This window comes from Hibiscus syriacus, unplaced genomic scaffold (assembly GCF_006381635.1).
Source record: "Hibiscus syriacus cultivar Baekdansim isolate YM2019G1 unplaced genomic scaffold, ASM638163v2 tig00110989_pilon, whole genome shotgun sequence".
Taxonomy (NCBI): domain Eukaryota; kingdom Viridiplantae; phylum Streptophyta; class Magnoliopsida; order Malvales; family Malvaceae; genus Hibiscus; species Hibiscus syriacus.
In genome coordinates this window covers 912,413-984,501 of record NW_024062943.1, presented here as the reverse complement: position 1 = coordinate 984,501, position 72,089 = coordinate 912,413, and the positions used below count along the sequence as shown (strand labels likewise).

Sequence of the window (72,089 nt, the reverse complement as noted above, 5' to 3'; positions counted from 1 at the left end):
TACATAGTCCAAACGTCATTCATCTAAAGGCATATGTGCCATATGGGCAGGTGAAGATGGTATTCTCCTAATCTTCTGGTGTTATGGCGATCTAATTATACCTAGAATATTCATCAAGTAAGCAGTAAAATGCCTTGCCTTCTAACCATCAAGCATTTGAATAATGAAAGGAAGGGGGAAGTGGTCTTTCTTTGTTTCCTTGTTGAGCTTTCTATAATCCATACAAATCCGCCAGTCTGTGACAGTTCTTGTAGGCAAAAACTCATCATTTTCATTTTTTTACCACGGTCACTCTACCTTTCTTCGGTACGCATTGAACTGGACTGGCCCAAAAGCTATCAAATATTGGATAGATCACCCCAGCATCGAATTTGATTCCTTCATCACCACTTTTTTCATTATCGAATTAAGTCTCCTTTGTGGTTACACTGAGTTGTTATGGCAATGGTCTAGCTAGATCTTATGTATACATATTGTAGGATTGATTCCCTTTAAGTCTGTCATAGTCCAACCTAGAGCTTTTTTGTGTTGTGACAAAACATTCAACAAGCTACCTTCTTGCTCGGGGGTTAGATTAGCAGAAACTATAAATGGTAAAGCATTATCGCTATCTAGATACGTATATTTCAAATTTGATGGCTACGGTTTAAGTTCTAAAGTAGGTACATACTGCATCGAAGATTTTGGAGGAACAAATTCATTGAAATCAAGGGGTTCGAATCTCATACTTGGTCTAGCTTGAAGTAAACTAGATTGTTCCTCCTCCAATGAATTGTCCTCATACTCCGCATTCACTCTATCTTCAGTATGTCTTTCATCTGTTTCAGTCAAAAAACTTGTGATGAAGCAAATATCTTTGTATGCCTCGTTTCGATAAGTTTCGTTCATATAAGTTGTTTTGTCTTCTATACTCCATTATGTTTGGTTTGGTTTACTTGTTGGAGTGAGATTTTGAAAAAGCATGTGTGGTTGTTGGTTTTGGAAAAACTGCTAGATTTGGGTAGGGTGAGTTTCTGAAATTCATCCTCTGCCTTTTAGTTTCAAATTCATCTAAGAGTTCATAGAGCTTGGCATGTCTTCTAGCTTCTGCTACAGTTTCAGGATCCAATACTTTCACCCTATGCTTTAGTTCTTCTTTCAGTCTACCAATAAACATAGAGCCAAAGAACTACTCCCCCAAGGTAAGATTCAATATCAGCATATAGGGTTTTAATTCTTCAAACTTATCTTGGTATTCATCTACACCACCCTTTTGTATCAGCTTGTTGAACTCCTCAATGATATCAAGGAATGACTTATCATTGAATCTGTGACACAAATCTGCTTCAAACTAATGCCAGTGAACCTGGTGCTTCTGCATTATATACCCATCAAACCAGGTTTCTGCTCGTCTTTTCAAATACATCGTTGCCACCTTAACCCTCTACTCATCAAATACTCCATAAAGGTAAAAATACTTATGACACTTTTAGATCCATTCCCTTGGTTTACCCCATCAAAGAATGGTGATTCTACTCTAGGTTTATGTAACATGAAACCTGAGCTATTAAAAGATCCTCCTAGCCTTTTTCTATCATCATCTTGCCCTTTTAGGTTCTATTTCAGGCCACTATTTTCTCTCATTTAGTTAACCAGCTTCAAATTTTGTTTTATGGTTTGACAATCATCAGGAATGGATTTTAGAATCTTAGGTTCATTCGTTTTATAGGAAAAACGGGACTTATCGTTTATAACTATTGCCATAACAAGTTTCAGTTTCTTCCCAAACGCTTTAGAATTTGTAGGGGTTTGTGCTTGGTCACCTTCAGAAGTTGATTGATCTTGGTCTTCATTCCTCCCAATCAAAATCTTCAAGATGTGTTCCACATAACCTTGATTATTGTTCATCTAGGTCTCCAAACTAGTGATGTGGTCATCCTGTGTTGCCCACCACTTAGGATGGTTAATGTCGTCTATGGCTTGCTTCACTAGTGTGGACAAATCTTCAAACTACTTTTGAATGGTAGACAGGTCAGTAGATTCAACCATCGTTTGATTTTCTTTGGCGTACCCAGATTTTAACGTGTCAGGACTTATGGCTCCTGATTCCAATTGTTATAATCTTAATCGAAAAATAGAATAGTTGGGACATAAGAAAGAAAGACGAATTGAGATTTCAGGAAAAGAAACTTCCATTCACAATAATCGTGCCTCCCTTACATCTTGTACATGTTTTATTTGTTTACACAGTAAAGGGAATCTAAAGAAATAGCCAGCTGGTTGTCCTTAGCTAACAAACTTAACGTTTTTCTGCAGGTAACTTGGGCTGGTTCATTCACAATCTATTGGCCTGATGACTATGAATTAATTCCCCAGTGCTCCTCACGTGATTCCCAGGTCAAATTTTCCAATTCATTTGTTTCAATCCCTAACCCTTGCTTTTGAATCCCCAATTTTCTCTCGTCTAATCTCCTTTTCTCTTCTCCCCCTTGACAATGAATAGTATATCTCAAAACTAGACTCATTCAAAGACCACAATATGAGATCAAAGCATTAAAAGGTCGAAGTTTTAGAAAGATTTTCATGAATTTTGAGTGAGTTCCGTAAAAAAATATATCGATGAGAAGGGAAAAAAAGAGAAATAAAAAATATTTTGATATTAATCTTTTCATGAACAACTATTGACAATCAATGATAATAGTCACAGTAGTTTAAAATTTTCTGAAGGAAAAAAAAAATAAAGATAACGACAATGTCATCACAGTTTTAATAATTCAACGACATACAGGAGTTAGATGGCTACTGGTACAAAAATATATATATATATTAAAAATATCATTTTCAAATTAAATATATTTTAAAAGATGTCAACGTTTGTATGTTAAAGGGAGATTTGTTCTATGGTTAATTAATCAATCTAATTAATTGGTTTCGGTAGTTGGAACTTATTTAGCTCTTAAACATGATTAAGACGTGTAGCTTAATGTAATATTTCATTAGAAAAACTATAATATTAATGGATCTCAGATTCTCTAGTGTATTCTATAAGATAATACAACTTTTATATTTAACAGATAAAATTACTCATCATCGAAGTGAGAGAATGAGAGAGAAGCGAAAATTGAAAGAGACAAAAACACTTCATTTTTAATATAGTTTTTTATTTTTATTTTTATAGTCATGATAAAAAACATAATTCTTTAAAATTGGATTATCCAGCTAAAAACTTACTAATAATTGGATAACTGTTTGGATATTTTATCCTATAATTTACTACAAAGATGAAAACACAAATTTCACCGACAAGATTAAATACATATACATAAAAAGATTTTACAGGAATGCTAAATGTAAATTAAAAATAAAACATCCATACAGATTTTTAAATTTGTAAATATTTTGTACATTTAAAAATCATATTATCAGTAACATGCTCAAATAAATGAATACAAATACAAATAAGTTTTATTAGAAGAAAAACTCGGGATAACATGGCATATATCCACTCTGAATGGAATGCTCACAGGAATATTAGCATATTACCAGTATTTCCAGAAAAACAGAGAATAAGATATGAGGAGAAATAGACTCATTTGAGTATTAAATTAAATGAGAATTCTGACTACCCAAATACTCTACACATGATGTCATAATATTTGAACATAAATACATACAAGCAAGCCATCTCCCAACTTATTTTTCCTGCAGACTAATTACCACATACTATCATTCTAGGCTAGACGCGTGGAATGCCTACACCGTCACCGGAAATGTACAAAAGAGAGCAGAATTCAATTCCTGCTCTTTTGGAATTTCCATATACCAAGTAGCTTCATATTACTAAGACTTCAAATGGAAACTATCTGAACGGCTAACCACACAAGAAAACTAAGATAAGTCTTTGTTCTCACCATACAATGCAAGCCTGTATTAGAAGCGCACTGTATTCAGTAATTCCCAAAAATTAAACATTGTAAATATTGTCTATATGCATGCCATTAGTGCTTCCCAGAAAGGAAAAAAAACAACAGAACGACTCTTAGGTTATGTTTGATAAAATTCCTAGGAAATTGATTCTAATCACAAGATGAACACCCATTTTTTCATAGCACTTCAATAAATTATACTTATGTTGCACAGAGTTGTGTCTAAGACATGTTCAGTTTTTTCTTTTTGTTTTACAAGATTTCCATAAATCTGGAAAACCCTTCAATGATCCATACCTAGTCTGAAATGGGTATTTTTGAAAGAAAAAAAAGATTCAGAACAACATAGTTTGATAGTGATAGACTGATATCGTTTGATAGTGATAGACTGATCCGCATAACTAGCCAAATGTTGATTCCTAGCATTCACATGCAAAGACACTGTGTTGCTTTCAAATTAGGTCAAGCAGAGCAAATGGGAAATTTTCATTAGCGAATGAACCAAGTGGCAAATTACTTTTAGTCAAATAAACGCCACATAAAAGCAACAAAAGGACAAATCAACTTATGCACATGCATGCTGTTAGGACAATAAAATTTAGAAAGACCAAATTAAATATACCTATTCAGTGAAAACACTCATGAGATCATTTGGAGGAAATTGCTGTAGCATTGGTATTCCCACTTTCGCATTATCCCCAAACTCCATATTTGGCTCCCGCTTCACTCTGGTACCAAAGTTCTCACTGAAAACCTTTCCAAGGCTAGAGCTGCTCAAAGGTGACTGAAATCCATCAACAGGATACCGGGAAGGGAGACAGGTTCCTTTGTTGATATATCCAAGATTACTAAAAGGTGCTTGATCAAGAAAATCTCCAGTCTTGGTAGAACCATAGGAATCCTGAATATTGCTCGTGCTATGTACAAATCCTGGAAAATTCCTGGGTGTTTTAAATGTCATGCTTGAGGTTTGAACTTGCTGACTAGCACAATTTTCAGCATTTACTGAGCAGGATGAAACAGATGGAGAAACAGCAGCAGGGAGAATATAGCCACAAATATCACCAGTACTTTGGAGATTAACATCAGAGACTTGCCCGATACTCGATGAAGAACAATTTGATTGAGACGAAAGAAGATTGTAACCAATACCAGAAGTCCTACTAAAGCTGCCATTCTGGGTCACAGAAATGGGACTATTTCCTACCTGAAAACTAGCAGATGACTGAGACGGTGCAACATGGCAAGATGGCTGCACGTTGATCGAAGGGCAAAGCTCAGGAACAGTAGGTTGCTGCTGTGATTTCTGGAGTTGTTGATTTTGCAGCAACAAATCAATAAGCATGTTACCATTCTGAGAACTTAACCCTCCGATATTACCAGGTCCTGCTGTACAGATGTTATTCGAGGGCCATCCTCTGAATCCAGAAGAAGCATCTTCGACAGGGGCAAAGGATTGTGGTAAGTGTTTGAAACTGCTGTATTTGCATTTTAGTAAAGGATGAACAAATGTGACACCATGGTCAACTTGAATCGACTTGGGCCCTTGAAGGGATGCTTGAAGAAGAGCTGGCTGGTCCATGGCTGTAGCTAAATTACCAGTTGGTTGACCTAGGAGCTCAGCATGGAAGGCTGCTAAGGAGTGTGGAGGAATTTGTCCAGAGGCCGCCAATGATTGGACGTTAAATCTCCCAAGTGAACAAATTTTAACCTTTGGTTCTACTGGCCCACAAAGTGGATTTGAAATACCACCTTGTTGAGTCACTCCACTTATTCTCTTCAAGTATAGTCTGAATTTCTGCAAATAGAGATCATAGTAACTTGGGTAAATATAGTTTTTTTTTTTCAACTGGAGCAAAGAAGTAGCTAAATATAATTTTTTATTTATATTCAAAAAAAATTACAAAAAATTGATTAGTTAGCCAAATAGCAAAACGGGGTGCAACAATGATCAATGCTACAAGCATGACCGACCAATATAATTTTTCAGTATATTCAAAACTCAATTATGAGGCCCAGTTCCAATCAGATCAAACATGAATCAATTAATCCTCAAAAGGAGATAATATATAATTGTAGACTATTAGAGTGAGAAGCAGTAAATCATTAGAATTAGTAGTTTAGATTAACTATAACTCCATCCTATCTGATTTGATAGTTTAGAAACTATAACTCTATCTTATTTGATTTAGTAGTTTAGATTAACTATAACTTTATCCTTTTATCTTCTAAATAGGATAGAACCTTATCTAGGAGTAATTGTAATCATATTTAAACTCTTCTACTCAGCCTATTTGAATGAAGCTGTATTTCTCTTCTAATCAATCAAGATATTTAGAGTATCATTTTGATTGTTGTTCCTAAATCCTTACTTTCTACATGGTATCAGCTTAGGTTTTTGATTTTTCTATTCCATCCTTGATTCAATGGTCGGCGATGAAATCTTTGAAATCAATTCAGGAGCTAGTCTATCTCACATACCCATAAATGATTTCCCTCCTAATACATAAAAGATTTCTACTGCACGTGACGGTAGTCATTAGTTTGCTAATGTCATTGATAACGATTTTACTAATTGAGTTGTTGACAACGCAACCTCTGATCACATGACAGGAGATCTGCGCTTGTTTACAGAATTTAGTACTCTTGAGATCAAGTTCAATGTCAAAACAATTGATGGTTCCTAGGTACCCATTGAAGGGAGCGAAACATTTCTGATCAATAAGGATATTGTTTTAAAATCTATGCTTTATGTTCCACAATAAGCTTTCAATTTGTTATCTTTAGTAAATTATCTCGTGACTTACGATAATTGACAATGCTAGGTTGTCTGGTGGACTTTACATACTCTAAGGTTCTCTTTCTCCATCAAAACAAGCCTATTCCAGTTGCATTTCGCAATTTATTCCCACTTTCGACCCTATTTCAAGTGAGAATAGGTTATTGCATTTTAGATTAAGACACCTAAGTTTCTTTTATCTTGCCAAATTATACCCAACTTTATTCATTAATGAAAAGGTTAAGCTTTTCCATTGTGACACTTGTCGATTTGTCAAACATCACAGAACACTGTATCTTCCCTCCACTTATAAATCTTCTCACTCATTTTCCATCATCAATAGTGATATATGAGGCCCTCCGGTAAAAAATGTTATGGATCCAGGTGGTTCATAACGTTTATAGATGGCCACAGTAGAACAACTTGAACTTTTCTCATGAAGGATAAATCAGAAGCCGATGCAATCTTTTTCCTTTTCCAACATGGTCGAAAATCAATTTCAAAGTAAGATTCAAATTCTTAAAACTCAAATTCTTAAAACCAATAATGGAAGCGAATATTTCTCTAACTTTCTCAGGTCTTACTTTGAAGAAAAGGGTATTGTTCACATCAGTTCATCATCATGTGTTAATAGTCCTCAATAGAATGAGATTGTCTAACATAAAAATAAACATTTTTTGGAAGTAGCTAGGTCTCTTGTTCACTTCTAATATTACTAAATGTTTTGGGGGGAAGCCATTCTTACTGCCACTTATCATATTAATAGAGTTTCTAGTCATGTTCTTCACTTTCGATCTCTTAGCGATGTTCTTGTTAAATTTTCTTGGTTCAAACCTTCTTCATGTGATCTTTCTCTCAAGATTTTTGGTTGTATTGCATTCATTCATATTTATTCTAATCATAGATCTAAATTGGATCCACGGCCACTAAAATGCATCTTTCTCGACTATTCATCTACCAAGGAGGGCAATAAATGCTATTTGGACTTTTATGGATGTTAATTTTCTAGTACTAAACCTTATTTTTTTGAAATCTGAAATTCAGTGGGAGATTCAGGATGAATTTCAAGTACAGTTTTTTAAAAGCCTTCAACATTTGACAAGTTTGCCTTACAATCTTACATCTCAACCGATATTAGCTTCTGAACCTCTTTCCAATCCTACATCTCAAAGATATTATCTTCTGAACCTCCTCCAACCTTCTCCAATAAAACCTTGCATTCTGAAACACCTCAAAGAAGGGACCTTAATGTCTACAAAAGGAGAGCGAAGTCCACTCTATAACATAGAAGCTGCCAAGAGTTGAACTTGAATCCAATTACCGTGGAAAATTTGGAAGGTATGAAATCTTTTAGTGAAAATCTTATTCCTCTTGTTATTAATGATGATTTGCTGAATGCTCAAAGGAAATGTATAAGAAAGTGAACTGCTCATCCCATACAAAAGTATGTTGCTTATAACCATTTGATGTCTGCTTTCAAGGCTTTCACAATAAGTGTTAATAGTACACCAATTCCAAGGACAATAGGAGAGGCTCTAGGCGATCCTAGATGGAAGAACGCAGTGGAGGAAAAGATGTGAGCCCTTGAAAAGAATGGAACTTGTACTTAACAGAATTACCTCAAGTAAAGAAACCAGTGGGGTGCAAATGGGTTTTCACCAACAAATACAATTCAGATGGCAGCATTGAGAGATTTGAAGTAAGGTTAGTGGCAAAGGGGTTCACACAGTCTTAAAGTATAGATTACCAAGAGACCTTTGCTCCAATTGCGAAGCTAAACATATTGAGGGTCTTATTATCTTTAGCCGTGAACCTGGAGTAGTCACTTGACTCACTTCATCAATAAGACATAAAGAATGCCTTCTTGAATGGCAACTTGTGTAAAGACGTGTACATGGAAATTCCTCTCAGCATGAAGAAAGACTGGACAGTACATAAAGTGTGCAAGTTGCAAAAATCGTTGAATGTTTTAAAGCAATCTCCAAGGGCTTGGTTCGACAAGATTTCCAAAGTGATAATTGGAAATGGTTACAATCAATGTCAAACCGGCCACACTTTATTCATTAAGGTAAAAAGAACCATTATGGTTGTGCACGTGGATGACATAATAGTCACCAGAGATGATATTGAGGAAATAAAGAGGCTAAAATTTTCTCTAGCCAAGGAGTCTAAAACCAAAGACCTCGGCAATCTTAGGTATTTTCTGGGAATGGAAGTTGCAAGATCCAAGGCCAGGATTGTTATTTGTCAAAGGAAATGCATTCTTGATCTTTTGATAGAAACGGGTATGCTTGGATGTAAACCAATCGAGACACAAATGGAATCTAACTTGAAGTTCAAAAAAGATAATGTAAGTGTTCCAGTGAGCAAAGAGAAGTACCGGTGTTTGGTGGGTAAGATAATTTCTTTATCTCTAACATGACTTGACATTGCTTTCTCGGTTAGTGTTGTTAGCCAACACATGAATAACCCAAGAAAGGAACACCTTGATGCAGTACACAGTATTTTACGACATTTGAAGACAACTCCATGACCTGGCATGTTATTTAAGAAAAGTGAAGGTCAGTTAAAGTCTATACTGGCTCGAGCTGGGCAGGTGAACTCACTAACCAAAGATCAACGAGTGGGTATTATGCCTTCGCATTGGGAAATCTAGTTATTTAGAGAAATAAGAAGCAGGTTGTGGTCTCAAGTAGTGCAGAAGCTGAGTATCGCTCTCTTGCAATATGTATTTCTGAGCTCATGTGGTTGCAAAGAATGTTGTCCAAGCTGAAATTAAAAGGTTGTAAGCAGTTCAAGTTGCAAACTGATAGTCAATTTGCTATTAGTATTGCAAAAAATCCTGTCTAACATGATCGCACTAAACATTTGGAGATAGATAGGCATTTTATCTGGAAAAAGTCAACAGTGAAGTAGTTCAACTCAACTACGTTCCAATAAAGAATCAATTGGTCGATATCCTTACTAAAGCTCTTCCAAGACCAGTTCTAGATGATTTTTCATCCAAGTTGAGAATATTCAACATATACTCAAGGGGGAGCGTAGAATATTGGAGTGTGAAGCAATATATTATTTGAAAAAGTAGTTTTTTTTATAGAAGATTAGGCCTCATTAAAAAAAACCCTTTTTCGCCCTCCATGTTATGTAAGTAACATGAAGGACAAAGAAAGGAGGAAAAGAGTACCTAAAAATTTATTTAGATGAAACAATAGTACAACATAGGCAGAACCTAACAATCTGCTAACACCACCATGAATTACATAAAACTTAAACACAACAGCTAAACATAGGAAATAACATTTCCTACACCTCAACACAAGTAGACAGAAACCAAAACATCACCCTATCCCATCTTTAGCTAATTTGTCAGCTTCCCAATTTGCAGCCCTCAAGATATGCCTAATAATGATATCCTTCCCTGCCATAAGAGAGACTATATCCTTCACCAATGATTGAAACATAGGAGTGCATAAACCCGGATTCTTGATCCACTTCAGAGCATTGCTTGAATCTGATTCAAGAATAAACCTCTGATTAAGAACATAACTTAAATCTTCCAGAAGACATAACCCCCTCTTAATCGCCAATAATTCTGCCAAGATAGGAGGACCACCCCCAACTCTTTCTGAAAACCATTGAAGCAACACACCATTGCTGTCCCGAATCAGACCACCAATGCCTCCCTTATCCCAACCCTTTACCATCGTTCCATTAACATTTAGCTTTAAGAACCCATCCGGAGGAGGAACCCAACAAATTGGTTAAGAGCTACCATTTCCCTGACTTCCCACCAAATCAGCAAGTTTTACATCACCCACAAGTGAGTCTAAAGGGATATGCACATCCTTTAACTTTGCAACAAACCAGGAAGCTATTTTAAAACGAACAATAAAGAACAATCTCACCACATCCAACTTTACTTTCTGAAAAATAAACCTCATTTCTACATTTCCACACTGACCACATCAACGCCCTTGGAATAAATTTCCAGATCAAAGAGTTTGGAAGTAAATCATCCCACAAATTGAAAAAGTCAATGATATTCTTTGGAATCACGAAGGACAAATTCCAAAATATTCAAAAATCTGGACCACAGACCCCATACTACCTCGCAATACAAAAAGAGATGCAAAACTGATTCCATTTCCCTACCACACAATGAACATAAAGGATCATCAATCCCTGCCACACCTCGCTTCAGTAATTCCTCCTTAACTGCCACTCTCTGGTGAGCAACTTGCCAAACAAATGTCTCCACCCTTGGAGGAGCAATCCCTACCCAAATATGCCTCTCCCAGTTCTCCTTCTTCTGCTTAATACCATCTTGATCAAAGAAAATGTTGATACAAGATTTAGCTGAAAAACAACCCTCTCCATTCCCTAACCAAATCCAACAGTCTTCCTCACATAGAGATATAGAGATATTGTTCGACATAGAAATCAACTGCAGTAATTGTTCAACCTCCCAATCCGCCAAATTTCGCCTCATTTGAATGTCTCACACCCAACCAGAGGCATTATTCACTCTAAACTCCATCACTTTACCCGATTTGTTGCTCGAAAGAGCATAGAGTCTAGGAAACTGAATTTTCAAAGGTACTTCACCCAACCATACATCGTTCTAGAACTGCACAGAATTCCCCCTCCCTGTCTTCAAACACATATTCTTCCTAATACAATCCCCAAAATCATCATCGTTAAAGAAATTTTTAACCACGCCTCTCCAAAATCCACGATGCACGAGATGGCCACAACTTCCCCATCATTATGCATTTCGGATCCATGTCATATACACCATATACCACCCTCTTCCACCAAGACTCTTTCTCTGATGCAAACTTCCATACCCATTTCCCCAATAATGCTCCATTCAAGAGTGATAAATTCGGGACCCCTAGACCCCCCAATCTTTTGGTTTACTAACCGAATTCCAATTTAACCAATGGATATTTTTTTTTATCACCCGCACCCCCCACAAAAATGAAGCCATGATGAATTTAGTTTCTTTAGTATAGAAGCTGAAATTTTGAAAATGGTAAGAAAATAAACGGGGAGCGAGCACAACACTGATTTAACCAACACTACCCTTCCTGCAAGCGACAGGGAATTAGACATCCAACCACTCAACTTAGCATGAAATCTCTTCACTATTAGCTCCCACATAGCAGTCGAATTCCTCTTGTACCCCAAAGGTAAGCCTAGATACTCTGATGGGAAATAGCCTACCGAACAGCAAATATCATTAGCCCAAGTAGCTAACACCCCATCCTCAACATCGATACCATAAATTCTGCTCTTAACTAGATTAAGCATCAACCCCACCAGTAACTCGTATATTAATATCTCTTATAACGTTCCTCAAATCACGAATAAAGCCTTTACTGAAAATTATAAGGTCATCCGCAAATTGCAAATGCGAAAGCTTAAATACCCGATCTTGAACAGCTAAATCAAAACCTGAAAATAGTCCCATGTCAACTGCTTTAGTTAGCAACAAATGCAGTAACTCATCGGCCAAATTAAACAACAAAGGCGATAACGAACAACCCTGTCTCAGTCCCCTCGCTGTGAGAAATTTCTCTGTAGGTGACCCGTTTACTAGAATCGAAATGGATGCTGAAGGCATACATTTATACATCCATGACCTCCACTTATCACCAAACCTCATTTTGCTCATTATTTTCATCAAAATGTCTCAATCAACCGAATCATATGCTCTCTTGAAATCCACTTTGAAGACTACTCCCTTCAACCCTTTCTTCCTCCAAAAGTCAATACTTTCATTTGCAATAAACGAGCAGTCCAATATGTTCTTTCCCGGAATGAAAAACAAATTGTGACGGACTCATTATATCGTTAATGCACAAACTCAATCTTCGAGCTAAAACCTTTGATAGAATTTTATATAGCCCTCCGACTAGGCTAATTGGCCTAAAGTCTTCCAACCTCTCCGGATTGGCCTTCTTAGGAATAAGAGAAATAAATAAATGATTTACCTCCGAGTCCCACTCCATCCCCACATAGAAATCTTTAAAAAACAGCATCACATCATCTTTCAAAATGGTCTAGAATTTCTTAAAGAAACCTAAATTCAGACCGTCCGGTCCCGGAGCTTTATTACTATCCGAATGAGTGATAACTTCCCATACTTCCTCTTCCGAAAATGGTTTCTCCAATGCTAGACACTGCCCTTCTGACAGTCTAAGAAAATCCAGATTTAAATCCTCAACCTCCAAAGTATTCCTTTGATTAAACAACCCCTTGAAGAACTCTACCACAGAGGCTTTAATAACACTAGGATCTTCCGTGACTACATTGTCAACTTTGAGAGATTTAATACAATTTATCCTCCCTTTAGTTGTCGCACTATGATGGAAAAATCGTGTTCTTATCTCCTTCCAATCTCCACTTTAATCTAGACTTTTGCAACCAAATCGATTCTTCTTTTTTTTGTAGCTCCCATAATTCTCTCTTTGCTTCAACAATAGATTAAGTACTTTGGAGATGGACACCGGATTCTCCCCTTTGCAGAATTTAAACAGCTCCTTTTTCATCATCTCACTAAACTCATCTTCCTCCAACACATAATTAAACAACCGAAACAGTTTCGGCCCCCAATTACATTCCTTATTTTCCAACAAAATAATATTATGATCACAGACAGACCTTGGATGCAAAGTTTGGCTTAATTTTGGAAAGGAAAAATATGTCTGATCAACCAAAAACCGATCCAACCTCTCATAAGTGGGAACTTCCCTATTGTTACACCACGAAAAACAATCTCCAAATAACAGCAAATCAATCAAATTCGCCTGGCTAACAAAATCTCTAAAACTATTCATAGATACCGGATTCACTGCTCCATCTTTCTCTTCCTGAGACAATACTGCTTTGAAATCTCCTCTTAAACACACTGGGCAATCAAGTTGTTCCAAAAAGGATGATAACTCCCTAAAAAACTGCTCCTTATCTGCATCAATGCTGGGACCGTAGACATTAATAAAACAACAAACTCCTGGTACTCCTCCATCAACCCCTTTATTGCCACAAATCTACTGTGGATGACTTCTTCCTTCACCAAAAATTCCTTTTGATTCCACAAAGTTATTAAACCACTAGCATAACCTACAGCAGGAACTGTTACTGAACCAGTGAGAATTTTACCTCCCATTTTCCTTAATAACAAAGGACTTACAACTTCCAGTTTAGATTCTTGTAAAAATAAAATTGTAGGCTTTTTCTCCTCAACAAACCTCCTAATTGCTCGAGCTTTCACCCTCCTACCCAAACCTCTAACATTCCAACACATTATGGACCACTCTACCATCATAATCATACCATAACCTTAAATCCATGTTCCTGTTACCGACCATCAATCATCTCTCTCCTTTACCATAAGACCTACTTTGGTCAAGAAATTTGTCTCACCTCCTTTAAATTTAACCCCCAACAATTTAGGCTTAGTTTGTTTTCACTGTGCAACCTCTTCAAACCTCTTATATCTGCGCCGCGCAGACATTAGGCTTCGCAAACCGTTTGTTTTTTAGAAGACAAAAGCTCTTCTAACGTCTGCGCAAGCTCTTCTTGGTGCAGACATGGTTTTATGTCTTCAAAGGTCTTCAAATCTCTTCAAGAACAATTATAAAATATGGTTATTTATTAAAATAATTTAAAATAATTTAATAAGGTTATTTATTTTAAAATAATTTATTATAAAATAATTATTATAAAATAATTATTTTAAAATAAATTATTTTAAAATAAATTATTATAAAATATGGATTGATTTATTTTAAAATAATTTATTTTAAATAATTTATTAGTATGGATTGATTTATTTTAAAACATGGATTGATTTATTTTAAATAATTTATTAGTATGGATTGATTTATTTTAAAATATGAATTGATTTATTTTAAATAATTTATTAGTATGAATTGATTTATTTTAAAATATGGATTGATTTATTATTGTAGTTGTATGGATTGATTTATTTTAAATAATTTATTAGTATTGATTGATTTATTTTAAAATATGGATTGATTTATTTTAAATAATTTATTAGTATGGATTGATTTATTTTAAAATATGTTAAAATATGGATTGATTTATTTTAAATGATTTATTAGTATGAATTGATTTATTTTAAAATATAAATTGATTTATTATTGTAGTTGTATGGATTGATTTATTTTAAATAATTTATTAGTATAGATTGATTTATTTTAAAATATGGATTGATTTATTTAATAATTTATTATTGTAGTTGTATGGATTATTTAAATTTCAGTATTGTAAAATTAAAATTATTTAAATCTCAGTATTGCAAAACTCTTTTAAGTTTAAAAAATCAGTTTATTTATATTTCAGCTCATTTTAGCAGTCTACAGACGTTAAAAAACAAACAGTCTTCTTCTTGCAGACTGTAGACTTTTGGTCCACCTCTTCTGCTGCAGATATCTCCAGATGTGGTCCGCAGACTGCAAACCTTTTACCTCTGCAAAAACAAACACCACCTTAGAGACATTCCAACATTCCAAAGCTTCTATCCTCCCCTGGTTCTCTTTTTCTGTAACATAATCAGACCCCTTACCACTGCAACTTTTAACTTCCCACCTCCTAGCATAAACATTCTTATAAAAACCTCTTTCAGCTTTACTAACTGAAGCACTCCTCCCAATAGGACGTCGCTGGGCCAATGAAACAGACCCATTCTACAGACCAGAATCAGCTTGTATAACATTTATTAAATCTGCAGACTTAACCCTATTTCTATTTGATCTTGGACTTCCCTGCTCATGCCCATACACCTCACTCCTCCCCATGCTGGAATTAAGCCCATCATCTTTTACCACTTTATCTTGTCCCGAGGTAACACCTTCCATGCTCTGCACCCTTTTTCTTCCTTCAGAAAAAACCCCTGACACTAGCTGCTGACTGTGAACCTCACCTAGTACTATCCCCGCAGAACAAAAGTCAGCACCTAAGATATTATTGACTTCTACATTTTCTTTCAAATTTCCAACGGTAAGCGTGTCACCCCCATTTGAAGCATTCCTAACCCATGCTTCAACCCTGTTCTAATTATCTGCCAACGTTTTGAAATTCAACTGCTCCTGCAGACCCTCCCGATCATCCCCTTGATTCTCTTCCGACGAGGTCTCCTCCCATGGATCAATTGTTCCCTCCACAAAACCTTCTTCATCAACTCCATCTTCTATCACAGGAAAGAAATCCTCACTGCCTTCCACTTTAATCTTAATAATAAAAGGCTTTCCATAAGTATTAATGGTGACATGGGACGGGATATCAAACGGGCTCTCAACCCTTAACAACATATGAGCCACCCTGCAATCCACTTTATGAGCTATATGCTCCTGGATCTTAACTAATTTGTCCCATCTCGATGCCAAACTTGTAAAGAATGAAACTGACCAGCAATTTAATGGAACACCTATCATGGAAATTGCACAATAAGGTATTGGGACACACTTCTCTTCCATAACATGCTCCAGCCTTTCGAACCAAAATGACAGTGCCTCCCACTTGTTTTCCACCGCTACCTCTTTCTCCTCCACTGACTGGAAGACTATCAAACATGCATTTTTTGCATACCCCCACCATACTACCTTGACATTGATTCCCTCACTTCTTAAAGCCCTTTGAACAAACTCAACTTCAAAAATCGCTTTACAAATACCTGTCAAAGACGATCTCAATCATGTTCTTTCCTCCATTGGAATAAAGACTTCCAAAGGCTTCTTCCCCTCCCTCTTATCTCCAGAGTTGATTACTTGCTAACCCTCAACTTTTCGCACTCCCACTACCGTATCCTTATATGATCTACCATCATGAAACTTGATCAACAGCTCCTTCCCAACATCAACATCTTGACATATTGGACTTTTCCTTTTGGATACCTCCACACCTGCATCTCCAGGCCCCGCTAAACTATTACGCTTAAAGTTCCCTGGAAAACTACTCTTCTAATATTTCGCAGTCGTTACCACTATTCTCCTCCTATCTACCATGACATTGTTCATCTTACTCTTTGCATAAAGCAAATCCTCCTTGCTTGCAAAGTGCACAAAGGCAAACGTTTTATCCTTATAATTAGGTCTCCTATTAACAAATGGAATGAACACCTTAACCACCTTGCCATAAAGACTAAAACGATCCCATAAAACACTTCTATGCACTCTCCTTCTAAGATTATCTATGAATGCTACCCACGATCCTCCACCAGGCACTGCTCTACCTCTGCCAGGAGATCTACAGTCTCTCGGCTCCACACACACTCTCACTAACTTTCTCACTCATGTTTTGGCGTCCTCCTTTTTAAAAAGTAGTTTAGATTAACTATAAATTTATCCTATTTGATTTGATAGTTTAGATTAATTATAACCCTATCCTTTTATTTTCTAAATAGGATAAAACCTTATCTACGAGTAATTGTAGTTATATATTTAAATTTTTCTACTCAGGCTATTTAAATAAGGCTTGAATTTCTCTTCTAATCAATCAAAAAATTTGGAATCACTTTGATCTTTGTTCCTAAATCTTTACTTTCTACAATAATTTGACAAGATAACAACAAAACATGCAATGCTATGCCTAATGTTGTGGGCCAAACCTATGTTTTAAAGGCCATTAATTTTGATTCTCTAATTAATGCATAGGTTACAATTTTATTTCTTTCCTTAGGTTTCTTGATTGTGATATTGTTTTAGTTAATTTATTTCCTTTTAAGAACAGGGTTCGTTTAAAGAAACCTATGTAATGAGATTGATCCTTAATTAAAGGGTCGTTTGGAATAATAAACCCTTAACATGATTTCCATAAAGAAACCCCAACTACATCTAAAACTCTCTCTAACAAGTTTTCCCAAAACTCTAGATAAAGGGAAGACCATTGACTTGGACTCCCCACCAATCGCCTTATGACACAATCCTGTTCACACATTCATAACAATTTGCCATCAGAGCCTACCATGATGGTAAATGTCGTACAAACATTGTTACAAGAAGAGCGAACTGTTATTGAATCCATGGTGGATGCTAAGTTTACAATTTGAACGATTGGGTATGGTGACACAAGCAGTAATACAATCCAACTTAGACCAAGTACCTTTCCCACCAATTATTAGAGGCGTGGTGTCTAACACCGATAGTGTCTAGTTTTTCAAAAACCAAACTAATGAGGCAAACAAGGTAAGTTTGGCAGCCTTACACATGCTAGATGAGACACAAGTTTGGTATCATCAGATTATGGTGGAGGGGGGCGTGTGATGAACTGGTTAGAATTTTGGAATTACTACTCCCTTCATTTTGGTCCTCTAGAAGGCAACAACTTTTTGAAGGCATGGCAAAGATAAGGGTGAAGGCTTGTGTTATAATTGTAATGAACCGTACACAATTGATAGTTGGATCAATGTAAGCTCTTTCTGGCTGGAATTATCTTATCTAAATGACGTAGAGCCAGAAAACAAAATTGAGATCGAACCAGGCTGGTTTATATTTTCAAGTTTATATTGACTTCGAGCTTGAGGACAAGCTCTTTTTTGCAAAAAGGGGGTAACTGACCAATGTTTTAAAAAGGCCATTTATTTTGATTCTCTAACCAAGTTTTTATTTCTTTCCTTAGGTTTCTTGATTGTGGTTTTATTTTAGTTAGCTTATTTCCTTTTTATAAAAATTCCTAAAGAGATATCGGTCTCTCTCTAACGAATCCCAAGGTTTCAATCTCTTTTTTGATAAGCAAAATTGTTAATCACAATATATCATCCCAGTAACTGAGGTAAAGGGAAGACAATTGACTTCGACTTACCTGTCAATTGTCCTGTGACGCAATCCTACTCGTGCATTCTTAACACTAAACAAAGTTATATTCAGAGTTTGCTTCAGCGAAAGCGGCTGCCAGAAAGTCCATCCAGCACTCAAGGCAAAGCCTCATAACATGATCCAACATACAACCATGACTTGCAGATGAAGTAAAAAAATGAATAATACAAGCCTTGTTCACCATTGTTGTTTTTTTTCTTTCTAAGCTCCATTATGAGATCCAATTTCAATCAGACAGCTCTGACTTGAAAATACTATTCTATTAAGAGGATTGTTTCATAACTTCACCAGATGTTAATCAATAATATACAACACATTAGATAATGTTGTGCCTGAGATTAGCATTACTCTAGACATTTTGAAGCTATTCACAACCAAATCTTGACAATTGTCTGAAATTAATAAGACTCCCAACAAATTTGAGTCTGTTAAACAGAAGTGAATATGACTCATACCCCATTAACTTTACATCAAAACTTCCCTGCCTATATCCGTCCAGTAAATATGATATTGGAAATTGGAAAAAATTTCAATCTTTATGGAAGGGGGATGTAATGTAGTAGACTAGATGTAAATTAAAATCCGAGTATGGTTGATGTCTAAGACAATATTTTGAACCTAGAACTGCATGAAGGGTGGAGGAACTCTAGCTCTACTAAATCATAATAGAGTAAAACCAAAAAGAAGAAATAAATGATATCTTCTCACTAACAAAATAGAACATAAAAAAATTGTTGAAATAATAAGAACCAAGATGACATATCAACATCAAACTATCAAACCTTTGTTATCAGTCAAAAATCTGAAATTCAAATTGAATAGGAAACATGCAAGCAAAACAACAATCAACTGCTTTTAATTAGTTCACTAAACACAAAGCTGAGAACCAATCACCAAATGCTTGAATATATTTATAATCAATCCAAATTAGTAATAGCCGATAAAGTAAATGTAGGTCAGATACACATGGTGAAGAACCAAACCTGCAAATGGCTTGCAACATTTTCTCTAGTTAAACCAGGCACATTCATCAGCTCAAGAATTCTCTTGGGAACAGCCTCTGAGACGGAAGCCATAATGTTTTATTCAGCAAGAATTAAAAAAAAATAGTATGAACATTTCCTATTTTCAGAGATTAAACAGAACACAAAATGCTACCCCCATACACATTCAACATTATAAGAAAATAAATAAAAGGATCAAATCATTGGAGATCTTACTATCAATCCCCAGCTGGTTTACAGCACTAACAAATTGTTGATGCAGCTCCACTGACCAAACGACTCGTGGTTTCTTTGAAGTGGATGGATCATCATTGTCGATTTCACCATCATCCTCTTCTTTTGTATTGCTCCTCTTTTTAAGATGTTTCAATGATGCATCTGTTGCATCATTGACAGAAGAAGCATATTCAGCATCATCATTACCCTGTCTGTGCCTATCAGCATCACTTAAGCTTTCTGAATGTTCTAGTTCTTTATTTCCATTCCATTTCTTCCTAACAACATGCTGCCATATATTCTTTAACTCTTCCTCACGTACGGGTTTAATCAAATAATCACAGGCCCCGTGTCTAATCCCCTTCATAACAGCACTAGTTCTCCCATCAGCCGACATCACTGCAACAAATTCATCATGTTAATATGCAGGAACAAAATTTTATCAAAAATCTTTACAGGAAAACAAAATAATACTTACTAATTACTGGAAGATCCATTTCAAGCCCAACATGTTCGAGAAGTTTATAACCATCCATATCTGGCATATAAACATCACTTAGTATCACATCAAAGCATCCTTTTCTCTCCCGTAAAAGGCTGAGGGCAACTTTGGCTTGGGAGCAAGTAGTTACTGCAAAATGAAAAGGACAAAAAGGAACTTTATTTTTAGAAGAAAAAAAGAAGAAAAATAAACTTTGAACAAACAACATATCATTTTATTCTCGTCACAAATAACAATTAAGATGAAACCATAAAAATACTTGAGACTCTTTCTGGTTTTTGATAGCACGGGGCCTAAGACATGCAAAACCAAAATTTAGAAAGCAAAGCGTATTTGGGTTAGTGAAGCAAAGACATAATGCAACACTTTCAAAAGAACTAAAATGTAATTTTTGATGAATAAAACAGCGTGATTTCACCCTTTTAGGAAAAAATTATGTTTAATTTTGCCTGGTATTTTAGTGATTCGATCATCGCTAACTGAATATGAACCACGAAAATATACTAAAAACAATGCTTAATTAGAAATGGAAGTTCTATAAACAGAAATACATAGAAATATGTATAAAAATAAAATTTTAAAAGCCAAATTAAGCACCGATATAGAGGCAACGGCGAAGCATCTGCTCGAGAATTCTTAAGCAAGTAATGTCATCGTCGACAACTAGAACCCTCAAACCAGCCGGGAACTGATCGGCGATCATAACATCCTCTCCTTTGCACGAAGACAAGCCACCGTAGCAGCTGGTGGTAGCGGCGCTCGTACTCACATTCGACTGCATCACTCTCTGCGTGGCAACCATATCCAGAAATACACAACTCACTCACTCATTAGAAAGGGGAAAAAGAAACTAAAATTACAGTATTTCTGCCTCTTAATGCTCCAAGTCATCAAAACAAAGCAACGAACGTCGACAATTGAAACGGAGGGAAAAGGGAAACCCTAGAAATGAGGTTGAAATTGAGAGGCTTAAAGCGGGATGGGACCGAGAAGTGAGTAAAACAAGAAAAAATTACGAAGATTATAGTTTCTCTGAGTTGAGTTTCCTTTTCCTATTTTATAGACAGCAGAAGGAAAATGGAAAATAGAGGAAAAGTTGTCCTTGTCCGCTATGGAAATAATAATTGGTAGGGTGAGTATTAAATTTATTAAGTTAAAAAAATTAAATTATTTGAATTAATTTGTATTATTTTATAATCTAAATTTTAATTTGAAAAATAAAAATAAATTAAATTATAAAATTATAAATTGAATTAAATCAAAATAAAATTTTTAAATATTTTTAGTTAAAAATTATTTTTTAATAAAAATGAGTTACAAAACAACATATGTTTATCATTTTTCTTAATTATTAATTACGTAATATAATTATCTAAATCTAAAACCTATAAAAAATAATACTCACTGTTACTATAATTGTTTAATAAATTGAATCAAAATAAATTTTTAATACTATATTAAATAAAGATTTTTAATCTTTAAGAATTAGATCAAATTTTACTCCGCTTAGAGTGAATTGGAGAAGGTCAAGGTTTCGTATTTGAGTTATTATATATGCATAAAATATTCGACGAAAGATTTATCTATCATAACTAAATGTGTGATTTTAATCGATCCAAGTTAGTAAAAAGTGAAACCTTATAACAGGAGGGTAAAAAAAAAAAGAGGTATATGAGACCGGGTGTCAGGGTGAAGCATAGCCACAGTGGCTGGCGTGCGATTTCGCTGCTGGTGGGTTTCCCTCGCCTCGGTTTGCTGTGTTGGTAGGGAGGGACTACCTACTCCTTTTTTGTTTGTATTTTTTGCATTAAAAATACTCAAACGTTTTTATTGCTTTGTCCTTTTCCTTTCTTTTTTTTCAATATCACTGCTCACTGCAATTTAAACCATAACAACCAAAAGTCATGGACTTTTGGTGATGAATAAAGCCAGGGTTTAACTGTTGACTTTGACGCTTTGATCAATTATTTTTAGAATAAATTATCTATTTTGGGGTCATTCATTTAATTGTATATTCCTGTTTAGTAATTTCATTATATTTTTAAATTATATTTAGATGTTTTATTTCCATTTTTGTTATTCGTAATTAGATTTGATTATTGATTTATTGAGAAAATTATATAATAATGTATAATAATTTTAATCCCAAAACTTATATATTTTATTATTTTAATCCTAACTCAAAATCTCACCAAAGACAACGTATTCATGTGTTCAATCCCACCGAGGTCCACTTTATAGGTGAGACGAGCAATGACCCCAACTTTGATGGTGTAACTATCTTTTAAGTCACTGATAATTTTAAAATAATTGTAATTAAATCATTACATCTCCTACAAATTTTTAGTGTACTTGTTTTTTAGGATATTTTCAGTTTTAAAATTAATATAATTAATTTTTATCCTAAATTTGTTTAATTTAATTAATTTTTAGAATAAAGTATACAAGTGGTCTATCGAATATATAATATTATTTTATTAAGTTCCTTGACTATTAAAGTTATAAAATGATCCTTTGACTACAGTGTGTTGCTTTGTTGAGTCTTTCGACTATTAAAAATTACAAAATGATTACTCGGCTATTTATTATATTCCAAACTCGTTCTTCAACGTTAAAAATTTGGCAATCGTCTGAGTTAGTCGTCTAAGCGATCGTGGGATGACTATCTTATAATTTTTAATAGTCGAAGAATTCAATAAAACAATAATCTATAGTAAGAGGACCATTTTATAAATTTTCATCTGTGTACAATGCCGACTCCATCTCTCCCTACCACATTGTTCTCTTTTATATTCCAATATGTGTGTGCTCTTCTGAATTCCAGTTTCTGGAATGCGGTTAGCTTTCAATAATGTGAATTTCGTCGATCCTTGCGCGTCTTGATGATTGCCAAAGCTACAAATATCAAAGAACAAACCAGAACTTCCAATGCAAAAAAAAAGAATTTATATTTTGCGGCCACTTGAGAGTTTATGTCACTCCGGTGACGGGAATTTAACGGGGAGAGTAACACATAATCGTAAATAAATCCATCAAGTGACGTTAATAGTAAATAATATATATATATAAATAATTTTTTTTAAAATTCCGAAAAAGGTATATATATATTATTAATAACTAAAAAGATGCTGAACATATATTTTTAATATGTTGTCTTATATCAATCTCGTAATAATTAAAAAATAATGGCAAGTATTTAAGTATGGCCCACAAAGCTGAGGATTTCCAACGAAAGAAGTTGAGTCGAAAAATGAATGTTTTGAGAAAAATCTGCACTATTAGGCTTTTTATGGAACCAACTTGGGAATGCTTCCGTTTAGTGGTTCCAAGAAACATTGAGTTAATTCAATACGTGAATTTGAGCGATCCGACCAGGGATTGGACTAGTGAGTTTGTAAATTTGAGCGAACCGAGTTGATTTTGATGATTCGGTTTGAATTAATAATTTTGTAAATTTGGCATCCATAAATGTTATTTTTAATAATTTAATTCATTATATTTTATAAAATAAAATATTATGTTTTATTTATGTCACAGAAATAGATTCAATATGACGAAGACATTGTTTTATTATGTAACTTAATGTTTCACGTCAATAATATTTTATATATTTATTTTAGTTAAAAAATGTTCTAGATATTTATTTTTACTAAACTAACAATTTTAAATATTTATTTTGATCAGAAATATTTTAGATACTTGAATGAAAAAGTTATATACTTTAAATATTTATTTGTGATATAAATAATAACAATAAAGGAATAGGGAGAAGTGAAATTTATTAAGTGGTCTTGATGGTTAAAATGAATATTGTTCTCTCAGATGTCTTGAATTTAAGTAACTACGTCTGTACGATATATATGTACATTATTAATTAATTAAAAAATTATAAACAAATACTATGTATAGGAAGTAAGTGCATTAAATTTAGGAGTTTGTAAAGAGAGTTGGGGCATGGATTTAGGTGGTTGGTAGGTAAGAGCTTGACTAGAGATCAAGTGAGGACGAAGGCTTGATATTGTACCGTGTGAGTCCACTCAATAATGTGAATTCATCCAATTTCTTTAGTACACATCAAATAGTCTTTTCCTTTTTCCATATTTTTGTTAAAAAAGAAAATCTAAAAAATTGAATTAAATGTGTAATATTTCCATATACTATTCAAAATTCTGTGAAGTTTGATGTTTTGAGTTAGATCAAATATATATATATATATATATGCTTGAGTCTTAGTAGTATGGATACAAGAGTGTAATTAGTGAAGTTACCAAATTACAATCCATCAACTTGTGCAAGTTATACAGTGCGACACTTTTAATATACAATTAAAAAAACATGTTATCGGTTTATTATTATTTAAATAATAAAATCGGTAAAAAATTACTTAAAACATTATTATTTCTATCTAAAACATCAATGTTTTTTTAACATTTTCGGTAAAATATCCAACAATAACGAAACCGGTAGAAAAAAATAACAAAACATGTAGTGCTTTACCGATTTTGTTAACAAAACCGATAAAACGCCCAATAATAACAAAACAGGTAAAACGCCCAATAATAACAAAACTAATAAAAATAATAATTTTTTTGATAATTTTTATTATTTAAATAATAACAAAATCAATAATATTTTCTTTAAATTGTATACTACGACTGTCACACGTCATATTTACCATCAACTTGTTTGTGAACAAAATATAGATGAGGCTAATAGAATATTTTAGCTAGGGCCAACTTGCTGGCTGAATTGCCCACAATCACTGTGCCCACTAGATATGACAGAGAAATGACTGGCTGCCATTTCAGTCTTGATTTCACTATAAAAACACTCGCACATGCATCATAACCTAGCCGACATTTTTTCAAATTTGGGTAAATATCATATATTATTTTGTTGATAGGAAAAATGGATTACGACCATAGTAAATGATTCAGTTCTTTTGATTTGGAACAAAAAATTATAGTCGATGAATATGATGATAAACTAGAAAAAAGATTGTGTATGGTGAGTTGAAAGAGTGAGTTTGAGATCACTTCTGCGGTCATATAAGGTGGCTTATATTGACATATAGTGTTGATGTTAAGTTTAGGGCCATGATGATTATTTATATATTATATAGACACATAAATATAATTATTGGATAGTAAATTTGATTACACAAATCACGAAAATTATAAATGATCGTGATATCAAAAGATAAATTAATTAAAGGATATAAAATTTTAAAAATTTTGACCAACGAAGGAATCCATAAATTTTAATAAACATATAATAAAAATTAGAGGTACGACATTATAAGAAAATGGAAGGATGTACAATAGATTTAATAAGTTTGAATATGTTTATTCTTAAAAAGGATAAGTGTTGCTGTTGCTAATTAGTTGTCTTGATTTCAGATACAATCCGATATCCCCATGCATAGCAAGTAGGTTTTATAAGAGGGGAACTTTGAATTAAACCAAAAGTCTATGGAAAAAGGCCAACAAAGCCTACCTCTGCCGCTAGGATGCCGTTAGGGATAGATCAAGCGGAGCGCGTGGGGGCAAACACCCTCTGAAAATTTATAAGTTTAAGTTCGTTTCCTAGAATTTTATAAATTCAAATTCTCCTCTCTGACTTAAATTCACGCGTTCGTCCTGTCTGCCGCTCGAAACAAAGCCTGTCCCCTTGAGGACTCTATATGTGGGAAGCATAGCAAATATCAGTGAACATGGGGACATGCAAGTTATAGTGTTATAAACAATCACCAATAATCAAAGGGAGATTAATTATATAAAAAGAAAGGATGCTGAAGACAATTTTACTCCTCGATCGACACTGCTGCTATCAAAATTGGAGGTCAAATGCGTGCTAACCCAGTTCAAGACACATTTCTGCATAAATCTGATAATTTGAAAACAATATTTACAACTCATTGAATGGTTTTATCAAAGAATGCTCTTTCTAAAGAACATAAGTTTGAGCATCTGCGTTTGGGGTATGTGCGTGTTGTTAATAAGCATTTTTCTGTACTGTTCGCGAATTACACAAACCGAGCCACAACTCAAGTAGAAATCAATCTTCAAGTTAAGTTTAGGGCTTCGAATAAATGCCAATCTGCTTCAAAGGCTAAACTCCTTAAACTACTATACAATAGTTAATAGCTTTCCTTTTACAAATTGGACTAACTAGTAAGATCTCGTTGACATGAACCAAAAGGGTTCAACAAAAATGGCTAGCATCTTCAAGTTCAGTCATCGATGGCAGTTTCGTGCTTCACGAAGGCCATAATTTAGCAGTGCTGAACGCGATACATGAACACGGTAACTAAGACGATCGACCGGAAAAGTCAAAAGACTTTATTTGTAACACCCCAACCTGTATCCGACCCGGATCCGAGTCCGAGGTGTCACATTAACATTTCAAAGTGTTTTCCTTTACAAATTGTTTAAAAATTTAAATTCACAATTCAAGAAAATGAATATTTTAACTTAATTAAAAATCAATGGGTTTTACAAAACGTATCAGAGTTTATACAATTCAAATCTTTAGATTATATGCCAACAACATTCTATGTAACAAAATACATGTATTCAAATACATTTCTGATATGATCTTTGAAAATGAGAATCTGACATGTCTTGCCCCTCTCTGCTCCTTAATCTTCTCGGAACCTACGTGTGAAACACTCACACGCTAAGTCAATGACTTAGTGAGGCATAAATAAACTTATAATATAACTCTAACTTCTAACAATGCATGAACATGAACTATTATAACATCACACCAAATCATATACCAATTCATACCTACTCATATACCATCATTTCCATTATTACAAATTTTATCATTAGTCCTTATACTGATATAATCTTATACATAACATTCATAAACACCATATCATGCATTAACCAAGCAATACATAACATTACATAAATCATGTAATCTATTTCATATTACAAATCACATATACATATCTCATACAGTATATATTTATATAACCTATTTATTAACCCGTGCATACTTTTGAGAACTAAAGATATGCGAGTACATAGAGGTTGTGCACATATGCTATCACCACAACTCGTATAATTCCCTCTAGGGGCACATAGGATTTGTCCCGAAGGACCACATATAACACATATGTCTCGAAGGATCACTCCTTAAGGACCACATACATATTCCAATGGATCAAATAAGTGTACCGAAGTACTGCATATATGTTCCAAAGGATTACATATATGTCCCGAAGGACCACGTAAAACCCTCGACTCTTGGCATGCCAACTATACCCTAAGCTCTCATAACACATAACATGGGCATTATTATTTATGTTATCACACATTCACATATTTATATCACATAAGCATATAAACTCATGGCTTCTTATCACATATATCATGTAATACTCACATGGAGTCTCGTATCTTCTTATCAAATATCTCATATCACATGTCACATGGCTTATATCTTGTTCTCATTTCTTCTCATGAACATATGAACACATAGATACTCATCACATAGCTTATACAACCTTTTCACATATTTCATTAGTTTAGTATCCCATAACTTATATCATATTACCATGTGGTCACATATATAACCTAATACATATATCATGGTCACATATAATGTATCATATAAACATATATTCTCATGGCTAATAATCACATACGTAACATGTAAACATATACATGTATTCATGTCCACAAAGAAACCATATCAATACCACACTTGCATTCATGGATTCATACAATTTAATAGTGGAAATAGACTCCTCGCAAGTCTTATTTCCATAAAACACCCTATACATAATAACATGCTCTCACCTTAGCCTCACTAGTTCAAGTCGTGCACTTATCTCTTTCTTGCTCGATCTAATCTCGTTGAATCAACAGATGCTTGCTTCCGATTGACATTTACAATTATACGACTTCTATAATTATCGGAGTTCGAATCGTTTATAACCAATCAATATAACATAAGATGAAAGAAACACTTAACTTAACATTTTATACCCCATAGTATCGGTTATCCTCCTATAGTACCGATACTACTCTTCTATGGTATCGATACCCCTCCTCAGTATCGATACCATTTTTACATTCGATATCTACAACTTGATAATGGTATCGATACTAGATACTTGTTATCGATACCCCTTCAACCAGTACCGATACCACCTTTTAGGTATCGATACTTCTTAAAGATTTCATCCTATTTTATCATATGGTATCGATATTGTTCCTTCAGTATCGATACCCCAAGCTAAATTTCTACTCATTTTGCTTTGAAGTATCGGTACTGGATGAACAATACCGATACCCCATGCCCAGAAATTATTTATTTTAACCCGAAAAATCACTCATACTCAGCTAATTTCCTTATTTTACTCTTCTTTCAAGCTTTTAAACTCAACCACACTTATTCAAATCAACTATTTTCACTTTAACTCATCTTAACCTCCCATATCTAAGTAGTACACTTGAATTTAATAATCATGTCAATAAATCAACATGCTCCAAAATCATTTCTAGCACATTGAATTACTTATTTCAACTTATGTCAAGTCAAATTCAACTTCAAAATCCATTTACTAACTCTTATTCACAATTTCACTTAAAAACCCCTTTTTAAAATCACCCATAACTTGTTCATCTTTTAGTTTTAAAACATTTTAAGCTTTCCTTAAGCTTGTATAACACCCATGCTTAAAACCAACCACCAAAAACTTGAAGAAACTAACCAATTTTCAAAACTTACGTTTGGAAATGAAGCTCACGGCAGAGGAAGAAGACAAGCAAGGTTCTAGACTTCTCTTTTCTTTTTCTCTCATTCCACGTGTTTAATATACTTTATAAAGGAAAATAAAATTCTTTCCTTTGAAAAGACCAATTTAACCGTACTTCATTCAATATTTACTAAACCATTCTTCACAAAACATTCCCAATTAAGTCCCTAAACTTTTCAATTTTTCAAAATCAAACCTCAAAGTTTCAAAACTTGCATTCCAAACACTAGCCCTGTTTTTGGGATGTTACATTATTTACATCTATCTTCCACATGATAACAACCAGGGATGAAGCCAAAATTAAATATTGACAGGGGCCGAAATATTAGACTATTTAAGAAAAATATAAAGACTTATTAGGTATTTAAACTCGAAATTCAGTATGAACAAGCGACCTTAGTGATTAAGAGGATTGTTTTTATCCCTAAGGTCCTGAGTTCAAGTACTGCATATGTAGGGGTATGAGCGTTCATTGTCAAATAGTTGAAAATCTTTGCACATGTACTACCTTATATTCACCTTAAATTTATAATAAAAAAATCAAAATTCACAAGATAACTTCTAATTTATCTAATATTTAAACCTACAATGACCTAAATTGTAATTAGACTAAAATTTTTAGAACATGTACTTATCATTTTTTAGTTCGACCACTACTTGATTAAATATTTACTAAATTTTTATATTTTTATATTTTTTAAATTTAAATATTTATTTTTACATGAATCAAAATACTATTAAACCAAACTTATATCGAATATATAAATTTTAACAGGGACCAACGCCCCGTGAATCCTAAGGGAGCTCCGTCCCTGATAATTTTGAAATAAAAATATTTTAACAGGGACCATTAGAAATTCTTTCAGGAGTCTTAGGTTGAATTCACTTAAACTATATTTTGAAATAATTTTATTTTATAGTATGATATAGTACAATTTAAATACAAATATTTTGGTACAAGTTCAGCAAAATTCTAATTTAGCTCAGTGATTGTATTTGTTAAATAAAAATATTAAAAATACCATGTGAACTGTTACTGAGGAGAGAGAAAACGATGTAAAAATTGAAAAAAAAATTAATTTCATATCAGTTTTGTCATTATTTTTTACAAGAGGCATGACAGAGAAAATAATCTTACTAACATAAGTGTCAAAATAAATAGCCACAAACACAAGGAAAATGGAGTTGACTTTTGACATATAGGAATTATCTGTGATATAAATAGCGAATATTATTAGTAGCAAAGGAGTACGAGGAGTTTAGCAAAACAAAAAAAATTAAAAATGCAATAAAAAGGAGAAATAAATAGTTTTAAATTTCATCCAAAATGACATCGTTTTAATTATTATTAACATATGTGCTGGTTTAATAAATAATATTTGTTCTAAATACTTTTAACTATTTAACAATAAACGCTTAATCATTCTACTACAACTTCTAGAACTCGAACCCATTACCTCTTAATACATCAACGATTCCTTTAACCCTTAAGATAAGTTGGGTCATGCAAATTTGCACATTCTTAAAAGAAAGGGAAAAAATTTCAATCAAACTAATCATACATTCTTTACGATGAGGCATTGATTTTGGTGGTTAATAGACAGGATTAAATACAAAATAAATGTCTAAACTATACATATTTATGAAAATATGTATTTAAATTATTTTTTTGGCGTATCCAAGTGCCTAAAGTTATAAATGTTACTTCTTTAGGTGTCTAACGTTACAAACATTATTATTTTAGGTGTCTTAGTGCTAACGTCCGTAAAATATTCCGTTAAGTGATACGTGTCACAATCTAATAATTTTAAATTTTTATTTAAAATACTCGAAAATATTTTATTTTCGATTTTTTTCTAAAATACCAAAAAAACCTAAACTCTTAAAATCTCTTATTTTAGTCCTCTTTACTCAAACAGTTGGTCATCTCCGGCCACCCATTCGTCGGTGGCGGGCCACCCATACGTTGCCAATCACCTACTAACCGATTACAACTCTTAATTTCATCTCAAATCTAAAATTCTCAAATCTCTAAATTTCAATCCCTAAAATCTTAAATACTCAATCTCTTAAATTGATTTAATTGATCGTGGTAATCAGTTGTCCCTTGGCCTTTGATAGGCCGCCCGTTTGAATTTTGGCCGTTTGGCCATGAAAATTAAATCCACGAAAGAGAGGGAGGGAGAGCAGGGGAAGGGAGGGGGAGGGGAGGCACGCGTTGGTTTTTTTTTTATTTTATATTTTTAAAAAATATATATAAAAAATATTAAAATTATAAATTTGTGACACGTGTCACTTAACGATATTTTTTAACGGTCTTTAGAATTGAGACACTTAAAATAATAATGTTTGTAACATCTAGATGAGCCAAAAATAGTTTAGGCACATATTCGTGAAAAGAGATATAGTTTGAGCATTTATTTTATATTTAAACCTAATAGATAATATATTAATCTTCAACATTGTGAGTGTACTAACTAATCCTCTCGAACTCATTTTTAACTCAGTAATTCAATTGCTTTAATACTTTTTATTTATGATAAAATTTTATTTAAATAATCTACTTAACTAAAAAATATAATACAACTTCTATAATTAATATTCGATAAATTAACAATCCTGTGTTAATGAAAATAGAGATATTCTTGCATCAGTTGATTAGAGACCTAGGCTGCTTTAATCCCTTCAAATCATAAACAGTAATTGAATGCCTCGGATTTTATATTCTCCATTTGTAGAAGATTTGAGATAATTTTATATTAGCACAAAGAATTAAAGGATAATTCGATATTTCCTCTAAAAGAAAAAGGAGAGAATTTTGAAATGAAATACAATTTGTTTATTATTCATACAACAACAAAACAAAGTTTGAACTTTGCTCAATATCGGTCAAAAGAGAGTGGTGAAATTAAAGATTCTTCAAGTTCTCGAAATGCTCTATAAACTGTCTCAGTTCTACTCTGTGGAAGTGCCAATCTCCTCACCTCCGTCGTGTACCTGTAAAATCCCAAACAGTCTATGTTAAAAATCACAAAACATATGCTAAATTTAAGACTATGTTTAATAAGCCAAACACGAAGAAGCTGACCTGTTGGCTGCACTAGTGATCTTGTCTCGAATCCCTTGATTTAGAGCCATCGTCTGTTCCGGTGAGAATGTTCCGCCTAATATTAAAGAAGCCCCAGCAGCAGTCGTGCCCAATCTCTGTGCAAATACAGACATTGCCCATTCACGAAGTACCACCAGCACTGATTGGAGAAGGCGTAATCTGAGGTTTGGTGATGACAAAATAGCCCCATTTGATAATAATTGATCGTAAGTGTTCAATGCGGGTTCAGATGCACCCTTGCAAGCACCGAGAAGAGCTCTGGCCACATCTTCATCCCCAACAGATTCGATTCCAGATTCCACTCTCTCCTACAAAGTCGAACATGTTTCGAAGAAAACCAAGTATTCAATAAAACAATAACCAATTGCCATTTAACAAAGCTACCATGATGAGAATCGAATAAACTATTGCTTTTTACACAACTAAATTGAAACTAGCTAAAAGGAAGATATACCATTGCAGCCTTCTCTAGATGAAGGCATAGAGTGTCCAGAGGTAAAACAGCTCCATCTCCAGGATACACTTTAGAACCAACCCGCTTCAAAACGGAGCAAGCCTCGGCAACTCCGCCCCTTGAAAGAGCTTGATCAATAAGTCTAGCCCACGTTTCTCGGATAATGCTACTATCAGCATCACCTGAATAGTTTGCAAAATACAACATTTCCAGGCATATCTAAAAGAAGAAATGAAAAGGCAAAGAGTCTCATTATTAACAAGAATAATAATATAGGAACAAAAGTTATCACATGATTAGTTAAAGGGAAATAGTACTAAATCGGGAAATTGAGCTATGTTGATGGAAGCTTTATCCAAGAGAACCTAATTAACCCAAAACAGACACAATGTAAAACAATTCCTAGCAACATCTTAAAACATTTGGAAACACAATTCAGTTTAAGAAAATTTCAATTATCTACTTACAAGTGAAGAATACTATATCTAAGATATAATTCTCTCTCCACCCCTCATTTTGCTACTCATTTGCTCATTGTCGGATCCCAAATTAAGAATGTGTATTTATTTATGAATATATTCTCACCTTTCATTTTATATGCAAAATCTCTGCTGACAGAAAGGAAACAAAGAGAAGGAGAATTAAAAACCAGAATCTATACCTCCCAAAGTTCAAAAGGAACTGCATATTCATTATACAACTGAGTAATGCTCTTCAAATCTGAAGATAACTCCTTGGCCTTCTCTCGTGCAGCATTTGCTAATTTGGCATCACCATTAAACCTGCTATCAGCAGCAGATCCATTTTGAACAGATTCTGATGTACCAGGTGTAGCTTCTAACCTGGTAGCAATTGCCTCCAATTCCTCTTTTACTTTTATCTGAAACTGAAGAACAGCAAGTTTCCCTTCAAGTAAGTCCAACAGTCCACTGTCAAAAGCACCCCGGCTAGAAGCTACCAGACCATCATTGTTACTAGCACTCTTGGCCTGGAGAACAGCATTACTTAGGTATTGACGCCTGGCATTGACAAACAAAACAAGAAAGTTCAGACAGAGCATTGTGACAAGGAATGAGTCCCCCACCCCTTTTACAACTACAATTAAAAGTTCATTCAACGCCAATTATAAAACTCGTTTTAAAAACCACTAACAGTTTGGATGCATTTGACTAATTACTACATGTCAAATGTGTGTAGCACTCCGAAAAGCTGAATAACAGCTCTCCCCTTAACCTTGAATCTGAGATTAAATGGATTGAAGGGTAAGAACAAATTTGGATTTTCAATACGACAGCCAGAAATCCGATCAGTACATGCTTATGGAGTTTAATTTACTGATTACAACCCACAACTCTACAAAGAAATGAATAAAAATTGACAAAATGAAAGCAATCAACCTCTGTTCAAGACTAGGAGCAGCGCTCCCATCAATCGAGCGTCTTTCAGCCAGCCTCAACAGTACATGAGCTGCAAGCAAATGCTGTCGCTTCAAGACATAATATCGAGCCAAAAGATCAAAGTATTTGGCTTGATTAGAATGAATAGGAGCTCCAGGTTGACCCACTGAAGGGGTTGCTGCTGTCAATGCAGATAGAGTTCGAACCTAAATGGAAAATGATAGAAACATATTAAAAATGAAGGAAAAAACTGTTACGGCAATTCATCATCTAAGCTCTGAAGAAAGAAAACTTGTTCACAGGTTGTAACAGTCAAAATTTTGAAAAAAGACATGAAAGATCACAGAAATAAATAAATAAAGCCACCTCTTGTGCAGGTTCACAACCAGCAGTCTGCAGAAAAGGCACCAAATCAGGACCTCCATATTCCAACAGCTCATTCTCAAGGCCTAAATTGATCATAGTTCTATACAAGTACTCGTGATATAATCTGTCAGGTGATTGAACACTAAGCTGAACAATCTGGCATATATATTTTCTGCGTGAAGCATCATCAAGGACAGATCGAACTGCAGCAGGCCTAACAGGAGACCCAAATTCCTTCTGTGAGCCCTCACCTTTCAGAGAGTGTAAAGCACTAGTAATTATCTCATAGCACTGTTCACGCTGGGCAATTGCATAGTCTCTGATTTCTCGATCAATTTGCTCATTGAGAGCATCATTTGCAGGATCAAGTGCCTGAGCTTTCTGTAGGGGTAAGCAAACAACAGCTTCATAAAATCTACAGCAAAGTTTCAAGTTAAAGACGTAAGAATATGATTTAAAAAATATCTTGTTACAGAAATCATATGCTATCCTCTAAATTGAATGATAAAATCACCTTAAGTCCTCAAACCGTTTGCAGACAGTTCTTAAATCAGCAGATTCTGGAACTTTACTTAGGAATTCAAAGGCCTCCCTGGCAAGATTTTCCTTCACAACAGGATCTGGAGTTGCAGCAGCTCTTTCAAGACATTCCACAGCTAAGAAAAACTTATAATCAGACTCCTTGAAATAGCTTGGACATCCCTCACGTAATTTCCCACTTACATCATCCACAGTACCCCTGCCATCAGGGCCAGTATAATACTGGAGCAAGAAACAACATTTATTAGCACAATCATTTAGAAACTCTTATATACATTTAGAAGAAAAGAAAATCTTGGGAATTAAAAAAAGAGCTCATATGCTGAACTTCTATGATACTTCATATAAGATTCAATTACCTCCATCAAAGCAGAAATAATTCTTGTAGCAAGGCGATCACCCTCCTCAGAACAAACAAGTTGGTGAAATGTCAACTGAACCAATTCCTGGCGGATATTAGCATCAAATCCCTGGACCAAGCGTGTTACATGATGCTGAGAAACAAGTTGTAGTAAAAACAGAGCTTCAGCAGACCTAAGAAGCAACTGCCGGATGCACTCCATTGCTCTCACCTGTAGCACAAGACTTTTGTAAGAAACAGATATAAGGCCTAGGGCCTGGTACATGATAAATGGATGCATCAAGAAATTCCACCCCACCTCCATTGCAGCCAATTCAGCAGGACTATACGGCAATCGCTGTCTTTTATTTGATGTTCCACCACCATTAGATTCCACACTACGGGAATAAGCACCAAATAAGTTTCTCACCATGCTCCTATCACCAGCTCCTAATTCTGAACCAGTTCCATACAAAATAGAACCAGTCATGTCACCTAAACCACCTACACATCCATAAAGCCCTCTTCTTTTGTTCCTTCTAGACCTTAAGAACATCTCCAAAGCACGAATCTTGTTCTCAAGGACTTGCATAGCCCCAACAGCAAGTCTGCATGCAAGCAGCCCATTTCCTGATGCTGCATCATAACCACCTTTCACAACCATAACAGGGAGCTCCCAAACAGGAAACAGAAACCTTGATGAGCACAGGCAGAGCCCTTCATGAGCACCTGAGAACACTGGCTCAGCCTCCTGAACAACTTGCCCCATGCTGAAACCCCCAGCAGCTGTTCTAGTATTTGATAACCCACTTGTACCTTCAACTTGTGGCACTCCAACAATTCTTGGGTCCTCAAATGCTTCAGCTGCCTTCTCGGCAACAATATTGCTTATAAGATTTTCAGAATGAACTACCTTTGCAGCTAGCATCAAACACATTGCAGCTGCTTCACCAGCACCAAAACGATTAAAGAAATCCTCTAATATGGGTCTTGGAGAGTTCAACTCCAACAATCTTCTCAAAATATCAACAGGCCGATTGAAAACTACTTCCATCATGCCCATGGTACTGAAAACAACCATTCTCCTTCTTGGCAGTATATGTTGAGTTGAAAGGTCACCTCTAGCCCACAACTTTCCTGATCCCTTATCACTGGACTCAACTGAGCTTTCAAATCCACAAAATTCAAGCTCCGAATACAGTGATAACACAGTTGCAGCTGTATCTGGTAAGGGAAGAACATCTGCCACAAAGAGCATTCGTCCTTCAACGGGCAAGGAAGATACAAATTCTCGTAATGCTCGGGAACTCCGAGCACTTGCTCCTAAATTACCTGACAGAGATGACTGCGAGCTTGAATCTCTGCTCACAATGAGAAGAGAAGACATGGTTGGTGGTGACGAATCAGAAAGAACAAGTGTTCCAGCAGAGTAGTATGCTGTTTCTACCTTCAGTGAAAGATCCTCAGTCTGAGTCCTACCAGCCAATGACATTGCGCCAAAGGTAAGTCCACCACTGACACCTAAAGGAGGCGAAGACCTAGTGGTTACAACTTTTAAACAGCTTGGCCTGTGGTGATTATTGTTAAATCCGCCCAAACCTCTAACAGTACTATTACTTCCACTAGATGAGGAGGTGGAAAGGTAAATTCTTCTACCATCTGATAAAATAGCAACAAGATGCAGCCACTTCGATTCTAGAGTGGATAAAGGGGAAATTGAAACAATAGATGGTTTTGCTGGTCGATTTGACACTCTCTGTGCTGTTGTTTGTCTGCCTCCATAATGTGCATCTTTCTGATTTAACAAACTCCTTTCTTCGGCCACTTTCTTCAATGGACTGTCACCGCTTGGCCCCATAACAAAAACTTGAATTTTCATATCTTCAGTTCTTGCATATAGAATCTGCCTTTCGTTATCAACAACCATTTCAACAATGGGATCTACAGCTCCAAACTTAAACACATTTGGTATAACCCACCTGGAAAACCAACAAAGATCTCTGTTTTAAAAGCATATTTAAACACTTACCAAACCACAAGTACTCAAGGTCCTCATTATGAGGTTGTCTCACACTTTTATAATAAGGAGACAAATCATGTGTACAGAAAACTTCTAAATGTGCAGGTGAAATTATTGAAAAAACAAAACAACCACACAAGCCAGAAGAATTAAGTAGCAGAACACGCCTTGAAATAACACTCCCTACACCTGCAGTGAGGCAAACTTTATGGCAACGCTTATGCCAACCTGAACCAGTCGTGTAATGCAGCTCATAGATGTGGCCATCACGGCCAGCCATGAAAATACGACCCTTATCAGTACAAGTGATACAAGTCATGGTAACTCCATCAGAAGGTATTGTATATTCTGGCAAAGACTGCAGTGAAACTTCTGCATAAGGATCAGTATTATCACCCCCTCCAGAGCAGCAAACTCCTACAAGAATCAACTGATAACAAGCAAAGCTAGTAAGAAAATTTGATTTCATTATCGTACAAGCTAGGATAAATTAGTGAGAAAAAGTCAATAGAAACTGCCTACAAAATAAATAATGATGTTAAGAGTGCAATAAAGTTGATAAAATCAGTATTGTCAGCACTAGATAGAATTAACACCTCAATACCTTCTAGATGGGAGCTTTTTGCACCTATGTTTGCTTTTGGCTATGGTTTTTAAACACTAAAAATGGGATGCTTGAGAAAAAAGCCTCATGGATTTCTGCTTCTTGTCTTTTTTAAATTTTATCAGTTTTTATTATAAAAGTTAAAAGAAAAAAGGACCAATAATTAATCTTCATAATAGATTGAAAAAGGTATTATATTATATCAAAAGGTTTTCTTAAAAATAAATAAGCCACAGCCTCCAAAACTTTATTAGGGTAAAAAAACTTCAATAAAGAAGCTTCTAGAAAAAGTATTTTAATATGCTTCGTACTTCTTTCTTGTTCGCTCTCAATTTTCTTTTCTTTTCTCCATTTCTACTCTTTCCTTATTCTCTTACTTTGCGCTCTGAAGACTGCGCTCATTTTTCATTTATGAAACAGAGGACAAATGCTGGTATAAAATACAAAATAAAACGTGTTACTCTGCTTGTATTCAAAAACAGAAAGTCTTGCCCTTATTTTCTCCTTCATAACAAAACCATTTTCCTTTGCTTTTTGTCCCAAAGCCATAAAATTTCTTGAAATAGATTAGGGAATGGATTAAACTTGAACAATCATTTCAATTTATTAAATGAAGTTAACTCAAACCTAGTTTATTAATATAAATTTTATTTGATATTATTTATGTATATGTGCCTTCAATCGACCAAGTGCATTTTTGCACATTGCACCTCAGGTAATATAAGGGCCATAGCACCTATACTACACCTTATGCACTTGCCAACATTGGATACAATTCAAAAGGGAGAAATCCATGTCCAAAGGAATCGTTTAGAAATAGGATACTTTATCAATCCTATACTTGAAATCATAAATAGGATATTCATAAATAACATCTTTCAAAGGCAAATAAAAGCCAAATTTTTACCTCAACGGGAGTTGCTAATATTAGAAGATACTGTATAGCTTCAATAAAAATGCCAGGTCTAGATTTGGCGAGCCCAACAGCACATATAGTTTGTTCCTCCACATTGTATTCAGGACATTGGCCATCCCTGATCAAAAAATAAAGACGTGACAAGTGTTAAACAAATAAAAATCAAATAAATAGACAGCATAGCAGAAGACAAGCACTTTATTTCTAAAAAATTATAAACACTGAATTCAGTTAGCTGTTCAAGAACCATCTCTTTATGGGTGAAGTTTGCAGGTCCTAGATTCAGCTGACCAAAGAATGGTTCCCGGAAGGATTCAAAGGGGGGGGGGGGAAGGGTGGAGGCTATCTATCCATCATGATGCACCCAAGCGATTGACAAAGAAAAAGATACTAGGCCAACTAAATGCTGGATATATCAAATAGAGACAACCAACAAGGGCCTTAATATTTCATCCAACAAATTATTCGACTTAATGGCAGTTGTGGATTGCCATGTATATAAATTGGCAGTGCTTTAGAAAGCAAGATTCAATGACAAACATTACAATTGATAGACATTACTCTCTTCAGATAAACAACCTCTTATCTAGGTAGCAAGTTCCCACTTTACAATAAAGCTTAAAATCTTTATGCTACATCTCTGCACAGTTACCCTAGAACATTATGAATAGGAAAAGGAAGGTAAAATCACACCATTGCTCATCTATACTGTTCTCGCCGTTAAAAAGTGACATCTAAGAAAAAAATAACAACAGAACCAGTTGCCTTTTTAGCTTGATAAAAAATGTAAGAACCAACAAACTGTCTCCATGGAAACACTCATTAGCGTTATGGCTAAAAGTCAAGAAAACAAGTTGACCTTTCACAACAGAGCAATGAACCTAGTCAAGCCCATCTACATGGCTAGATAGCCACCAATGGTAGATAACATAATGAGTGTAAGAACAAAAGTATGAGTAAAACCAACTCTCAAAATATAAAACCCTCATTCTTCAGACATTTATTATTACAAAATATCCAGAAAATTCCAGCACCTGATTGCCTATTGCTTTCAACCAGACATCATTTTAATCATCCCAACCTATTTTCATATTGAATTCCTTTTAGTACTTTTTAAGATTGACTTGCACATTGTAGTCCACAAATGCTACTTTGGATATAGCTTTTTAACCCTTCAATCCTGAATCAAAGAAACAGCTTCTTGGAGATATATTTTCACAACCATCAATGCAATAAACAACTGCTCGTGTTTTAGCAAAATGGCACCTCTTCTTTTAGCAAATCACTTTCCATATCAAATGGTTACAAATTACCAAATTTATTTCAAATTATAAAATTATGTAAAAAAAAATAGTTGCCTCCTCCAAGTACCTTCTCTACATCTAAGAGATTCATATTCATTCCAAAAGGATAGCTTATCATTTTATAGACATTCAACAAGCAGTCAGCTAAAACTCACAATAATGAAATGGGTGGTCACATAAATGAAAAATTACAAAACAATAAATCGAAACAAGCAACAAAAATTTTACCATTTGTCAAAACGCCAAAGAAACAAAGAATTATCCACAGAAGCCCATGCCCTACGTATCTCTGGAAATATTCCACATAATGAAGTTCCTTCTCCACCAGCAGCATTATATCTTTCTATAAGTACTGGAGGTAGCTCCCAAGTATCCTCCACCTCAATCAAAGGAGGCCACTGCAGTGGAATATGAAGGATAATTTCATTAATAAGGAGAGTAACTCATCTCAAACCATCCCATCTATTTAGGCATGTAAATGTTTCCACCAAAATGCAGGACTGCAAATTATGCTTAAAAGATACAAGGAAGGAACATGAAATGAGCTCAAAATACGCCAAAATGAAAATAGCAGTAAACATCCATGCCGACTAACTGAATGCAGAACATGATATGGATTAACGGAACTTAAAGATAGCACACTTAGTTTAAGACTAAATTAATTACACACAAAATATATCAAATGTGAGATAACCAAAAAAAAAGTGAACAGCATTTTAGAAACCCCAGTGAATGCTTAACACCTGTAAAGAAGAACATAATACTAAACACATTTCAACCACTGAAATTCAACAAAAATGGAGGAAAAATACTAACTCATTATTTTTGGGACAGAAAACAAAAACATCTAAACAAGTGAATGAAATCAAGTATCCAATTATCCATCAGATTTTGACTGAATAGCTGAGAGAAACATTAAAGACTAGGTTTTAGAGGTAAATTGGGCAAAATTTACCTCTCTGGGGTGAGTGGAGTAGGGATGACTGGCGTATCTGGAAGCTTCCAAAGCTTCCTCGAGATCCAACTGGGACGCCACCTCACGGCCAATACGGTCGCTGACGACGAGCCCCGCATTGGTGACATCACGCAGTACAATCTCCTCCACCCACGACATGGTAAAAACCCTAGAATCAGAAAGGGGGAAATGTGACTAGACCGGAAAATAAGAGCCCCCGAGGCTTTATTTTTAGGGGCCCTTGCACTATACAACCGTAGCTAAAAGTTTGTGCTGGTTTTCCCTTTTCTTTTTAAAATGAAATCGAAAGGGGGAAAGGCATAGAGAGAGGTTAGTAACCGGGAAAGGAAGAGAGGTGGGAGCGTTAAAGCGCATGTATATAAAAAATAGGGTTCATTCATTCATTCAATCAATCAGTCGAGGGTTTCTCAGTGGCGGGGAAATTAAGCTATTTTCCTTTAAAGCGGACCTTTCGAGTTTTCACTACTAAAACTCTTCTTTTAAAAATAACAATCAATTAAAGAAATTTAATGTAGTGTTTTTAAGATAGTTTAATAAATAAATAATACTTATTTTCTTATTTAGATGTTTTAATTTCGTGGTTAATTCAGGTTTTTAAAGTTACCAATGTTAATATTTAGATGATATATAATAGCCGCCGTTTAAAAAAATTGTTAGATGACATTTATCACGTTTATAAAATTTTAAAAAATTTATTTTAATTTAAAAACTTAAAATTATATTTTTCAAAAAAATTATTTTTTTAAATCTTAAAAAAATTTAAAACTTTAAAAACTTTAATTTCAAATTCTTCTATCCATGTCGACTGCAGTTGGAGGTATATTCAGTTCGGTTCATTTGGGTTTTTCACTAAAATATGAACTAAATCGCACTTTACAGGTTTTTAAAATTTGAAGTTGAAATCAAAATCAAAATCAAATTGCATAAAATTGTGATTTTTGGTTCGGTTCAATTTTGTGGTTTTTTACTATTTACTATTTTTCAAACTCAACCTCTAAAAAAAGCAAACTTAAAACTTAAACGAGTGCAAATATATAATTTTATAAAAAAAATATTATTAGTTTTAAGATTTTACTTATTTAATTTTGTCTTATAAAAAATTCAAAATGAACTTATTTTGGATACTTATTTTTTTTATTTAATTTGATTCGGTTCAAACGATTTTCATATGAAAAAAGTAAAATCAAATTGAATTGTATATTTATTTTTTAAAATTGAACCAAAATCGAACCGTAAATTAAAAAAATAGAATCGAATCATATAATCCAGTTCAGATCTATTTTTTGATTTTCTTGCTCAACCCTAACTGCAACCGCCGCTAGTCATCTAGGTCACTACCATCGTGGTTGACCACCCACGCACCCTTCACCGATCACTTCCATCACCTCAATCACGTAAAATCTTTAAAATCTCTGATATTCAGTGAAAATCCAGGAAAAATGATGTTGTTATAGGTTGTAGTACCTATCATATGACTTTATGGTAGAAGAGTCCCTCATGTACCCCTGAATTTTTTGTGTGTAATTACTAACTTTGATGATGGCGGCGGCACCACTACTTCTTCAGAACCCCCGCCCTAAAGACGTTTGCAAAGTTCAATCCTGTCAACTTGGACTCAATCTGATCGACCATGTTACTTTGATTCTTAGTGATGGTGTCTATAGTAGTCTTATGGTTCTGTTTTATTCTATCCTCCAAATCTTTTTACAGCTTAGCAAAGTTATCTTTGATCTCTTTGAGTCTACTTTTGATTTGCTTGGTCTTGAATCGAGTGTTATGTGGATGTGATAGGTCCAATGTTTTTTCCTTTTTGAATAAAACAATATTTGTTAGTCATTTAAGTTTTTATAATGAATGCATAGTAAGAAGTTAGTTGAATTAAAATGCAAAATGTATGATGAATGCATGAAGATTTTGAGGCGTTGATCGAAAAAAGTCATATCATAATAAAGTAGCCTTCATTGAGGCAAAAGTGTTATTACAACGAGACCAAAAACATTTAAAAGTACACTTGAGCTAGTTCCTCTAAACTATAGGCATCCTCTGGTAGGTTGACAAGTCTCATTGATTCATTATTCACTAGTTGAATACCCTACTTTACTACCCCAACTTCTCTTTCCAGACTACACAAGTGACGAGCTATATTTCAAACTTACTTTAGGAAGTATCGGATGACTTCATCTCTGACCTTCACTTTTCATTGAGCTTGTTCCCACTTAAATTGCAACTAGAGTCTTCCATCGTAGGGAACTATCTGGTGCTTGCTTTTTTAAACTATCCACAATGCTTTCTAACTCAATGATGGATTTCTTCATGGCCTTGTCATCTCGCTCTTGCTGACATTAAAGAGATTTTTTCCAAGTCAGTCACCATGGTTTTCAGCCTCTTGTTCTGGTATTGACTATATGATAGTTGTTTTCAAGAGGTTCTCAATCAATTTTTCAGTACCTCTATGTCTTCATTTTTCTTCTTCAGGTTGATTGCTTCATCCTTTCACATTTATGATGATCACTTCAAGTTGGCATTTTTCTGAGCCTACTCTTAGTTCAATTTCCATAGTTCCTTCAATTCGTCACGGATTTTCTTTCGTTCCCTTTTCGTTTTGTTTACCCTATCTTTTCGGATACTTGTATCATTTTGTAATTGGAACCTCTCATCTTCAAACTTCTTCAATTTTACTTCTCATTCTTTATGTTCTACTTCAAATTCACTTCTTACTATTTCTAGTACGGATGTGACAGCTTTGAGATGTTCCTCCATGGATCGAGTATCCTCACTATCAGCTACTGGGATATTGTCATTTTTCCTTAGTCTCCTCCACTCAACATAATCCGGCATGAGCATTTCTTAAGCTCCTAGAGCATCAAATCAAAATATTTTCTTCAATCACTTGGATATGTCTTTAACCGTCATCTTGTAGTTGTTCTCATGATATGCAAACTCGGACTTTCAAAGCTCATGAGTGGCTGAAATGAATTATCATGTTCTATATTGTCGCATGACTAAAAGTAAAGTCTAGCCGACCCCTCCTATTAATCCGAGTAGCATTACTACATTTGAGTCTCCGCATCAATAGATTATATCACTATGTGCCAACTAAGGGACTTGTTATACAATCTCTTTATCTTGAAGGTGTGTGTGAAAGAATATGTTGAGATTTGTACACAAGGTAAGCTAAGTTCGAGATTCATTGGGTCGTATCATATTCTAAAGAGAGTTGAACCTGTTTCTTATCAGCTTGAGTTGCCTCCCCAGCTTAGTCGAATTCATGATGTTTTCTATGTTGAGGCGATGTTGTTCGGATCTAGGTCACATCATTCAGATTGAGGATGTGGATTTAAGGCCTGATTTGTCTTATGAGGAGTAATATATTCATATTTTAGACTGAGATGAGAGAGTTATTCAGAATAGGCAGATTCTGATGGTTAACATTTTGTGAAGCAACCGCAATCCCGCAGAAGCTACCTGTGAGACATTGTAATCGATGGAGGTTCAGTTTCCGCATCTGTTCAAACCATGTAAATTTTGAGGATGAAATTTCTTTTAAGGGGGAGAGTTATCACACCCCTAACTTAGGGGTACATTTTTCTAATATTAATTGTAGGGATTAAATTGAAATTAAGTTAAATTCGGGGACTAAAGTAAATTTTTAATTAATTTCAAATCTAATTTAGACAGAAACAAAAACTCAGGGACCAATGACATGATTTTTCCATTTCCTATTTTGAAACACAAAAATCTCTCTCTAACATTTCTTTTTTAAAAAACTTTCTCCAAGAAACTTTAAACAACACTTCGTCACCACCATAGCTCTATTTACTACACCGCCTATACCATTAGAATACTTGTTTCCCTCGAGTCCACCGATTTCTATTTTGTAGTTTTGTCGTCAGTGTGTGGAGGGGTGAGCAATAGCAAGATTTTGACATAGAGTAATCAAGCTCCTCGTCATACACCGACGTGAACCAAGCTTAGTAAGTGTCTCAAAATCAATTAAAATGCATTTTAGATTTTTTTATGAATTGTTTTGACCAAAAACAAGGCCACATGCGCCTCCCACACGTCGTCGTTTCGCATGGGGCTTATTCTTCGCCTGTTAGGCTTCTAGAAGCTATTCAATCTGACCCGCTAACCCGTTTGACATAACCCATTTGTAACCCAACCCAAAACCCATCCAACTGAATTTCATTTGACCCAATTCCCGAATGGAACAACTAAATCGACCCAACCAGACCAATCCAATTAAACTGGACCAAATCAATCCAATCAAACTAGACCAATCGAGCCACACCCATTGAGATGTTGACCGTTGACCCTGTCAACCACCATTGACTGCCGATTTTTACCATTGAATACCGTCGTTGGCAGCGTTGACTTTGACCATTGACTTTTTTCAAAAACCTATCTCTTGACTTTTTTAACGTTCTAAGTTCGATTTTACGGTTCGTTTTGCCAAATTATGATATGAAAACCCAAAATAATCCCGTTAAACTGAAAATGGTTAGTATTTTATCATTTTTGCATTTTTATTTGGGATTTCATTATGGAATTAATATGAGATTATATTTTTATGAAGATACTTATGATTCCCTTGATCAAGGGTCGACTAGATCCGGTGTTGCTCGTCCGGTATATCAACACGACACACGTTCTTCGAGAGCTACTCGTAGTTTTTTGTAAATTATTTAATTAAAGTTTATTATTTATTTTACTAGGATTTTTATATAGTTCTTTCGACTCCTAGTATCTAGCACTGCCGCTAACCATGATAGGCAGACCCGATAGTAGTCTATCATACCAGACTTCTTATATCGATACAAGTATGTTCCTGATGGTGTTACATTACTATTTTGAACTATCTATCTGAATTGTTTTGGATTTTTGATGATATTTAAAATTTTGACTTCATGATATCTGATTTACCGTATGCATTAAGTTCTGATATTTGATTTACCGTAAACTTTTGACATGACATTTGGTTATTGTATTTCTGTATCTGATTCTAGAATATGTCATGTTTTCATGTTTTAAAATATTAAACTACTATGTTCACTCAAACAAATGCATATTTACTGTCATTGGGGGTATGATTGGAGGAAGTATATCAGGCTTAATCTATCACTTGTAAGAGCTTACCACATTCTCTTCTGCTTTGTGCACATGGTAAGCCCTTACTGTATGTCCTTATGCTATAGTATAAGGTTCTTACCTGGTGTACATGTGGGTGTATGGTTTAGGGGAACTTACATATTCTAGTGTTTGAATTAGAGGTGTTCAAGTTTTAAATGTTTGTTTTATAAAATAATTTACCGAAGTATTTATCTAAATATTTTTATACACCACAAGGAGCACACTAGGATTTTTAGGTCACTCTTTAATTTTTAATTTTTCAGATATTATCCAACAGTAGACTAGCAGACTTGGCATCAATAGTAGACTAGCAGACTTGGCATCAAGAGGTTACTCTATTATATTTTGGAGTTCTTTTTAGGTGAGGTTACTCTATTATATTTTGGAGTTCTTTTTAGGTAAGAAAATATTTCAAACTCTTATGATTAGTAAAAATATAACAATTCTCTCTATAGAGATAGTGTCCCCAGATATTCAAAGCAAATACCACATCTACCAACTCCATATCATGGGTCAGGTAATTACACTCATGCGACCTCAACTGACGGGTTGCATAGGCGACTACCCTTCCCTCCTTCATCAGGACAACCAAGTCCAAAGCGTGAAGTATCACTATAAACTATAAAATCTTTCCTGGGCTCAGGTTGAATTAGAACTGGAGCCTGAGACAAAGCTGTTTTAAGTTTCTCAAAGCTCTTTTACTGAGCATCACCCTAATCAAAATGAATATTATTCCTGAGTATCTTCGTTAAAAGGGAAACAATGATGGAGAACCCCTCGATAAAAATATATATAGCACCCAACTAAACCCAAGAGAGATATTCTTGGGTTACTTCTAACTTACAATAGTCTTGATCTTGTTCGGATCAACCTGGATACCACTAGCAAACACAATATAACCAAGAAAACTCACATCTCGAAGTTAGAATTCACACTTTCTCAACTTGGCATACAGATGATACTCTTTCATAGTCAAGGGTGTTACATTTAATGGTATCAGAGAATTCGAAATAAAGTCGTTTTGGTTTTAAAAAGTGTACATGCCAATTTTTAATAAAGTCTTTTTGATATGATAAGGGATCAATATATTATCCTTCCTAACACTTTTAGTAAATTGATCTTAATAGATGTCGAACTTTGAAAGCTCCCGAAGTGATGTGGGAGATAGGATGAAGGAGAGTAGTAACTCACCTACCCCAAGGAGGTAGGGTGAGGAGCAGGAACAACCTGGAGTGCCTGTGCAAGATCACGTGACTTTCTTTCAGACGTTAGACGCGATCTTGACGCGTTTCCAATCGTCTGCCTCCTTAGCCCCTAAGATGAATATCTCTAAAGAGCTGAGAAGTTTATGAGTGCTTGAACTTAGGGGAAGAAACTGAAGAAGGTCCAGTTGCAGCCGATATATGGCTCAATGACTTGAAGGTTATACTTGAGAATCTTCATTATTGTGAAATGAAGAAATTAGATAATGTAGTTTCATTATTAAGAGGTCAAGCCAGAATTTGGTGGTTGAATGTGACGATGAGATCTTCTAGGGATTAAGTGTCTTGACTCTTCTTTCTAGAAGAGTTTAAGAACAAATATATAGGAGATCAGTTCATCCGACAGATGAAGCAGGAATTTATGAACCTAAAGCAAGGGAATCACACGGTGTATGAGTTTGAGTGTGAATTCAACAAGTTGAGTCGGTTTGCTGTCGAGTTAGTTTCTACAGAGAATGACTCATGTGATTGGTTTGTGGAGGGTTTACGAACCCGATTGAAAGAGTTATTGTTGGCACTTAACCTCTCTTCCTTCCAAGAGCTAGTGAACCGAGCTAAATCTTTAGAAAGAGCTCAAAATGAAAGATTTGTGGAGCAAATGATGCATTAAAATAAGAAATCTGGTGCGTCGTCTAGTTCTTCACAATCAAATAAGAGTAGAGGTTCAAGTTCTCGACCTCAGACCAGAGCATAATCCGCAGCATCCTCTGGTTGAGGATCAAATCCGGGAAGAGCAAGACAAGTTTATTCGGTGAAATTCAGAGTGGACAAGCCAAAACAATGTTAGCATTGTGGGAAGAACCATAGTGGAGTTTGGAGAAGAGTCTCCAGAGCTTGCTTTAAGTGTGGAGAGGCAAGGCATTTTATTCGAGGCTGCCCAATGATGACGGGAGAGCCTGCCCAATTAGAGAGATCCACGGTTGCACTGATGAGAGGTAGATGTCGAGTAAGAAATCAATCTGAGTCGACCGCTCAACCTGAAGTACGCTCTACCACTCGGGTTTACAACTTGAAGACCAATGAAGATTGTGATGATCCAGAAATCATTGCAGGTACTTTTCAGATAGTTGGTAAATTTGTTTTAGTTTTAATGGATCCAAGATCGAATTATTCCTATGTAAGTAGTAAAATGGTTAAAGATTTGAGCCTTCCGTTAGAGCATATTCGTAGTGAGATGGTTGTGACGAATCCATTAGGAAATAGTGCTCGGGTGAGACAAGTATGTCGAGTGTGTCCTATATGGATTCAGGGAATTGAATTCCCTGTTAATCTAATGGAATTACCATTTGATGAATTTGAGGTTATTCTTGGTATGGATTGGCTTTATCATTATTATGCCAACGTGGATTGTAGAGTTAAGCGAGTTCAAATAACAAGTCTTGATGGAGTAGAGGTTAGTGTGGTCAGTGAAAGAATTAATTATTTAGCTAATGTGATATCATTGATGTTGGCCCGGAAGTTAATGCTGCAAGAATTCCAAGTGTATATTGCTAATATAGCTGATACAAGAGTCAAATAAATGAAGTTTGAAGATATTCCGATAGTCAGAGAGTTTCCAGAAGTATTTCCGGATGAGTTACCTTTGTTACCTCCAGATAGGGAGGTTGAGTTTCAGATTGAAGTGATGTCTGAATCAACACCAATTTCAATGGCTCCTTATAGAATGACCCCAAAAGAATTGAAAGAGTTAAAAGTTCAGTTGCAGGAACTTCTAGAAAAATGATTCATTAGACCTAGCGTGTCACCTTGGGGTGCTTCAGTGTTATTCGTAAAGAAGAAAGATGGTTCGATGTGTCTCTATATAGATTATCGTCAGCTTAACAATGTGACCATAAAAAACAAGTATCATCTTCCAAGGATCAATGATTTGTTTAATCAACTCAAGGGAGCTGCAGTGTTTTCAAAGATTGATTTTCATTCAGGTGTATCATCAATTGAAGATCCAAGACAAAGATGTTCCTAAAACGGCGTTTAGGACTCGGTATGGTCATTACGAATTTGTAGTAATACTATTCGGGCTAACTAATATGCCTGCAACGTTCATGGACTTGATGAATAGAATTTTTCAACCGTATTTTGATCAGTTCATAGTCGTCTTTATTGATGACATCTTGGTGTATTCAAAGTCTAAAGATGAGCATGATGTACATCTTTGTGTGGTTCTTCAAACATTATGAGACAAGAACCTTTATGCAAAGTTCTCTAAATGTGAGTTTTGGTTGTCTGAAATGGCATTTCTGGGACATGTGGTTTCTGCAGAGGGCATTAAAGTAGATCCTCATAAAGTTAAAGCTATATTAGATTGGGAAATCCTGAAGAGTGTATCGAAAGTTCAAAGTTTCTTGGGTATTGCAGGATATTATTGAAGGTTTTTCAAAAACTTTTCGATGATATCTCTGCCCTTAAACAAATTATTAAGAAATGATGTACATTTTGAATGGACTCCTGATTTCTAGAATAGCTTTGAATTATTAAAGAAATTTTTGACAGAAGCTCCGGTATTGGTGCAACTAGAATCAAACAAGGATTTTACAATTTTCAGCGACGCTTCCCATAATGGTTTGGGATGTGTCTTAATGCAAGATGGGAAGGTAGTTGCTTATGCTTCAAGATAGCTTAAGCCTCATGAAAAGAATTATCCAATGCATGATTTGAAATTAGCAGTTGTGGTCTTTCTATTAAAAATTTGGCGATACTATTTATATGGTGAACGTTGTTACATCTTCACCGATCATAAGAGTTTGAAGTATTTGTTGACGCAAAAGAAGTTAAATTTGAGGCAAAGAAGGTGGATGGAGTTGCTAAAAGATTATAATGTAATCATTGATTACTATCCCGGGAAAGCCAACGTGGTAGTATATGCTCTTATTCGGAAGACTTTTACCGCTTTGCGTAGCTTGGATGCTAGAATTATGCTGAAAGAAAATGGTGCATTGATGGCAGAGTTAATGTTGAAGCCATTATTGTTAGAACATATTAAGGAGTTGCAAAAGAAAGATAATAAGTGTGTAACTTGGTTCGAACAAGTAGAGAAAGGTGGACTCAAGAATTTCGAGGTCAAGTCAAATGGGTGTATATATTTCAAAAATCGAGTGGTATTCCTTATGATGACGAGTTGAAAAGAGATATTTTGTATGAAGCTCACTGTAGCCCTTTAACGTTGCACCCAAGAGGAAACAAAATGTATCAAGATTTGAAAGAGCGTTTTTGGTGGCCAGGCAAGAAGAGAGATATTACAGAATTTGTAGCAAAGTGCTTAAATTGTCAACAAGTAAAAGCTGAGCATCAGGTGCCTTCGGGATTATTACAACCGATCTCAATTCCTCAATGGAAATGAGAAAAAATTACGATGGATTTTGTAACGGGTTTGCCTTTATCGCCGGGTAAAAAGGATTCGATTTGGGTAATTGTGGATCGTCTTACAAAGAATGCTCATTTCATCCCGATGTGAACAGAGTTTTGTTATGGAGAAATATGATGAATTGTATATCAAGGAGATAGTGTGACTAAATGGTGTTCCAATCTCAATAGTTTCTAATAGAGAACCTAGATTCACTTAGAGATTTTATAAGTCTTTGCAAGGAGCTTTGGGTACCCGATTGAATTTTAGCACTGCTTTTCATTCTCAGACTGATGGTCAATCAGATCGAACAATTCAGATTCTGGAAGATATGTTGAGAGCATGCGTGATTGATTTTATTGGATCGTAGGAAAAATATTTACCACTTGTTGAATTTGATTATAATAACAGTTACCAATCCAACATCAAGATGACACCATATGAAACATTATATGGAAGGAAGTGTATAACGCCACTCAATTGGTACAAGTTAAGGGATCGGGAAGTGTGTGGTCCAGACTTGATTAAAGAAGTAGAAGAAAATGTTCAAGTAATTCAGCACAATATAAAAGTGGCCTCAGACAGATAAAAATCATACGCCGATTTGAAAAGAAAAGAAATTGAATTTCAAGTAGGTGATAAGGTATTCTTGAAAGTATCACATTGGAAGAAAGTACTTCGCTTTGAGCATAAAGAAAAACTAAGTCCTAGGTTCATTGGACCCTATAAAGTTTTGAAAAGAATTAGACCAGTAGCATATCAATTAGCGTTGCCACCAGAGATGGAAAAGATCCACAATGTCTTCCATGTGTCTATGCTTAGGCGATATCGATCAGATCCTGTTCATATCATAACTCTAGATGAAATAGAAGTTTAATCTGATTTGACATATGAGGAAGAATTGATGCAGGTTCTAGCTTTTGAAAACAAACAGTTGCGAAATAAGACGATTCCACTAGTTAAGGTTCTTTGGAGGAACCATAAAGTAGAAGAAGCTACGTGGGAGCGTAAAGAAAATAAGAGAAAGCAATATCCCTACCTTTTTATTCAATGAAAATTCAAGGATGAATTTTCTTAAGGGGGAGATTTGTAATATCCCAATCATCAGGTTAGTGACCAAAATGTAAGAAATTTTAAACTCAGTGGTTAAATTTGAATAATTTGATAAATTCAAAGATTTATGGAGGAATTTTATGTTAGGTATTGTAGTAAATATGGATGGTTAACAAGGGCAAAATGGTAATTTGTAGGGAAGGATATTTTAATTTATTTTTTATTGGATAAGTATGTGGTAAATAGAGAAGTGTATGGAAACTCTTCCTTGCTCTTTCTTCTTCTTCTACATGAGCTCCATTCCTAGGGTAAGATTCTGAAATCTATGGTTTCCTTTAATTTTTGGTTTGGTAATGGAAGTTGAGGTATTATATAAGCTTAAGGAAAGCTTATATAGTATTAAAACAACAAGATGAGTGTTTTAGAGATGAAATTGTAAAATGGGTTTTAAGATAAATTTTTTATATGGGTTGGTTTTTAGAGTTTTAGTGAGATTTTTGACTTGTCAATGAGTTAATTAAAGGGTTAGGAGTATTAGAAATGATTAAGAGCTTGGTTGAAAACATGGCATGATTCTTAAATGTAAGTGTTTTAGTGAGAATTTGGTATGTTTAAGAGTATTAATTGATGACAAATTGGTTTGAATGAAAGAGGTTTAGTTTAAAGGCTTAAGGAATGATGTTATAATAGATTTGAGAGGATATTTAGGTGATTTTTGATGCAAAAATGGTAATTTTGGGCTTCGAGTATCGGTACCGTTAGAACAATACCGATACTTCAAGGGAAAAAATTGTGAAATTGTTAAGGGTAGTATCGATATCGGTTGAAAGGGTATCGATACTATACGGGTAATATCGATACCAGAAGGATGGTATCGATACCATTTTTAAGATGCAATTACAGAATGCTATATCGATATCGGTACCATGAGGAGGTATCGATACACTTGAAAGGAAGTATCAATACTGTTTGGGAAGTATCAGTACTGTTTGTGTAGTACCGATACTTCTAAACATGAAACGAAAATGTAGGGTTTCTTTCATCATAAGTTATTCTGATTGAATATATATGATTCGAAGAACGATATTGATTTTCGATTGTTTTGTGTAGTGATTGAACGTAATCGACTTCTAGTCAGCTCGATATTTTGAGTATCGATTAAAAAGGGTTAAGGATTTGGATTAGACTTCAGTGAGGCAAATATGAGTACAACTTATCAGTTTTGCAACAGAATTGAGGAAGGCTTGCAATAAGCCAACATCAGTGTTTTCGATTGAAAACTTTATAATTCCTTTTATGTTATATTTAAATATTTTATTCAAGTTATATTATACAAGCTATGTTTTATGATCATACGAATATGGAAATATGAACTTTGAACAAGTGAATGTGAACTTTAAACTAGTGAATGTGAACAGACTCTATGAGAGAGAAACTATGTGAATAAGAAACACTTTAAATAATGATTGAACATAATTATGTGATTAATAGCCCAAAGTATATGTATGAGGATTAGAGGTATAGTTGGCATGCCAAGAGTCGATGGTCTTATGTGGTCAATTGAGACAAATATGTGGTCATTCGGGATAAATATGTGGTCCTTAGGGACAAATATGTGGCATTTCGGTGCAAACATATGTGGTCATTTGGGACAATTATGTGGCACTTCGGTGCAAATTACGAGCTGCGGTGACAACATTAGTGTACAACCTCAATGTACTCAAATACGTAGCGTTCTCAGTAGTATACCTTGGACATTTGGAATAAAGAAATACAAAGTGAAACTATTCATAAGTATACTTTTGATATGAAAATAATAAGAGTTCTTTGTAAAACATTTTGAAAAAAAACAAATAAGATTTTGTTTATTAAGTTAGCACTTTTAGTATTGCCTCACTAAGTCATCGACTTAGCGTGTGATTTCTCACGCGTAGGTTTGAAGAAAGCAGAGGTCTAAGTTGTGGAGGATAACATATCATTGGAAGATCAGATCGAGACAAATTAAATATAGGTTTTTGGGTTAATTTTGTAAACTATTGGCATGTATTATCCTTTTTAATTTGAAATGCTCTGATTGATTTTGTAAACTCCTACATTTTGGTATTTATGTAAATTATTAAGATTTTATGTAAAAATATATGTGAAATGATTATTTTATTAAAGAAGTTTATATCTTTTTATTTTGATACAAAATGTTAATTTTGTTCCTAATTGTGAATTTTATATGTTTTGAAAAGTCAAATGTGACACCTCAGATTCGTATTCGGGTCGGGTACGAGTCAGGGGTGTTACAACTTCATCTTGATGGGTCATTACCTACCTACGTAACTCATATATGAGTCCCCGAGCAAACTTGTGATACCAATCTCTCTTAGTAAGAACCAAACTACTATAATACTTCAAAAACTTCAGGAGTTCCATCTCATACTCGAAAACAATTATATCTCCCTGAACCATATCCTAAAAGTGTTTTCATCTCTCAGCCAAATAATGCTCTCCAAGGAAACGATTCCTGAAGCTCTCCTTGAAGAAATCCCAAGTCAGACAGACATCAGGAACACTATTCACTACAAACTCCTACCTGGTGTGGGCATTCCTATCTAACAATGAAACTGCTCCTAAAAATCTCCTCGATGGATCTAAATCCAGTTGATCCATGCACCTCTCAGTGCCACAAAGCCAGCTATCATCCTTATTAGGGGCCCCTCTAGTCGGTACTCTAAACATCCTAACCCATTAGCGATCAAGGTCCGTGTAATGAGAACTTCAGGTGTGGTAATCGTTACTCTAGTTGTACCCTAAATCATCTAAAAAATTGTCTGCCCAACGTCTCGTACAACACAACTCTTACAAGCTTAGTCCTAACAACCGGTTCTCCTCTAACAGGTGTCATCATATCAATCCCGGGAGCAGGCGGTAGATCTCTCGAAAAAAAGGCTAGAAGGGACGGGAGGATCCACTGGCAGTGATGGGTCCTCAGCCGGATCTAAGAATCTAACATGTCGATTTCACGCACCAAAAAGTCGATGTCCTCGCCTAGCGCTCATAGCGATGAATTGTGAGGCTCACAACCCAAGGTTAAGAACTTAAGATTAGATTAGGCACTTGTAGTACCGTACATAGCTAAACTTATAAAATTTGGTGACATGGGCCTTATAGAAAATTTTGAAAAATGTTTTAAAATAAAAAATTTATTTAATACCATCCATAGTCCGAGGTTTAAAAACTAAAAGCTATGATATCAACTAAATATAACCCCCTAGACCTAGCCTATGCGTCACGACTAGGTGTAGCGAATTACGTTAAATTTCCTAAACATTTTTCGATACTTATAAAATCATAATATATGCAAAACGATTGTATAACATGAAAATCATAAGTAAAACAAATACCAAATATCGTCAAGTGTAGTAATCAACAACACATCAGTAGGAGAACAAAATATATCGTAAAACAAGTATAACAAAATAAAGGCACATATCACCAAAATAAAGGTAGTTCGAATGATGAAAACATTACAACAAAATGTATAGTATGAAATGTGTTGATCCTCCAAGTGTCTGGTTTAGGGTACCTATCCAAAAATATCTGAAATGGGAAAATGTTTGGGGAGTGAGTTGGGGAGCTTAGTGTGTTACAATAAGTGCATAATAAATCATACTAGTAAATTTTAGAAAATAGTTTAGTAAAAATTTCATAAAAGTGACAATAAAGTTTTCAGTAAAAACATTTAATTACCCTCTAACTGTGCAATATATGAAGTTCCAAAACTACATCCATAAGGACTTACCCTAGGCCCATTAGGCGTTGGAGCCAACCTAAGGGAGTACCCTGGGCCCTTAGAGCCTACCCAAGAGAGTACCTTGGGGCCTAAGAGCCTACACAATGATCACCTTAAGTTCGTAAGGATTTGCCAGCTTGATAAGAGCTGAACCTCTATACTTCAAAAATTAGGCATATTATATTTTCCAGTGAAAATAAATAACTAGAGAGCATGTATTGGACAAACATAGTTCATAACCGGTAAATAAGGAAATCATAATATCAAGCAGGTAAAACATTTATAAATCAATTCAGGTAACCCATTATATTTCAGAACAAATAAAACAATTATATAACACACAAGGAACACACCTCAAAAAGATCAGTCTGGAAGGACTAATGAGCACCGGCCTTACTATGCTCTACATCAGTACTAAAACCTAAACATAATGAATTCAAGTTAATATTAAAAAAATATTTAAATCTAAATATTCATAGGGTTCACAGAACTATACGAGTAATCACAGGCTCAAGCGGTTGGAAGGATCGAGATAAACTGGGTCGAGCTGACGAGCAGTCGGGAGGGTCGAGCTGACGAGCAGTCGGGAGAGTCTCGAGTACCTTCAACAATCAATATCATAAATTAGTCCTTTACCTTAAATTAAATGCACTTAAGTAAATTAATTAAATAAATATGCATGCTCGGGGTTAACGTTCAATTCAAAGGCTTTCGGGTTAGAATTTGATAAAATAAACTTTAGATTCAGACTCAGGACATGAAAAACATAAAACTATGATTTTTCAGAAAATTTAACTTTTTTGTCAAAGTTAAAGCCAACACTTGTCAAAGTCAATGGTTCGGTCAAAGTCAACGGTTCGATCAAGGTCAACATGTCAGACAATTCTAGTTGACTCAGACCCGTTTGAGTTGACCCAATTCGAGTTGACTCAATTTCTAAATAATTCAAGCCAGCCGAGAAGCCCACGCGCTAGGATGACGCGTGCAACGACCAAACGGGGCAAGGATGACGGTCGATTTCTCATAAAGCTCAAATTGACCATATTAACTCAAAACATAACCAGAAATCCATTAAAACATGAAGTAATAAAACGGAAAAAACGAATCAGAGCTTACCAACACCGATGAAGAAGGAAAAGATAGCGGTGAGGTGGCCCACTGGCTGGGTTTTGGTTGAAATGGGACAAGGATCGCGGTGGGGGTAGCGGTGAGGTTACTGAGCTCGAGATCGATCGAAATTCTTTGAAAATTGAGCAGCGATGTCTAAGGTTTATGACGAGCCTTCGACGACTTATTCAAGACGTTTTACTACGGATATCGAGGAACGACCAGAGGGGTTTTGATTACGGGTGGACGACGATCACTTCGATGGGGGCGGTGTCAATCACGGACAACGGAGAGGGCGGTAATTGACTATAGAAAGGGGCCACATAAATTTAATATTTTGGGGATTTTTGTTTTGTTTCCAATTGAGATAACTTTCTCGGGTTTAAAATCCAATCCAGGTAAACTTAAAAAATATTTTTATTATTATAAAATTCAAACATTGACCTAACCTATTTGGTAGGAGTTTAGAAACCATATTATCAGTTAGGGGTTCAAATCCCCTTAGCTTCGTGTATTAAAATATCTCACTATTTCAACCTTTTTTTTTCTTGGGCTGAAAGGGGAGGGGCAAAACCAGATCTGGGTCCCTGAACTTTCAAGATTTTAAAAGTTGACCCTTAAGTTTTCAAAGTCTTACGAATAGGTCCTCAAAATTAATTAGAAAAATTCAAATTAAAGTCAAATGAAATTTGGGGTATTACATAAATTTTATCAATCAAGTCACTTAATTATCAACAAACTCAGTCACTATTAACAATTGAAAGAAATGTTGAAGTTTCAACATATGAGTTTGCTCCTTCACAATAAAATAAACAACACTTACTGTTATTGCAAAATAAATGCTTGATGATTTGTCATCTATTCTAGGATTAGATTCATTGAATTAAATTAAAAAGAGAACCAGATTAATATATTGTGCAAGTAATAATAACTAAATATATAATTATATAAATTTATTTAACTGTCATGTTAAAATTTTCGTTAAGGTTACTGACTTGATTGATATCATTCAAATAATTAAATAACTTGATTAATAAAATTCATCAAATGAGTTCTTGTAATTTAGTAAAATCGATGCAGATGTATGATTTGAACATATCCTAAAACCTTTATCAGCTGAAACTCCCCCTTGGAATTGCCAAAAATGCCTTCTCACCACTGCTTAAAACTTAATTTCTTATGTTTGTCATAGAACTGCAGTTTGTGAGGTCTTTAACACTGGTGCTGGTTTTGTAGTCTATGTTTTTATGACCTGTTAACCTGTTAATATCTTATATGATTTCATCTTGGTTCAATAATTTAATATCTTATATATATGCTTTTAATTAAAAAAAGTTATATTTATGTAAAATTTTCACTGCTTTTACCTGCTGATGATATTTGATGCAACCATTGTGCATTTTATAGAAGAAAACAGGGGAAGGAAACAGAGGAAGCTGCTTTAATCGATACAAAAAGTTATGCCGTATGCTATTTATATAAGAAAAACTACTATGAACAAAGGAGGAGGAGTAAAGGTTTTTACATAAGCATGTTGGAGGATATCTACAACAGATAGAAGAAGAAAGATCCAAAAGGTGAAGGAAAAACACAAAACAAGATTAAAAGAAAATTGTTTGTAATCCTAAAAACCTGCCGGCCATTTCTCTTCCTTGTTTTTCTACAGGTGAAGTTCCATACTATCTAAGAATTCCCAACAGATATGGGTCTTTCGGCTAACCCCAGAGGGGAGCGGGACCTTTGCCTGCTGATCTCTCGCCTTATATCCGACTGCTGCAGCGATAGATGCTTGATCATCTCAAACTCTCGCTTTATCTTCATCACTTGGCTATGAATCGGTACGTCTTTATATTCAGGGTCGTCTTGTAAATTTTGATGGCCCTATGCCATAATAGTAAAATATGCCTTTTAAAACTAAAATATTATTTAATGTGGGTCTTGGACTTGAAAATTATTGGATCAAACATCTTAAATATACATATATACAAAAGACTTAAAAAATTTTGGAGATCCTTACAAAAATTGGACCATGTGCGGTTGGGCAGCCCGCACAGGCCCAAAACCGGCCCTGTTTATATCCCTCGTCATCGTCTCTTATAAACGAGTTGCTGTTGCTGTAGTTTTCATGGCTGCTGCTCATCTTCCTTTGCTCCATATTCTGAACGCAAACGCACCCTTTTTCTCCCTGATGGAAAAACTGCTAATCCTTCACGCCAAACGCCTTCTATACCTGTTTTTTGGGTCGTTTTAAGGGTTTAGATATATATATGGTGGGAGTGGGAATAATGAAAATAACGTGATTTCATCACGAACAGTGGGGAAAGGAAGCTGGTGGGTAAGGGCGTGCAAATTTCTCCACCTGTACTTATTTAGAAGACTCTTTTGAAAGGAGGGTGATCACCTTATGATAAATTAACCAAAATTAAAATATATTAAACGTTTAAATATGTTAAAATTTACATATTTTTATATAATATATTAATAATGATACTTACAGAAACAAATTTTCTATGGTTTATAATGATTACAAGATAATATCCATTAATAACATGCACACACCTTCTGACACAACTGTTTAAAACTAAGATCTCTAAGGAGAATAAAACTCATTTTGAATAAAACTATATATTTAATATAAGTTTTATATTAAATAGATTTGAATTTGGTTGTGTATTGGAGACATGGTTATGTCCCTTTTTAATGTCGTTATTTTGGGTTGATGAAATAATTGTTTGGTGTGTGAAATTGGGCAAGTGTTAGGTGGCTGGAGTTGCCCAACTGCTGATTCACATTTGGTAAGAGGAATTTGCTTGTTTGACCGGTTTTTGTGTATTCAACATGATAGAAAAAATGGGTGTGTATGCAACAACGACGTTGGTGACTGCTACAATGAAATCGTCATGGGACTCATTGGGAAACTTATTTGGTCAACTTGGTACGAATACATGGAAATTTCTTCATTTTATTTTACTTGAAATAATGCATTAGTGTTTTCACAATAAATTGGTTTTAAAATATAAATATAATATTATCTATTTAGTTTTATTATAATTGAATATTTCTAATTTTATACTTCTATGTGAATCATGTGTTTAAGTAAAATTAAATATAAAATAATAGTGTCGGATCATAAAATCTTCTAACGTCGCCAACACAATCACATGATTAATTTTCATTAAAACGAAAAGAGTATCACTTGTAAAATTGTTAAGTGGCTACGACGCATATATTAGCGTCAAGGATATTCCGTCTAAAAACTCAACCCAAAATAAAACACATTTATATCTCTCTTTTTTAACTTAGATCTAGATTCAACGAATCTCATGGATCTGGGTCCAGAACGAGTATGTTAAAAAAAGACCATTTGATCTATTTTTTAACTTAATAAAATTGTCATTGACTAATTTCACATCATATCTCAAATTGAGGAAATATTAATTTCAATACAACTAGCGACAAAATAAAAAACGATAAACTAAAGTCTTAAAAAATTCCAACACAATTACACAAATGTCTTTTGAATAACACAAACATTAAAAAAAATGTAGATCATGAAACATTTTAGTGTCGCAAGCCTAGTTTAAAACATATTAGAACTCAACTCTACAAGAACTCACGTGTCTCCCTTTATAAAATATTTATTTATATTTTAAAACATATTATGTAATTTATACATATTTTAAAACCAAAGGTGGACTTTCCTATAAATAGATCATATATGGTATTTTAGTGTCAGATCTGAACTTGATTCCGTACTTTAATCAGAAGATTCAGATCCGGTTCGAATCCGTTGGATCCAAAATTTTAGAATCCAAACCCTATAAAATAGACCTGAATCTATGGATTCAGGTCGGGTCTAGGATCCATTGCAATCCTTATTGCTTATGCTCGTGGATTTAACTTTCATTATTTTATGATTTTAATTTTCTTTTTACGTCCATATTTATAATTATATTTATTGTATGAGTTTAGAACGAAAAGAATATTTATTGTAATGAGTAAATCAATTTTTTAATTTAATTAATTTTTAAAAAATACGTGATTCTAAACATTTATTATTAGTCGATTGAGGAGTAATCCTGTTGATATTCAAAACTGCGAAGTTCAAGTTCCACGGTTGCTTATCCACGTGTCTTGTTTTTCAAACCAGGGACAGCCAATCATGATATATTTTAATTTTTCCCTTAATATACTAAAAACACAAATATGTAAGGTTATTATTTATTGTTGGGTCCACAAAATTGTATCTTAATTTTTAGGGTAAATTACACCATTGGTTACTCAATTGTCACTTTTTTACGTTGGCCACAAAACTGAAAAATTCTGAATTTATCATTCATCTTTTGAAATTCATTTTCTTGGTCACTTGATAGTTAACATCTTTGAATTTTCTAGGTAAATTTATGGAAAAAGCTATTGGAAAATTTCTTTTAAACTCATATTTTCATGCTCTCTTTGATTCATCAATGTTGGTATTTTTTTTTTCTAAATTCAAATGGTGGGGAGAAAACTAGTATATCTCGATTCTACGATGATCAAACGGCGGGGATACCAAATCAAACCAAGATAAGGTCGAAACATTAATTTAAGTTTTTTTTTATTTCAAATAAAACTGAACTGGGAATAAGAAAGAGGGGAGAAAGAGAATGTTTTGGCACCAATTATCTTGCAAACGATGATTGAAGATGGTGAAGAAGAATGTTGGTCATGGAAAGATGAACGGTATAATATTATGTTAATTTCATTATAGAACTGCTCAAAATCAACGTTTTGGTACGTGTGTTAAACAACTTGCGAATGGGTGACAAAAAATGAATTTAGAAAGTTGGGTGATCAAAACAAAAATGAGATGAAAGTTGAATGGTTTAAATATGACATTTTCCCTTAATTTTTAAAAATATAAAAGGACAATATCATATTTAAACCATTAAACTTTCATCTCATTTTTGTTTTGATCATCCAACTTTCTAAATTTGTTTTTTTTAAATGTTTGTGATCAAAATGAACTCAAAACTAAACATTTGGTATGATTTTAAAACAAACGATAGTGAAGTGACTAAAATGGAATATAAGTAATAGTTAGAGTGCTAAACATGTAATTTACACTAAAAATAAGAGGAGAAAAAGACAGAAAGGAGCATTAGCATTTTGGTAAAAATAGATGATGAGATGTCGGCCCGCCAGCAGCAGCCGTTGCGTGAAGGATGGGACTAACGGTTGCCAGCAGGCGGTCGGAGATTTGCTTCTCTCTCCGCTAAAATATCATCTCCAAATATACTTCAGATTTTTTCTAATTCGTTGGAATCTAAAAGTAGAAAAATACAAAAATTCCAACGGTGAGGGATGACGTGGTATAACTCGGGATTTGTGCTGGCCTCAATCACCAATGGGAGTTCAACTCGTGTCCAACCAGTGGGTTGACTAAATCTTACAATGATCATGATTGTTGTAATCTGTTTTCGTGTTGATACAACTCTCCAGTTCTTCTAGACAAGTATGGTTGTCATCAAACAAATGACCTTTGATTATCTATTTTAACTCAACTTAGAAATATATTTTTGGATCAATTTGGTATAACAGTCACGAGATTTTTTACATTGTGAATAAAAATTTAGTTTCTTACTTTAAAAATGTTAGGAGTCGTCACCAATTAGTTTAGATGTGATTGAATCACAAAAAATATTTAAGTTTGCTAAAATTAAAGTTGAGTTTGGGGGCACAGTTACGTGTGAGGAAGGGTTAATATCCTCAAAGCGCCCGTAAAAACGACACTCACTTCATCACAAATATTTTGTTTAAATTATGAATGCAATTAATGTATTTTTTAGATTAATAAATAATTTTTATTTTTAAGGATAATCTTGGATTCTCTAATGGTTATGAGAACCAAAATTAGGCTCAAATATTCTAAAAATTCATGTATTAATCTACATTAGAATTTAGAAAGTGTAGTCTTTTATGGGCAAATTTCGAGTATTCTTCAACATCTAGGAGAATATAGAGAATATTGTCACACTAAAAAATGTATCTCGATTTTTGTGAATTATACTCAAAATGGAAATCCACAACTCTTTAAGATCCCTAAACTCTCTAACGTCTAAGAGAGTTTAAAGGAATCCCAAAAAATCCAAAAAATCTCATGTTTCTTGTAAAGTATTTTAAAAAATCAAGATAAGAATCTTTTATTAAATAACATTAAAATCCTTCAACGTCTAGAAAAATACCAAAAGTTCATCTAACTCATGACTATACCTTGTTTGAAAGTAGGATGAAATTACTAAAAATATATCTCTAGCCTTTTATAATGATTATGAGATTTAAAATTTGATTGATTCGAAAGAACTTAACTTACTCAACATCCAGAGTAAGAAAGGTTCCCCTTGAACAACCATTGTTTTAAAAAATGTAAATAATTGATACTAACTAATTTTAAATAGATATAAGATAAATTCGAAAGATTTTAGTATGGCTAACATCTAAGACAATTGAATTCTCTTTGAATAATTATTTAAAATATAAAAACAAAGTTAATAAATTAATATGGAGCAATAATGAAAATCGAGGGAATTCAACTGGCCTAACATCTAAGACAAGAAGATTTCTCCTCAATTTATTCCTATCACCATTTAAAAAATAAAGAAACATATAAATATTTTATTTGAAATGGACTAATGATTAAAATAATAAACTTAATATATATACTATTTACAAAAAATATTTAATATTGAGTGCGCATAATAAATACAAAAACAATTAAATAAGAATGAGGAAAATTGAATGTGGAAAAAATATATTTTATAGACGTTCAAAATTGTATACTTTAAATAATATATATACGTTTAAAGGGTTTACTAATACATAAAATATAGCACATGACATAAAAAATCATTTGTATACTATAATATATATATATATATATATTCGATGTAAAAAATACATTAAAAAAAACGCTAACCAAAAGTACCTTACAACTATTTAATGAAAACGACAACTAAGACTAAAGGAATATAAATTAAAGTATCCTAAATTAAGATTTACACAATAGCTAAATTAAAGGGTTTGAAAATTGTAAGACCACATTAAAAAAATAAAAACTAAGGTTACCTAAATTAAAATTAATTAATGGCTAAACTAAGGGTCTCACAAATTAAATGTCATCATCTAAACTTTAAAATGAAACTACCACTAAGTTGATATTTAGGATTAAAATGAAACAAACACATTTTAGAGCCAAAAATATAAGTACATGGCAGTATAATTTTCAACCATAAATAATTACAGGCATTTTGGGGGTTTAATTGAAAGACTTGCAAAAACTATCGGCAATAAACATAAAGCATATAAAAAGAAGCAACAAACATGAAAAAAGATTAAAATGAACAAGGGGGAAAATAAAAAACCAAAACAAAATAAAAAAATTAAAATGACCCCAATAAAGATTCTCCAAAACTGAAGGACCACCCGAAGGAATAACCCCTTTTCATTTAAAAACACGCTTACCCCAAGACCAAAACATGTTGAAACTGCAGATTACATGGCCATGGAATAAAACCCAAAATTTCATTAACATATTTTATTTTTTACTTTTCAAAATTTTGAATCAAACAAAATCTCGAAACTTTTTATTTTTTCTTCAAGTTCATCCAGATCTGGAAAATTTTCAGAATCCGGCAAAAGACTGTCGCATAGGCCGTCATTGATCGACACTGACTGTCGTTACATGCAATGATTTGAAGTAAAAAAAATTATATTTTTTTAATCTTTTTTCTCTTCTATTCGAAAACATCAACCAATCATGCAAACACTTTGACAACAAGCGTAGATCTAACAAAGAAAATTCGAATGAGAATAACAAAAGGGGTACCTTTCTCTTATGATTTCTTTCAAATGAAAATATTATAAGCCTTAGGAATCTATTACAAAGCCCCTTTTTTTTTCTCTCTCTTTTTTTTTTAGTTTCTCTATTTTTTGTTTTCTCCTCTATTTTTTTCTTTGACAAGCCTCTATTCAATAGAGGACTGTTTCTTATTCTCTATCATAGTCAGACCGACAAGTGAGTTTTTTTGTAGCAATAGTGTGGTTGACACACGTCGTTTTACTTGTCAAATAATTATCCTTAATCTCAAAAGAAATAAAATAGAATAATATAGTGAGAAGAAGGGTCGATCCACAGGGACTAAGGAAGTTGTTGACCTAGTTGTTCATGATATTGATCTGGACGAAATTTAAAGATAAAAATGGGTGGAGATTGAAAGATTATAAAGAAAATAAAGAAAGTAATTTAGATAAAACTTAAGTGGTAAAATCAGCCTCAGGCTTCCGCTTTGCCTCAAATTCCGTCGATCGTTGAATAAAATTTTTCACTTCGGATTCATGCCGGTTACGGTCTATAGGGCCCAGCCCCTGTAACTTATTTTTTCTCTCTGGTAAACCGACTGTAACACCCCCGACCCGTAACCGACCCGGATACGACTATGAGGATTCACATTGACTTTTAAGAACACTTTGACTCTTTTAAAATGCGATTTAAACTTGATAACGAAAACAAAACTTAATAAATCATAGTTAAAAAAATACATATCAGAGCATCTAAACTTTACAATAACAGTACATGCCAACAACATTCCCATAACACAATCACATACAATTCAATTTCTCTAATCTGATAATCTTTAAAGGTATGTTGTTCTGCCTTTGCTTACTCTTCGTATAACTTTGAACCTACATGTGAAAATAATCACGCGTTAAGTCTATGACTTAGTGAGACAATATGAGCAATATAAAACAATAAAACATCTATATAAATTTACAAAAGAAATATTAAATACAAAACACCACAAGTTTTATAACTTATAACATATTTTAATAAACATTGATAACTTTATACTCATGTTACTCTTGCTTATACATTTCATATCATACATTTCATATCATTAACATATAGACTTTTAGATAATGTACACTTTTATAATCAGTTTTCATTTCATATAAAACTACATATAACTTATACACTTTTCATTTAATATCAATTTATTTAATTTATGTCCATTTATTTAATTAGCCCAACATATATCGTTGAGAACTCAAGATATGTGAGTACATTGAGGTTGTACACTAATGCAGTCACCACTGCTCATATAATTTGCACCGAAATGCCACGTAGAATTGGACCGAAGTGCCACGTAGAATTGGACCGAAGTGCCACGTAGAATTGGACCGAATGATCGCGTAGAATTTGTCCCGAATGACCACATAGATTTGTCCCGAAGGACCGCGTAGAACCTTCGACTGTTGGCATGCCAACTATACCCCTAATTCTCATAAAATATACTTTGGGCTTTAGCTTTATAATTAATTTTTGTTTCACTATTTAAAGTGTGTCTTATTCGCATAGAGTAAATTCTCGTAGTTTACTTTCACGTAGAGCATTTTCGTATAAGGTATATTCACATAGAGGATTCATTCATAACATTCCTTATAACAGTTCCCACTTATCATTTATTTTCCATATAACATATTCACTTAGCACATATTATCATAACATTTCACATAGAAAACATTTATATATTATATCATTTACATTAGCAAACTTTCAAAATTGGGCTCTTCACAAACCAAATTATTCACAACTTATTTCTCAAAGCATGATAGAAGTGTTTCATAGTAAAATTTAAAAATTTTACTTTCAAAACATTTGAGGTTGACTCATTGCGAGTCTTTCTCTTATTAAATTTAACAGTATAGTAAAATGCACTCACCTTTACCTCGCGTAAGTTCTAAAAGAAATCCTTTTCTTTTTTTTTCAATCTCTTACTATGTTGATTCATTCAATACCATTTTGATCCAAATCTACACATAGACATATCCCATATCAATACCGAATCTCTATTAACATTTAACCGATTAACACTACATAAATGGAACGAAAGACTTTAAAATTTCAAGTTTCAGACTTAATAGTATCGATATTCCTTCTACAATACAAATACTTTTCTCTTATGGTATCGATACCCCATTCAATACCGATAGCATTTTGGCATTCTGGAATTCCGATTTCAGTTACAGTATCAATATCTTCCTCTTGGTATCGATACCTCCACCTCAGTATCGATATTGATTCAATTAGTATCAATATTGTTCATCCGGTTCATACCATTTCTTGCAATTTAACCTTATAGTATTGGTACTGTTCTTCCAGTACCGATACTCTTACCCAGAAATCACTTATTTCACTTCAAAAATTATCCAACGTCACCTAAATCTCCTACTTTTAATTCCATTAATGTCTTTAAACTCATTTATACTTATTACCACTAACTTATATCCATTAAAACCTCCTTTAAAATCTCAATTTCTCCATAAAACTCTTGAACTAAAAATCATATCAATTATTCAAACATGTTCTTAATCCTTTCTAACACTTCCAACCTCTTAATTAGACCCTTGACAAGTCAAATATATCTTTAAAAATCCAATTACAATTAATTTAAATCAATTCTCTTGAAAACCCATTTTACGAAATCTCCATTAATTCCACAATCATTTAGCTTCTAATCATCTTTAAACTTATTTAAGCTTTTGTACCCCCAAGGATTAAAGACTAAATTTAAAACGAAAGAAAAATAAGCTTGAATAATAACTCACCTTAGCATGAAGTTTCACGGGAAAGAGGAGAATAAAAAAAGAGAAAGTTTCCAGACTTCTCCTTTATTTCCTTCTTTCTTTTTATCCTATTTATATATAGCCTTAAGAAAAGATATTTTAATTTCATTTATGCTAAAATACATTTATACCCTTCCATTTTTTCATCTTTGTATATAAGTCCTAGACAAAATTTCCAAATCAGTCATTGAGCTTTTCAATTTATCAAAATTAAACCACTAAATTTTTAATCCTTACACTTTAGTCACTAACTCGATGTTTGGGTTATTACAATTCTCCCCTTAAGAAAAATTCACCTTCAAATTTTCACTACATGAAGAGATGAGGAATTGCCTTCTTCACGTTCCTATGTCAACTCTTTCATTTTGTTATTTCTCCAAAGAACTTTAAGTAATGAAATCGTCTTATTTATTAGTTGTTAAATTTCATATGTTAAGAATCTGCACTAGTTCTTCCTCATAGGTCAGGTCAGATTAGACTTCTATTTCTTCCAGTGCTATGATGTGGAAAGAATTTGATCGATATCTCTAGAACCTCGAAACATAAAAGACATTGTGAATCTTTTCCATTCTTGTGGCAACACTCACTAAAAGGCTACTGATCCAACTCTTTTTAAGATCTCATAAGGTCTAATAAATCTAATATTGAGCTGTACTTTGTTTCCAAAACAAAGAATATTCTTCCAAGGCGAGACTTGAGAAACACTTATCACCTACTTGAAATTAAATTTCTTTTCTCTTCAAATCCGTAGAACTTTTGTCGATTCTCAACTATCCGAAGATTATCTTAAATAATCTTCACTTTTATTCAACTTCTTTGATCAAATTTGGCGACACTAAGCCTCGATATTTCAGTTCGAACTAACTTAATAGTGTCTGACATTTTCTTCTCCGAAAAATTTCATATGAAGTTATCTTAATACATTTCTTAAACTTACAGACATACCCCTCATTTAAAACAAACTCAATGATAACTCTTTCCGTGGCATATAAACATTCATCATGGTTTAGGTCTTTAATTTTCCATTTTCCTACCTAGTCTATACTTAACAAGTACAAAATTTTTCATCTTTCTTTTAAGATCCTTAAATCGATCTAGCAACAAAGGATTTAATTTAATTATATAATGGAAAGACTATCTATCTTAAAAAGGTAATTATGTATTCAGAGCTCTTAAAGTAGAAATGCCTTTCAGTTTTTGTTGCATCAGGCCCCTACTGTAATATTTCATAGTTGCAGTTAATAAACATGTCTTCAATCTTTAAGGAATTCAATACATTTCATGACTTTCACTCATTCGATTTTATATCTACTTTTTACTTTTAGTAATTCGTATAGATATAACGTCATTCACTATATAAATAATGGTGTTCTATTAATACATTAACTTCAATCATTGCCAACTCAAGATCGTGAATCATTTAATTTCTTCTACCTTTCTCTAATTGCTTTCAATATAAACCATAATTTTTACTCTTGCACAAACCCACATCCTATTTATGATACACATAATCTTTTCCAAATTCTACTTACTGACCTTGGAATTTATATCAATATTTTTTGGAATTTCATTCAATTATATCTCGTGCTTCTTTAATATACATATCCTTATTCTCTTAGTTTAGTCTACATGACCACGAAATACAACCGTGGAAAATCCACAATTATGCTTGTTCAATTTAGCATACCATTTCTCTCTTGATCCTTTAAACTTGATCACACATGCTTTAACATAACTTTTAAAATTTTAATAACCTAATCAGACCAACCATCTACCTGCGGATGTACAATAGTGCCAAAATTTAGATCAAATTCTGTAGGCCTTGCTCAAATAATTCCGAAACCTTAAGTAAACCTTGATCCCCTCAGATACAATTAACACTGGCACTCCATGTAGTCTAACTATCTTAAAAAAATCAGTTTGAACAGGGATGGAATGCGCAGTCTTTGTTAATTGCTCCATAATTACTCAGATTAAATCCTTTTTTGTTCAATGTCAAAAGTAACTCAGTTACGAAATACATTGAATCTCTTTCTCATTTCTACTAAGAACTGAAAACTGTTTACTTTCATTCTAAATTTATTTAATACCTTATTTTCAACATGTCAAAATTATCAACTACACCTCTTTAAAATCCTTATCATACTTGTTTCTCTAAACCTTTCACTTTAATTCTTTATGTCTTTATTACCTTAACATGTACTTATATATTCTTCTTTTACTCAAACAAAATAAACTTGAACTTTCCTCTACATTCATTGTGCTATCTTCTTCTTGCAACAAAAACAACATAACATATTAATTTTTATATCTTTCTTATGATTGCTAAAAGTCTTAACATTTTTCTTTGCCTTACTTTTCGACTTTCCAACCCTTCAAATAAGTACAATATTTGCAAACTTATACTCATAATTCAGGAAACTTTCCTTCTTAAAAAAACTTCCTTGTACATAGGTCATCTCTTTTCTTCATGTTCTACTTCTCTTCTCATCTCGGTATGAAAAGTATCATCTTACCACTTATACTCATGGTTGTTTGCATATTTTATTGCATCTTCAAAGCTTTGATATTCAACATTACTTACACATAACCTTATTCTTTACCATTTCTTATACTTAGAATTTCTTCACTAGATACATCAGAATTAAATTTCAAATACGCATCTAAACCTTTAAAATACTTCTTCTACTTCAACTTTTACAATTTCTGACGAATTTTCTAATCCAATTACATAGTTTACACTTAGACCAAACTTGTTATTCTAATTCTTGGCTTTATATAAACTAAAAATTCCTAACTCCTTATTCATATTTCGAAATAAATTTCTCTTTCTTCAAACAAAACTCACTTACTTTATTTTCTGTACTACTTGAAAATCATTTTCAAATATCCTTTACTACACTGCCCTTATTTGTCCGACTTACTTTTCCCTACTATCAATTTCCAATTGATAAGACATATTTTGCATTTCCTTTATTTCTTACTAATCCAAATAACTATTGCCTCTTTACTAATAACTTGCTTAGTAGAGAGGGATCTTAGAGAGTTTCTCTATACATCTTTTAAATAATCAAAGAATTCATAAGTATTTCAAATTCAAAATACTTTCCATACTTCCACTCAAACACTGCTCATACATACACTATACTTTCTACCATTTATCCATACTCTACTTCTTGTCATTCCTTTATCTTAATCAAATCCAATATAATTGAAAAATACAAGTATCATTGGCTTTAAGATATAATTGGGAATTCAATTTCCTAGCACATAAATATCAATGAAACCTAATTCAACTTCAAAATATTTCTCCAACTAGCCTTAAGCTCTTCGAATTCTAATATTCGATAAAATTTAAAAAGAAATGCTTCTATACTTTTAATTGCGAAGCTTGGCAATCCTTGCCAAGCAATCTTTACCAATACGAATCATTTTTATATCTGATCGTGGAAATTAATCGTTCACACTTGTTTCTTATAAAATCTTTTATTCAAAAACTTTCTGAATCATTGTCCTTGAACAACCATCTCTTAGGGCTTAATAATGAAAATGTCTAATATGTAGCCGAATTTATTTTGTATTCTCTGTAGAGATTTATAAGATAATCATCCTTACTTTTGTGATCTAAAACATTTAACTATCACTTTTTATTCTGAAATAAATTTTAAATCCAATATTTCTCAACTTCTCCCTTACACTCGAATGTTCTTAAACTTCATATCCTATTTCATTTCGGAAGCCCTCGTAACCTAACATTTATTAATATCTAATCATTTAACTAAGCTAGCAAGGACAACATACTTATCACACAATCATATCAAAGATACTTGTTATTTCGTTGGCATGTACAAACCAAACATTTTTTTTACAGTCGACCGGCCGATCTATTTCGAAAACTAGATTTAACCTAGGCTCTGATACCATTTAAATGTAACATCCCCGACCCGTAACCGACTATGAGGATTCACATTGACTTTTAAGAACACTTTGACTCTTTAAAAATGCGATTTAAACTTGATAAAGAAAAAAAAACTTAATAAACCATAGTTAAAAAAGACATATCAGAGCATCTAAACTTTACAATTATAGTACATGCCAACAACATTCCCAGAACACAAACACATACAATTCAAATTTCTCTGATCTGATAATCTTCAAAGGTATGTTCTATAACTTATAACATAATTTAATAAACATTGATAACTTAGTAAGGCATTATGAGCAATATAAAATAATAAAACATTTACATAAATTTACAAAAGAAATATTAAATACAAAACACCACAAGTTTTTTAACTTATAACATATTTTAATAAACATTGATAACTTTATATTCATGTTACTCTTGCTTATATATTTCATATCATTAACATATATACTTTTAGACAATGTACACTTTTATAATCAGTTTTCATTTTATACAAACTACATACAACTTATACATTTTTCATTTAATTTCAATGTGTTTAATTTATGTCTATTTATTTAATTAGCCCAATGTATATCACTGAGAACTCAAGGTATGTGAGTACATTGAAGTTGTGCACTAATGCAATCACCACTGCTCATATAATTTGCAACGAAGTGCCACGTTAAATTGGACCTAAGTGCCACATAGTTTTGTCCTGAAGGACCACATAGAATTTGTCCCAAAGGACCGCGTAGAACCCTCGACTCTTGGCATGCCAACTATACCCCTAATTCTCATA

At 33.8% G+C, this 72,089-nt stretch overlaps 4 protein-coding genes across 6 annotated transcripts; 1 reads left to right on the top strand and 3 right to left on the bottom strand.

Annotated features, from left to right (window-relative positions):
* Positions 1-3,625: 3,625 nt before the first annotated feature.
* LOC120149144 (two-component response regulator ORR21-like) lies at positions 3,626-21,250 on the bottom strand. The gene is made up of 6 exons (XM_039162034.1): positions 20,844-21,250; positions 20,223-20,375; positions 19,745-20,143; positions 19,508-19,584; positions 4,528-5,703; positions 3,626-3,904 (listed from the first exon to the last, which is right to left on the bottom strand). Exons 1-5 carry the CDS (start codon positions 21,046-21,048, stop codon positions 4,528-4,530), a joined length of 2,010 nt encoding a protein of 669 aa, XP_039017965.1. The 5' UTR covers positions 21,049-21,250; the 3' UTR covers positions 3,626-3,904.
* A 10,554-nt stretch (positions 21,251-31,804) lies between these two features.
* On the bottom strand, positions 31,805-41,418 carry LOC120149142 (nuclear pore complex protein NUP155-like). Of its 3 annotated transcripts, XM_039162031.1 has the most exons (13): positions 41,025-41,401; positions 40,298-40,467; positions 38,757-38,883; positions 37,413-37,675; positions 35,545-37,204; positions 35,245-35,457; positions 34,860-35,107; positions 34,346-34,760; positions 33,980-34,185; positions 33,244-33,601; positions 32,583-32,801; positions 32,108-32,436; positions 31,805-32,016 (listed from the first exon to the last, which is right to left on the bottom strand). In XM_039162031.1, exons 1-13 carry the CDS (start codon positions 41,181-41,183, stop codon positions 31,899-31,901), a joined length of 4,485 nt encoding a protein of 1,494 aa, XP_039017962.1. In that variant the 5' UTR covers positions 41,184-41,401; the 3' UTR covers positions 31,805-31,898. The 3 variants fall into 3 exon arrangements, with proteins under 3 accessions (XP_039017962.1, XP_039017963.1, XP_039017964.1); XM_039162033.1 differs by lacking the exons at positions 31,805-32,016; positions 32,108-32,436 and having other exon boundaries at positions 32,664-32,801; positions 33,244-33,341; positions 33,425-33,601; positions 41,025-41,418; XM_039162032.1 differs by lacking the exons at positions 38,757-38,883; positions 40,298-40,467; positions 41,025-41,401 and having other exon boundaries at positions 37,435-37,525.
* A 7,148-nt stretch (positions 41,419-48,566) lies between these two features.
* LOC120149169 lies at positions 48,567-49,160 on the top strand. The gene is made up of 2 exons (XM_039162054.1): positions 48,567-48,830; positions 48,963-49,160. The coding sequence occupies exons 1-2, from the start codon at positions 48,567-48,569 to the stop codon at positions 49,158-49,160; spliced, it is 462 nt and encodes a 153-aa protein (XP_039017985.1).
* A 9,016-nt stretch (positions 49,161-58,176) lies between these two features.
* Positions 58,177-58,920, bottom strand: LOC120149187. The gene is made up of 2 exons (XM_039162069.1): positions 58,736-58,920; positions 58,177-58,599 (listed from the first exon to the last, which is right to left on the bottom strand). The coding sequence occupies exons 1-2, from the start codon at positions 58,871-58,873 to the stop codon at positions 58,402-58,404; spliced, it is 336 nt and encodes a 111-aa protein (XP_039018000.1). The 5' UTR covers positions 58,874-58,920; the 3' UTR covers positions 58,177-58,401.
* Positions 58,921-72,089: the final 13,169 nt, after the last annotated feature.

Bases quoted from the DNA above. Each gene is read 5' to 3' on its own strand.
- LOC120149144 (XM_039162034.1), bottom strand. From the start codon at position 21,048: ATGGTTGCCACGCAGAGAGTGATGCAGTCGAATGTGAGTACGAGCGCC. The intron at 20,144-20,222 runs GTAAGTATTATT...AATTTGTTGCAG, and splicing joins AATGGATCTTCCAGTAATTA to TGATGTCGGCTGATGGGAGA. The intron at 19,585-19,744 runs GTAAGATCTCCA...CTTCCGTCTCAG, and splicing joins AAACCAGCTGGGGATTGATA to AGGCTGTTCCCAAGAGAATT.
- LOC120149187 (XM_039162069.1), bottom strand. From the start codon at position 58,873: ATGGAGCAAAGGAAGATGAGCAGCAGCCATGAAAACTACAGCAACAGC. The intron at 58,600-58,735 runs GTAAGGATCTCC...ATTATGGCATAG, and splicing joins CCGCACATGGTCCAATTTTT to GGCCATCAAAATTTACAAGA.
- LOC120149142 (XM_039162031.1), bottom strand. From the start codon at position 41,183: ATGTCGTGGGTGGAGGAGATTGTACTGCGTGATGTCACCAATGCGGGG. The intron at 40,468-41,024 runs GTAAATTTTGCC...ATTCCACTGCAG, and splicing joins ACTCCACTCACCCCAGAGAG to TGGCCTCCTTTGATTGAGGT. The intron at 34,186-34,345 runs GTGGCTTTATTT...TTTTCCATTTAG, and splicing joins GTTGTGAACCTGCACAAGAG to GTTCGAACTCTATCTGCATT.
- LOC120149169 (XM_039162054.1), top strand. From the start codon at position 48,567: ATGGTTAAAGATTTGAGCCTTCCGTTAGAGCATATTCGTAGTGAGATG. The intron at 48,831-48,962 runs GTTAGTGTGGTC...AAATAAATGAAG, and splicing joins CAAGTCTTGATGGAGTAGAG to TTTGAAGATATTCCGATAGT.